This window comes from Cannabis sativa, chromosome 7, assembly GCF_029168945.1.
Source record: "Cannabis sativa cultivar Pink pepper isolate KNU-18-1 chromosome 7, ASM2916894v1, whole genome shotgun sequence".
Classification (NCBI taxonomy): domain Eukaryota; kingdom Viridiplantae; phylum Streptophyta; class Magnoliopsida; order Rosales; family Cannabaceae; genus Cannabis; species Cannabis sativa.
This window is the reverse complement of record NC_083607.1, coordinates 5,038,855-5,097,079: the sequence shown is the minus strand read 5'-3', so window position 1 is coordinate 5,097,079 and position 58,225 is coordinate 5,038,855. Positions and strand designations below refer to the sequence as shown.

General features: G+C 36.0%; 1 protein-coding gene across 1 annotated transcript; it reads right to left on the bottom strand.

Moving 5' to 3' along the window:
- Positions 1–28,818: 28,818 nt before the first annotated feature.
- LOC115696266 (stemmadenine O-acetyltransferase) lies at positions 28,819–45,820 on the bottom strand. The gene is made up of 4 exons (XM_030623176.2): positions 44,545–45,820; positions 31,103–31,389; positions 29,002–29,157; positions 28,819–28,950 (listed from the first exon to the last, which is right to left on the bottom strand). Exons 1-4 carry the CDS (start codon positions 45,818–45,820, stop codon positions 28,819–28,821), a joined length of 1,851 nt encoding a protein of 616 aa, XP_030479036.2.
- Between the last annotated feature and the right edge of the window lie 12,405 nt (positions 45,821–58,225).

The window sequence follows — 58,225 nt, the reverse complement described above, 5'->3', positions numbered from 1 at the left end:
ACTTTAACTATCTCATTCTGATTAAACTTTTGCCTTAGGTGACAAAGTTTACGCCAATACAAGCTCGAGTCAGGCTTTAGATTATAAGACCAAAAGCTATTAGATTTCAAGTAGATATTATCAACCCACATAACCCATATCAGGTCTTTTTTAGTAGTGATAGCCCAGACATATTTGGCAAGGATAACTTGGTTCCACTTGATACCATCTTTGTGTTGGGTTTTATGCCCTAAATAAAACTCTTTGCAATCTGATTAGTTATCAATATAAGAAATTTGAAGTGATTGATGTTTGCATGAATTTTACATGCTAATGGTTTAATATGTTTAATATGTTTATTACATTCATACACACAAAATCAGTTAAATCCAGATCATATGTTTATTCATAATTACAGTATCGTCAACACAGTGGAATGTGATTGTGATCATATGAATCAAAAGTTTTGGTCCCTGTTTCATCAGTGTTATTGGATTTACACTAATGTGATAATCAGCGATGATGTGTACTTACACTTGGAGTAAGTGTTATGTTCTTTCCAGGACATTAGTAAAGTATACTAGTTTCGAATGTATGGAGTATACATTGGACTGGACCGATATTGCAACTAAGTTAAGATATTACAAACTTACCGTTATACACATCTTTCCAAGTCAATATCAGTAGTTGATCTTAAGATTAAAAGAATCTAAATCCTGATATGCTTAGGCTCAACTCAGGAGTGCTATTCATGTTCTTAGATTTATTAGTTAAGCCTACTTTCGGGTCAGGGTGATACGTATATTTTGGGAACATGATAGTATGATTGAGTGGGAGTGCTGAACATAAATATGGAATCTATAGCTTCTACTGGTGTATAGAAGTCAAGTGATGATTCCCTTCGAGCTTAGCAAATAGAAGTAAATGGATGAGCTCTTGTTTAACTGACTAATTATTAGATCACTAAACACCATTTACAGGTAGCTAAGTGTTTTAAGGGGCAAAATACATTGAGGGGTGAGAACGGTAAAGAAATCCCATCTCGATGTGAATCATCTATATAGAGGATCTTTAAATCACAATAAGATTATAACAATGGTTAAATGAGATAGTATATTGGTATCGTGAAACATACAATATGCTCTATATAAGTCTGAGAGTGCAATTCTAAGTTCTAAGAGTGGATTCAACGAAGAATTAATAAGTAGGAATTTACTTGGTAAATTTGGTTCACTTATTGGAAGCTCAGCATATAGATCCATGGTCCCCATTCTAGTTGAGAACATTCTGCTTGTAAGACTCATTAATTGATTCGTGATTGATCAATTATAATTCTAAAGTTAGACTATGTCTAATTTTATGAATTTTCACTAAGCAGGGGTGAAATTGTAAAGAAAAGAGATTCTAGGTTTATTTATTTATTAATGGACTTTATATATCTAATTAATAATTAAATTAAATGACAATATTATTTAATAATCTATTTTAGTTATTAAATAATTAGTTTTGGCATTTAAAAGGTTAGAATTGGAAAATTGGTATTTTTGAGAAAATAGAGATAAAATTTGATAAAATTGCAAAATTAAGTGAGGCCCATTACAACACCTAGGCCGGCCACTTAATGTTGATTTTTCAAATTAATATTTTCATTATTTTAATGCCAAATAATTCTAAACCTAGACCTAGTAGTTGCCTATAAATAGAAAGTGATGGCTCAGTCAAATCACAAGTTTTCAACAAGCCTTTCTGACAGAAATTTCTCTCTTCAGAAAAACTGAGCCTTCCCCACTTTCTATCCTTGGCCGAAATACCTCTCTCTCTTTTCCCTTCATCTTTTTCGTGACCCTAGTGAAAGAGTAAGTGCCCACACACAGCAAGCAGTAACTCAATCATAGATTGGAAGACTGTGAAGGATCAAACTTGAAGAAGAAGGACATTCGGGCTCAGATCTTGATTATACTCTGCTACAGAAAGGATTCAAGGGTTAGAGATCTGAGTGGAAGGAGACATTAATTCCGCTGCATCAATGTAAGGTTTTCTTAACTTTATACGTGTTTAATTTATCGTTTTAGAAAGTTCATATTTAGGATGTTAATAAACATACTTGTGAGTAGATCTAAGATCCTGGTAAAATAATTTCCAACACTTTGAACCCAAGACCCCCACAAGCCTTCGGGAGGCAGACTTTATCCCAGGAAGCAAAGTGGATCTTGCTCCTGTTGCCATTTAAGCCATAGAGAAAACCTCTACACAGTTTTTCAACCTCCTTGGTGATACAATGAGGAAGAACAAAATTACTCTTCCAATAATTTCGAAGCCAAAGTAACACAGAATGAATCAGTTGAGCTTTTCCTACAAACGACAGATGTCTACTCGACCAAGTGTGGAGTCTTTGTTTTATGTTTTTGATTATAATCCCAGTCCTCTGCTTTCCATTTTGTTGGCCTAAGAGGAACACCCAAGTACTTTAGGGAAAAAGTGCCTTCAACGATAGTTGTAAATCTCTAAGAATAATTTGGATATCACCATTATTCATGCCTCCAAAGTAGACTTGAGATTTTTTTGCGGTAATGTGCAAGTCAGACACCTTACTACACTCATCAAGCACCTGTTTAAGAACCAGAATAGAGGGAGTTGAACCCTTACTAAACAGAATCAAGTCATCAGCAAAACACATGTTTATAATTTTTCAGCCCCTTACACATAGGATGAAACTTGTAGGATGAGTTAGTAGCAGCCATTTGAAGACTTCTCGTAAGATACTCCATTATGAGAACAAATAGTAAAGGAGAGATTGGGTCCCCTTGCCTTAACCCTTTCTCTCCTTTAAATTTGCCTTGAACTTGACCATTCATAATAATGGAATAAGATGTAGCTCTCAAACACATCATAACCCATTGTATGAATTTCTGAGGGAAATTAAAGGTAGCCAGCAAGTCCTCCAAGAATTCTCAATTGACAGTATCATAAGCCTTGCTTATGTATATTGTTATACCCAAAATTTAACTGCCACCTCAATGAAGGACATGTGTCAGGAGGAAGGGAATGTGAATCAATGTGATTGCTTTTATGGAATAACTCATTAATTACATAAGAGTCAGAGTATATTTGTAACGCGTTGACTGTGAGGTCTTAGGCGAGGAATCAATGTACAAGCTGGCACTTAGTATATTAGCGAGAAACCATATATCGCTAAATGTGAATAGTGAGGTACCAGAGAAAGCGATACATATCAACTGTGAAAGTCCTTAGCATGCAATGAGCAAACTAAGTGTAAAAGTCAGATCGGCTCAAAAAACAAGTAAGCGAGCTGACCATCTCGCTACGGGAAGACTTCTTATAGCTTTATTCAGCTAACGGGAGCGAGACTTACAACCCTGGCGAGTCAGAAGAATTCTTTATAAATAACTGCGATCGACACAAGATATACATCGTCGACCTCAGAAGGGAGAACGACCCCAGCTCGCTATTGGGATCATTATAACCAAGTTTCTGTCGAGACATCTCCAGATACAACAATTAAAGACGTATTTAATACACGATAGTTTTGACCCAGTAAAAGCGGGAAAATCACAACTATATGATTTTTAAATCATAAATTGCATTTACACTATGTGATATGTAATCAAATCCCACGATTTTAGGGATGATTTTTGTAAACATATTTCAGTCAACTTTGTAATTCATTGTGTTGGAAATATTTTACCATGATCTAGATTTACTACCAAATATGTTTCATTAACATCCTAATATGAATTCTAAAAAATGAAATAAACACATATAAAGTTTACTAAACCTTACATTGGGTGCAGCGAAATATAATGAGTCCTTCCGTTCAGATATCTAGCCATTGATTCCTTTCTGTAGCAAAGCATAATCAAGATCTGAACCTGGATCTTTTTCTCTCCTTCCTTTGATGCTCATTCTCCTTCTTGTTGTTTGAATTCTCCTACAGTCTTACACACTATGATTGAGATACCACTTGATGTGTGTGGGCACTACTCTATCACTCAAGAGAATTTTGAAATTTTAAAAGAGGAAAAGAGAGAGAGAGAGGGTGGCGCATAGCTTTTTCTGAAAGAAACAATATGCAAAGTCATAATTTCCTGAAGCCAACACTTTTTATTTATAGAATGCCAATTAGGTTTAGGTTAGAATTGTGTGACATTAAAATAATAAAATAAATAAATAAATGGTAAAAGCTTTGCATAGTGGCCAGCCATATAAGAAAATTGGGCCTCACTTTGCAATTTTCCCATTTTCTCAAAAATGCCAATTTTCCAATTTAACCAATTAAATGCCAATTCTAATTATTTAATAACTTAAAAAATAATTATTAAATAATATTTTCATTTAATATATTTATTAATTTAGACATACAAAGTCTCTTAATTAATAAATAAACCTAGAATCTCTTTTCTTTACAATTTCGCCCTTGCTTAGTGAAAATTCATAAAGTAGACATAGTCTAACTTTAGAATTATAATTGATTAATTAAAATCAATTAACTGAGTCTTACAAGCAGTATGGTCTCAACTAGTATGGGGACCATGGGCCTATATAACCGAGCTTACAATAAGTCGAACTGAATTTACCAAGTAAATTCCCTAACTTATTAATTCCTTATTGAATCCACACTTAGAACTTAGAATGACACTCTCAGTCATATAGAACGCTCTATATGTTCCACGATATAGATACGTCATTAGTTATCCATTGTTATAATCCTAATTTGATCAATGACCCTCTAATAGATGATCTACATTGAATAGGCACTAAATTACCGTTACACCTTCAATGTATTTTATCCTTAAAACACTTAGCTCCGTATAAATGATATTTTAGCGAAGTGAAATGAGATCTCCACCATTTATCTCTTTTTAGCCAAGCTCGAAGGATATCATCGTTTCACTTCTAAATTCCTATAGAAGTTATAGACTCCATATTTATGTTAGCGCTCCCACTCAATTATACTATCATGTTCCCAAAATGTACGTATCACCCTGACCCAAAAGTAGGCTTGACTAACAAATCAAAGAACATGTATAATACTCTTGAGATCGAACCTAATCATATTAGGATTAAGATCATTTGATCTAGGATCAACGGGTGAAATTGAATTGAATACATATTACGGTAAATTTTTAATATATCTAATCAAAGTTCAATATCGGTCCCTTCCGATGTATACTCCATACATCCGATACTGGTAAACTTTGCCAATGCCCTGGAAAGGACATAACACTTATCCAAGGTGTAAGAATACCTATCGCTGATTATCATGTCAGTCTAAATCCAGTGAACTGACAAATCAAGGAATAAACTTTCGAACATATAATTAAGATTATATTCAACTGTGTTGACAACACTATAATCATTAACAAATACATATGTTCTGGACTTAAATAAAATTCGTACATTATATATAATCATGAAATAAATCATGTGAACCATGCAACATAAAATGTTATTTCTGATCTTTATTAATAAGTAAATCTGATTATATGAAATGGGTTTTATTTAGGGCACAAAACCCAACAAACTCCCACTTGCACTAATATAAAACAAAATGTGCATTTCAAATAATCTCAACACCTTGATATACAAATCAAGTGTAGTAGTAGCAAACTGCTCGTATTAGGATCTAACAGGTTGAATTAAACACAACCTCTTCTCCACCATTACTCTTCCTTAATCACAAAATCCTTGATATTGTGAAATTCCTCTCTATATGTCTACTCGCTTGGGATACTGGATTCTATACTTTTGGCAACTACTTTTTGGTTAATCAGGGAATAACACTAGTAGTTAAGACAAGTTGGAACGGTGCCACAAATGTATAGAACTTTCCTTAGACTGAATAAGTACCTTTCCTGCAACTTTAACATTCAGTCTCTCTCTGGTAGACCAAGAGACTTCAGATAGGTTTTTACACTTCTCCAAAATCACTACTCCACCCCCAGAGTAATCACCATCTTTTTCAGTAGTCTTTCTAGCACAAAGGCAAGTCTCAAAATCTGATGTGGTGTAGTCTAAGAGTTTTATACACACCCTTATCGACTAACATATAGTTCCTCTTCTTAATCTTTAGACTTACTTGATTGTCTTCTAATGTTCCTCTTCTGGATGAATCTGATACCTACTCATTACTCCCACTCAACAGCAGGTGTCTGGTCTAAGGCATACTAAAGCATATCTGAGACCTCTGACTGTTGATTTAAGAAATTCTTTCATGGCTTTACCTTTTCTGGAATAGTTGAGACTTTTCCTTAGATAAATAAAATATATGTCTAGAAGTCGAGAAGCTTCTATAGATTGCCATTAGAAAGAAAATGCTTCAGCATCTTACTAAAGTAAGTTGCTTGCATTAGAGTAAGTAATTACCAGGTATACCACAAGCCATAGGTTTAGATAAACTCAAACCTATAATACTAGGAACAAGAAGTTTTGTTAAGTCCATTGAATAGACTTATTAACAAAAATTTCCTTTTATGTCCTTGTAGTAGAAAACTTTAGGTTACTCCATGTGAATGGATCAAACCATAGTTCTCTTGGCTTTTCTTCTTAGTTTCTTATCTTGACAATCCATTACTTGTTTAAACTCACAATGGATTTTAATCACTAGTGTCTTCCAAGTCATAAGAAGGTGAGTTCCTAGAAACCCTCACACTACGACAAGGTACCGTGAATTGTGTCTAAGAAAACTAAATGGTATTGACCTCTTCGGTTGTGTCAAGACAACAGAGGCAGTGGGATCATCATATGTCAAATAAGATGATAGAACACTTTTGGAATCAAGGAAAAATTATCTCCTTTATTTGCTACTTTATTTTCAGACTTAGTTATTTTCTTAGAAAATTAGTGTTTGTTTAAACAAACACTTTCTCACCTATTGACTATAAGATGTTCCACCCCTAATCACTTAGAATAGCTAACAAACATGCAAACCAAGGTTAACAGTTCTAGCTTATCTTAAGATTTTGATTAGGTCGTCCATGAATCTAGTAATGATTTACATTAAGTATACAACCATTGCATCATTCTGAAATTGTATTACCACAGAAGGATTTAGGTAACGACTAGTAACTAATCATCAATATGCAAATCGAATTTCTAGGGAGGTAAGTTTGGATATAATTCAAAATCAATTTAATGATCTTTGAACTGCATATCTACTAACTATTGCTCCGCCCCTATCAGTTCGCAAGATCTTTAACCTCTTACCTTAATCGTTTTCACCATTGCTAGAAATTCATGAAATTTTTCAAACATTTCAAATTTCTTTTGCATAAGGTAAAATCTAGAGTGATCGTTTTAAGAGTACAACGAAAAACTCATATCCACCCCTGAATGTACATCCATATGCGAATGAGATGGACTTACTTTCAGTGGATATAGGCATATTAACTCTTTGCAGAGAATGATCTTGTCAAAACCACTATGAACAAGATACAAATGCCATAGATTTAAAAACTGTGATTGTAGTCTTTTGATGACTTAGGTTTAGTTACATCAAAGAGTTCTTAGAATAGTGCAAGTGGATTCTGGTCACAGAATACTAAACCCATATTCCATACTAACATACAGTTTGAATCCATTGATAGAAAATGGTTATTAAACACTTGTGAAAGTGTAACTGTATAATGGGTAATTCTTTCTTGGACCACCACTACTAATCTAACTATAAGTCTGATTTGCCCATACAAGTAGGAAATTTTAAGATTGAGGATTTATATCATTTTGGGATAGAATTTCGGGAATATAATCATATGCGTCATTTAATTTCTTAAGAGAAAATATAGAATGACATGACATGATTTATAGACCATTCATCCAATGATATGTTATTGAGCTAATTCGAAATGAATAAGCTAAGAGGAATTAGGATAATTTCGTTTTAAATAAGAATCCAACGATGCTCCGATTAGCGAGAGTCAAAGTAATCTTATTTATACAATCTTCTTGTTTCATATTGTAAATACTAGTCTAAGGTGTCATCAATTGATGAACAGCTAGATGTTGCATTTACAATATTTATCATTCGAGATCTAACACTATTATGTAAGTCCAATGGTGAAAATCCATTAGGGATTTATCTCATTAGAATAACAAACCAAGTTAGACCAACAATGAACATTCGAAATTAAACTACAATTTAATAACAGAAAATAACATGGTTCAATATAAATTCATACACGATTCAGAAATTATTAATCACATAGCAAGTAGGAATGACAAGTGAAAATACTAAAACATACAATCCTAAATAATTTCCAAGGTCTTCAACAAACTGATATCAGTGTCCCGTTTAGGGGAGAGTCAGTGATACCATCCATTGAATAGAGCTGTCAGCTCATCTAAAATGATAAGAATTCTAGCAACCTTTTATTCGATCAAGATTGGAATCCAGCGTTGTCCTGTTTAGGCGAGAGTCAAGGCTATTCTATCTTATGAGCTTCCACCATTGTTTCATACTCTTGTAAGTCTTATACAGTCGCCACCATTAGGGTGATCAATACTATATAAAATACTTACAAGAATACTTATCTTTCGAGATTAAACGATGCTAACTTGCTAATGAACGTTCCTCCATTAGGGAGGATTACTCACTAAAATAATAGCTATGTAAAACCAACAATGGAGATCGAATATCCTAATAATTAAGCTCATTATTTAAAGTGTATTTTATTCTAATATTTATTTTAATCAATTTATTTTAAATATATATTTATTTAATTAAAATTTCCAATTTATAATGAAAAATTCTAAATATAAATTTTAATTTAATATTTATAAATTATACTTAGATGGATATGAAAATAACATGAATTATTTCCATCTTAGTAATAATTTTCAATAAATATTTAGAAAAATATTCAATTTAAGTTGTTTCAAAATTAATTTACAACTCAAATTTAATTTTCTATAAATATATATTGCATTTCAAAAAATTGAAGTATATAAGAATACAATTTTCGAAATTTCTTTTTAAAATAAAATAAAATAAATTCTGGAAAAAATTATTCTAATTTTATGTTGGCCCAAAATTAATTTACATCAAAAAAATAAAATTTTCCTATTTAATTAAATATTAAAGAAAAATTTCAAATATTTAAGTATCATGATTAAGAATCAACTTAAAATATTAATTTTCTATTTAATTAAATATCATTAGAAAAATACTTCAAGAAAAAACAGATAATAACTATCTAGACTTTCATTAACTAATTAATTCTTTCTCTAATTATAATATATTTTCGTTCATTTATTTTAATTAATCATTAAATGAAAAAATCATTGATTTAAGTTTGTCCAAAATAAATAATTTTCAACTTTAATCTATTTTTCAAATAAAATTCGAAATTTCTGCATCAAAGTGATGCAATTTTGAAATTGTGGAAAAAAGATTAATAAAATAAAATAAATATATTTTGAAAATTATTCAAATTTAAGTTATTCTGAAATAAGATTCCAAACTTAAAATAATTTTCAATCTTTAATTAAATAACATGAAATTAACAATATTTAAGTATCATGATGAAAATCAACTTGGATATTAAAATTTTCAATTTAATTAAATGTATTAAATTCAAGAAATAAATAATTAAGTATAGAGGAAACTTAATTATTAATTCTAGTTTAATAATAGGAAAAATATACTTAACTTAGATTGTACCAAAATTAATTATTAAACAATTAATTTCACAATCTATGATATTTTCCAAATTAATATTAGAAAATAATTAGTACTAGAAATAACTATCTAGAATATATCATTAACTAAGTGTTTTTCTAAAATTAACTTTAAAAAATTAAATGCAAAATAAATTTCATATATTTTAAAAGTTAATTATGTTGCTAATTCAATTTTAGTTAGGTTAGACTAATATAATTAACCTAATACAATTATTTAAATAAGACAAATGGGCATTCACAATTGGGGCAGTTCATGTGAGAGAGGGCTGGGTTCAGTACGTCGTACCCACTGCTATTAGCCCCCTAACTCTCACACAAGGCCCAAAAGAGAGGAATTTAACCTTTAAATAAATAATTGTTATTCATTGAATTAGCTCAAATCTAATTGGGCCTAAATAAAAATACTTATGTCAAATTTTATTTTAGCAACCTAGTCCATTTACTTAGTAAAACTTAAATGGACTTCCTATATGCATCTAAGCCCAATAACAAACATATAGGGTCACACAGGTCAAACGATTTGGATGGACCCTATCGTGTTACTAGGTTTACACAGATGAAAGAAGTACAAAATTTACCTGTTACAAATTATTTATAAGATCTATTGACAATTGGACTATGATTAAAATCAGATCATTGGATCTGTCAACAAGTTAATCATAGCAATTTAGATCAAATAAATAATAGGTTTGTTAAATTTTTTTTTAATAAACAATATAAAATTAAACAAACATTGTCCATGTAACAGATGTGAAGCAATATATTAATATAATTAAATTATTATTCTTAACTAACCAACTAAATTTTAAAAAATTTAGGGTTCTTAAAACAAACCTTAAAAATCTCAAAATTTAGAAATCAAAAAGAAAACCCAATTTAAAATATCTAGGTTTATTTGAATCAAATTAAATTAAATATCAAATAAGATCAATGATTTGAAAGAAAGAATCTTCAATATCACTTTCAAATCTTATAATTTAATAAAATAAACCAATTTTAAAATAGATTTGGTTAGATAATTATTATTTTAGGAATAAAATAATAAATAAATAATAATTACCATAATTATATGTCAAAATATCTTAAATTAAGCAATATTCAAATTTCTACAAAATATCTAAGTTATTTAAATTTTCAAGATATGATTTATAAATTTCCAATAAGGAAAAAAATGATATATATAGAAGAATATCATTTTTAAACTTATAATTTTTAAATAATTAAATATTTAACAAAATAACAAACTTTGAATTTAAAAATATTATGGTAAGTGTATCTATAAAAATATCTATCTTAATTTCAAATTTATTAATTATTTAATTTGTCATATAAGATAATTTTAATATAATATTTTAAATAAAAAGACAAAGTTATCTTTTAATTTAAAATATGTTAAATATCAAAATATCTAATCTTATAATTAAATAATATATAAATATTAAAGAAGTTAACACATTTTTTAAATTTTACCATAATTGGTGTTGCTCCAAAATTCGCCCAAAATACGTGGACCAGTCAAGAGGGGACACGTGGATCAGATAACTTGGAAAGATTTGCTAAGTCTTTTTATGCCACCAGGAAGCGCTATTAGCATGGGTCCCGGAGGAGACACCCGGAGTACAAGTTACTCCTGGAAGCTAGTATAGCGTGAAGGCCCTCCGGGATGTGTCAGGTCTCTCCCGAGAAATCAAGTCGCATTTAATGCTGCATGGGAGGAAGCGTGTTGGGACTGTAACACGCAATAAAGTCTGACGGCACAACCCCCCGAACACGGCGCTACAAGTAATGATCATTTAAGTCTAGCGACGGCTACTCTGCGAAGAGTCACGTCAATCATAAGACAAAAAGGACATTCTCCATAAAAACCCTACAGCACCTAGGGATTTGACCATGCATCACCCATGGTATATTCATCGGAAATGCCCAACTTTATGGATACTTACAGACACATGTGTAAGAACAATTCTAGGGATTACCCCACCAAAACACTATAAATACCCCCTCAAAGCTCATTTAATGGGGTCGGAGAATCTTGGTTGCAAAAGAGCAAGAAGAGAAAAAACTCACCAAGAACATTCTCTGTATTTAAGAGAAGAACATTCTCTCAAGTGTAGAATCTGTATTAAATACATCCATTAATAGCAGTGGCTCGTGGACTAAGGCTCATTAACGCCCCAACCACGTAAAAAGTCTTCATCTCACTTTCTTACAGCTCATTATTATAATTATATTTTAATAGTTGCCGAAAACCTCGGTCAACATTTTGGTGCTTTCATTGAGAGCTGAGGAAAGCTGCTTCACAACAAGCATTTAACTTCACGATAATGGTGGAGACAAGAGCTACACGTCATCCTCGCCCTCTAGAAGACGCTCAAGATCCCAATGAGGAAGATGTAGCCTCAAGGGCAGCAGAGGAGTCCGAGGAAGAAGAAGAAGGAATAATTCCCGATGAAAACCACGAGGAACACCTCGACGAGTATGCTTATGATGATGGAAGCTACCAAGAGCTGGTGCTCCTCAGACAAAAAGCTATCGATCATGAAGCTGAGATCGAAGCTCAGAAAGTGCAAAATCAAAAAATGCATGAAGTGATGCTAGCCATGCAGAAAGCCATGGAGGCAGCTGGTATTCACGTGCATCCCAAGGCGATGGCCGCTGGACTCGACGGGGAGCCAGCGACGTCTTCGCCTAATTCCCAGCAGCAAAGGCCTAGGGAACCTAGCCCTATAAGGCACCCTGCTGAGGAAAACCAAACAAAAAACCCTACTTCTGCCCCTGGTCGAAAGAAAAAGGCGCAGGATCCGCGAAAGGTCCGCTCGGATTTCCCTAAAGGGAAAGGTCCGCAGAGGGGCAAGCCCCAAAGAGGGAGTCTTGGCCCTCAGGATCGAGGGGACCGGAAAAGAGTTTCCGTGCACCAGGAACCAGGGGGTAGAGGAAGAGGAGGACAGAGATGTCCACCCATTGATCTGAGAAATCAAATCAATGGGAATCAAGGTGACCTCCGGGATCACCTTGACCAAAAAAGATACAGACCCGTAGTCTCCTCGGGTACTGTAAACGAAGGGATTATGGCAGAGCTTGCCATACTTCGAAAAGATATTGCCCGAGTCTCCCGGAGGCAGAAGGGAGATGACTCCGACTCGGACAGTGAGGATCGGGAGCCTTGTGCCAAACATATCCTGGAGGCGGAGCTCCCTAAAAACTTCAAGATGCCCGAGATGGCGGCATATACTGGGAACTCCGACCCCAGTGATCACTTGTCACGATTCAACCGAGTCATGACAGTCATGCGGGTCAGCAATGACGCCAAATGCTTATGCTTCCCTCTCACTCTGAGCGGATCGGCAGAGGAATGGTTCAAGAAATTGGAACCAGGATCGGTGGGATGTTGGAACAAACTCCAAACCAACTTCCGGAGACAATTTGTCGCCGCCAGGAAGGTCAACTTGGAGGTTAGTGCCTTGACCAACATCAAGCAACTACCCACCGAGACCTTGAAGAATTACATCAAGAGGTTCCGAGAGGAAGCCTCGAAGACCAAGAAGGTCGACGACGGACAACAGCTTGCGCTTCTCCAAGCAGGAATCCGCACTGGGACTCCCTTCTGGAACGAATTACAGCAAGAAGGCGCTGCTAGCCTTCAGGACTCCAGAAGCGAGTCCAAAAATATATTAACCTCGAAGAAGCCCGGATCGTGGCTTACGGAGGCTATTATCCCACGGGATAGCGGGATACATGCCGGGAGTATCGCCCTCGGGTGCTTGTCCCGACCGCGACCCCTCCGATAAGTGGCATACGGTTCTGCTACTCCGGATACTGACCGAGGCCAAGCTTTGCCCCCGGCATCGTCCCATTACGGCAACCCGGCCGGGGTGAATGGACGGACTCCTTCACAGCCGCCCCGACCGCTAGCTTGATGTGCCCTACCCGTGGGTCGAGAAGCAAAAGGTCTTCCAAGGGCAGCACCCGAACGGAGAGAAGCGCCAAAAGAAGGGGTACACACCCCAATACACCCAAGTACACGAGCTCACAGACTCTCAGGAACGTGTATAGTTTGCCACAAGGCAGAATACGCACTACGGGAGACCCCGGCCATTGTACAGAGACGGGCCCCGAGAGATCCGAGTAAAAGGTGCGAGTACCACAACGACATTGGCCACAAGACCAATGAGTGTAAAAATCTCAAAGATGAGATTGAGAATCTGATCCGTTTGGGCCACCTCTATGAGTGGATCAAAAATAGGTTGCCCCACCTTAACCCGGGGCAGGTGGCAGGGGGTATGCCTTCGGGAACACCAGGGGGTACAGCAGGAGTATTGCCTCCAGCTGCTCCCGCAGGTGACACCCAGCATATACCCGGACTACCGCCCCGGCCTAATGGACGGGTAGCCATGATCTCCGGAGGTCCCCATATCGGAGGAAACACTCGAAAGGAGCGAAAGAGATATGCCGAGGCCGCAAGACACAGTGAGGTGTGGGAGGTCACTCAACTCCCAGATCAAAGGCCTCGGCTAATGGACCAACCCATAACGTTCACGGAAGAAGACGCCAAGACGGTGCGTTTTCCTCATCACGACCCGCTGGTCATAGAGACCCCCATCGCAAATAAAGTGGTGGCTAGGGTCCTGATTGACAATGGAAGTTCCGTGAACTTGCTCTTCAAAGAAGCCTTCACTGCGATAGGGTTGACCGACCGGGACCTCTCTCCTAGTGGATCGCAGCTCACAGGGTTTAACGGGACAACGCTAATCCCGATGGGAAAAGTCAGGCTCCCAGTTACCCTGTGCCCGGATACCCCCCAAAGCACATTCAAGTATTGCACCTTCGTGGTGGTAGACTGTCCAACAGCCTACAACGCAATCTTAGGACGACCGGCCCTTGTCGACTTTGGTGCAATAACTTCAATCCGACACCTATGCCTAAAATTCCCTACCCAGGAAGCCGGAGTCGGAACGGTGAGGGGAAATCAAGGAGAGGCCAGGCAATGTTACAATGTTGCCACCCACTTGCCAGTACTCATGGTCCGGGGGCCCCCTGAGATAGAGAAGGCTGAAGAAGACGAGCTGGATCCTCGCATAGGATCCGAAAGGGTCGTGGAACCAATGGAGGACGTCGAAGAAATACCAGTGTGTGACGACGACTCCACCAAAGTACTCCGGATAGGGAGAAGCCTAGATCCGGAGGAAAAAGATAAAATAATAAAAACACTGAAGGGCGCCATCGACATTTTTGCATGGCGCCAAGAAGACATGACCGGCATCAGCCCTCATGTCATCACCCATGTACTCAATGTCAACCCGGACATGCCCCTTGTAAAACAAAAGAGACGCCCGCTCGACTCGGTGAAAGCCGAGGCCCTAGAGAAAGAGGTGGATAAACTTTTGTCCAATAGCATGATCCGCGACGTATACTATCCGGAATGGCTGGCCAATCCGGTCCTGGTGCCCAAGCCAAACGGGACTTGGCGGGTTTGTATAGATTTCACAGATCTAAACAAAGCCTGCCCAAAGGACTGCTTTCCGCTGCCCAGGATCGACCAGATGGTGGACGCCACGTCCGGATTTAAGCTGCTGTCTTTCATGGATGCCTATGCTGGGTACAACCAAATAAAAATGCATACGGCAGACCAGGAGTGCACTAGCTTCAGGACCGATAAGGGGGTATACTGTTACCTAGTCATGCCTTTCGGAATGAAAAACGCCGGAGAAACCTATCAAAGAATGGTTAACCGGATGTTTAAAAGCCTCCTGGGACGAAACATGGAAGTATATGTAGACGACATGCTCGTCAAATCCAAAGCATGCAACAGCCATGCAAGCGACTTAGAGGAATGTTTCGAAGTCGTCCGGAGATACGGCATGAAACTCAATCCGAAAAAATGCACCTTCGGGGTCAAGTCGGGAAAATTCCTGGGCTTCATAGTCAGCCAAAGGGGGATCGAGGCGAACCCGGAGAAAATCCAAGCTCTCCTGGACATGCCATCCCCCAAGAAACATAAGGACGTGCAAAGTTTGACCGGAAAGGTAGCCGCACTAAGCCGCTTTATCTCACGGTCCACGGACAAGTGCATACCCTTCTTCAACATACTGAAGAAATGCCAAAAGTTCGAATGGACAGATGAATGCGAGGAGGCATTCAAAAGGTTAAAAGACCACATGGCCAAACCTCCTATCCTATCAAAACCCGTCCTTGGAGAAGACTTGTTCCTTTACTTGGCCATCTCCGAGCATGCGGTCGATCTTGCACCGGTCGGGAGGAAGAAAAAATTCAGCACCCCGTGTACTATGTCAGTAAACGCATGGTAGGGGCCGAGACAAGGTACCCGGTTATTGAAAAATTAGTATTCTGCCTCCTGATGGCATCAAGGAAGTTGAGACCATACTTCCAAGCCCATCCGATCAGAATCTTGACCAATCACCCACTCCGACAAGTTCTCCAAAAGCCTGAAGCATCCGGAAGACTCCTCAAGTGGGCGATGGAGCTGAGTCAGTTCGACTTACATTACGTGCCCCGGATTTCCATAAAAGGCCAAGCCTTGGCGGACTTCATCACCGAATGTAATGAAGCCGAGGCGACAGCTAATACACCGGAGCCACCCATCCCCACTTGGAGAGTATTTGTGGATGGAGCTTCTAATGAGAATGGTTCAGGAGCCGGAGTGGCTATGATATCACCTACTGGGTTGCGGCTCCAGGCAGCACTCCGATTCAACTTCACAGCTTCGAATAATGAAGCCGAATATGAGGCCCTGATAGTAGGGCTAAAATTGGCTAAAGCTGTAGGAGCCAAGAGGGTGGAAGTCTACAGCGATTCTCAGCTGGTCGTAAACCAAGTTTCCGGAGAATACCAAACTCGCGGCGAAAGGATGGCCGCGTACGTAACAATAGTCCGAGAACTGCTCCACGAGTTCACGGACTATAAAATAGAAAGAATCCCCCGAGAAAAGAACGCTCACGCGGACTGTCTGGCTAAGTTAGCCTCGGACAGCGAAATCGAAGAGCTGGGGGTAGTACCAGTGGAACGCTTGGCAGAGCCAAGCATCAAAATAAAAGAGACCACACAAACGGTTGGGCAAGAACCCAGCTGGATGGTCCCCATCATAAAATACATAACCACAGGTGAGTTGCCCCAAGAGAGGGCACTGTCTCGAAAGATTCAGTATCAGGCTCATCGTTATGTAATGATGGATCAAATTCTCTACGGAGAGGACTCGGCATGCCTTATTTAAGGTGTGTATCGGACCACGAAGCTAGACAAATCATGCTGGAGGTCCATGAAGGGTTCTGTGGAGATCATACGGGAGGACCTAGCCTCTCAAAGAAAATATTGAGGCAGGGATACTTCTGGCCAACAATGAAAAAAGATTGTATAGACTATGTCCAAAAGTGTGACTCGTGCCAAAGGTACGCGAACATACCGAGAGCTCCTCCAAATGAGATCACGTTGATGACCAGCCCCTGGCCCTTCGCGGTCTGGGGCATAGATCTCATCGGGTCTCTACCTACGGGAAAAGGAGGGGTAAAGTATGCAATAGTAGCAGTGGACTACTTCACCAAGTGGACAGAGGCTGAGCCTATGAAGACAATAACTGCTAAGAAGGTGTTGGACTTTGTTATTAAAAACATAGTGTGTCGATACGGCTTGCCTCACAAAATAGTCTCAGACAATGGAAAGCAATTTGATTGCGAGGAATTTACTGACTTTTGCAACCAACACGGAGTGGTAAAAAGCTTCTCCGCGGTAGCCCGGCCTCAGACAAACGGCCAGGCGGAAGCGATCAATAAAATCCTAAAGGTCACCTTGAAAAAGAAGGCCGGGCTCCGTAAAAATAACTGGCCTGAAGAATTGCCAAGGGTATTGTGGGCCTACCGGACGACCCCCAGAACCACAACCGGTCACTCGCCGTTCTCAATGGCATACGGTTGTGAAGCAATGGTCCCGGTGGAAACGTTATTCCCATCCCACAGGAGGACGACTTATGATCCGGCCACCAATCAGGCCCTGCTCCAAGAAGCTCTGGATCAAGTCGAAGAACTCCGGGATGAGTCCCAAATACGGATGGCCGCTTATCAAAAGAAGGTGACCAAGTATTTTAACTCCAAGGTTAAAAACAGAAAATTCGCTATTGGGGATATGGTCCTAAGAAGGGTTTTCCCAGCCACCCAAGAACCCGGAGTGGGGGTACTTGGACCAAATTGGGAAGGACCATATGAAATCGAGGACGAAATCGGTTCTGGCACTTACAAACTGAAAAGAATGGACGGAACTACTGTCCCAAGAGCCTGGAATGCCGATCACCTCAGAAAATATTACCAGTAGCGAATTAAACTTAGATTTTGTTCAAAGGGTTTGTACCGTCCAAATGTATGCCTCCTCTATATTAAATAAAACTGAGTGCCTTAAAAACAAAGTTTCTATGCCACTCAGGGGGGTACTAGGGTATACCGCACGGACAAACAAAAACAATCTAAGTAAAATATCCTGACCCAAAGGGCGGGTCAATCTAAGTAAAATATCACCGACCCAAAGGGCGGGTCAATCTAAGTAAAATATCCCGACCCAAAGGGCGAGGTCAATCTAAGTAAAATATCCTGACCCAAAGGGCAGGTCAAAAAATATACGCAAAAATAAAGAGCGTAAGTATAAAAACCATGAGCCAAAGGACAGGTTGAAATATATAAGTGTGAAAAAAAAAGAAGATCGCATATATATATAAATAAAAAAAAAATATCCTAGCCCGAAGGGTAGGTCATACACATGTAAATGGCCGGGGACAGCCTTAAATTGTCTCCCCTTCAAATAAAAGGCTGCCGGTATGTAAATTGTTCTAAGGCGGCGGCAAGTATGTACAAACAAAAAAGAAAAAAAAGTTATAAGAAGAACGGGTAAAATCTGGGTCAATAATATGGCGGCTCGGTCGGCCGCGGTGGAAGACGAGGTCCAATCCATGCCTCAAGCTCAGCATCAAGCCTCTTCTTCTTTTCCCGAAATTTGGCAATCATGTCCTCGGGTTTGGGATAAAAAGTAAGCTTGATACTCTGATCATTGGTGGCCCAAGCCATGTAGACACCATCATCAAAGCGCTTCGGGCACCGGGCGCAGGAGACAGGAGAAAGGAGCTCGGCCCTCTTGGCCTTCCTGGTAGACTGATCTTTGTAGTCCCGAAGCTCCTTCAACTCCGCAGCTAGAGCGGCCTTGGATTCGATATCCGACTGGTGAGTCTCCTCTAGAGATCTCACCTTGGCGGCCATTTCATCCAAAGCCTCCCTGGCCTCCCGAAGATCTCGCCTGGCCTTCTCGGCAGCCTCGGTTTGAGCCCTTAGTTCCTCCTGATGATGGGCCTCCATCCTGCCTCTCCGCTGGGCCTCGGCCTGGATCATGGCCTCCGCCTGAGCCTCCCTCCGGGTGGCCTCCTCTTCCTTGGCCTTGGCCTTCTCTTCCTTGGCCTTGGCCGCTTCTGGCGCTCGGCGGCCTCTGCGGTAGATCTGCCTCTCCGCTGTGAGGTCTTGGAGGACCTTCCTGACGTCGTTCATGTCCCCAAAGTCGGACAGAGCGAAGCCATGGTTTATGATGTTCCTGGAGAGGCGACCAGCCTCAGCAGCTAGCTGAACCATAACGGGGTATAAGGAAAAATTTCTCAAAGGAAGAAAACAAAATACAAACAACAAAAAGGAAACGCAAAAAAAAAATTGCAAAGTACTTACTACTGTGAGGGAATGGCTGAGGTCCTGGACCTGGAAGATGGAGTTCAGGGAAGCGCAAGTGGCAAACCGCTTGGGCGCACAGCGTGTAAGCTGAGAAGCGAACTCACCGGTCATTTCCGCGGCAAAGGGAGCCAAAGTGGGCCCTAGGAGGGGACGGAACCAGTCCGTTAAAGGGTCCAGGTTGAGGTTCCACGGATCATGATAGTCCGGATGGTTGATGCTCGCCTCAACCTCAGCTCGCAGAATCCTCCTAAGGGCCTCCACCTCGGCATACCCCCGGGAGTACTCGTCCATAGCGTAGTTGTGTTTGGCTATGCGAAGCTCCTGCCTCACCTCATCCCCCGGAATCGGGGTAAGATCAATGTGAGGAGGAGCAGGATTTTCCTCCATCGGGGAAACCCCGCCATCTAGGCCATGAGCAGGAGTGTCGGCCCTCCGAGGCCTCTTCGGCTCGTCCTGGGCAATCATCTTGCCCTTACGCTTGCGAATCAGAGCCACTTCAGGCTCCTCCTCGTCCTCCTCTGCTACCACTGGAAGGGCTTGAGGCTCTCCAGTACCCTCGGCGGCTTCCTCCGAGAAGTCCCACCCTTTCCCTTGGCCTTCTCCCGGAAGCACCTCCTCGTCATCCACTAAGTCAATGGTTTCGGGAGGAGCGCCGGAAGGAACCTTCAAGGAAGGAGCCGGGGGAGAGGGGGTGAAAGCCGGAGGAGCCACGGGAGTATGAACCCCGGCAAGCTGTTCCAGGATGGCATCCATGGAGGTACCTGTTCCAATAAAATAAGCAAGTGTTAGAAGTTCGTGAGAAACTGCTTATAAAAGGCGCAGCAAATAAACTACTCCTACCCGAACTTCCTAATTCGGCCCTAGCAAAGTCCCGAACTTTAATGCTGGCAGCGTCATCTCCAAGATAACTGTCCGAAGGCCGAAACCAGCTGGACGCTATGTAAGCCGACGGACCTAAGGGAATAGGTTCCGGAGGGCCGGAGCCCATCCGGGACCGACCTAGGTAATCTCCTAAGTTCGTAAAATAAAATTCCTTCAAATGATCCCCCCACCGGGTCGACGACATCTTAAACCTACGGAGACGCTCGTCAAACCCTAGGGGCCTATGACTGGTATATTCATCAACGGAAGGAACATAGCGAATTATCAAGGGAGACTTACCACCGGCACCGGAAGTGCTAGCACCGGGAGCACCCGAGTTTGGTTCGGGGGCTGAAGGCTGAGGCCGGGAAGTCTGGTTCTCAGAAGAACCTTCAAGACGAAGGGGCCTCCCGGCGGAAGGACCCCCAATCTCTTCTTGAAGAATCTTGTCAAAAAATTTTGCCTCGGACTTCCCGCCAATGGCTTGGCTCCTTCGCACCACCGGGCTCCCCACGCGAAGCCCTCTCCCAGAGGCAGCCTAGGCCTTAGAGTACGCCTTCTCCTGGGCCTTCCGGTAGAGATAATCTTGGTACTTCTTCTCTGCCGTGGCAATGAGCTCATCCCGGAAGGCCTTCTCCGCAACCGGCGCCCTCACATTAGGGCAGATGACCTTGGAGAGGTTGGAGTCATCCACGGATTGATGAGAAAGGATAAGTTTAGCCTTTCTACAATTCTCCGTGGTGACCAGGCCCCCGACATCAAGATCGGCATGGTCGTAGGAGGCGAAGGCTTGGGCCCTTCGAAGGAAAGCCTGAGTGGGGAGCGTCCGCTGGTAAGGTGGGATCCGCACCCACTCCGTGAGAAGCTCCGGGTGGTCCACGGCTCTGAACCCGGACGAGAAGAAAAAGCGGTGGCGGTACTCCTTAACATGAGTCTGCCTATTATAGGGAACCATCCCCTCGTTAGCAGGGTGGATCCGGAACCCATAAAAACCATCCTTAAGTTTGTCCCCTTTCTTGGGGACGGATACAAGTTCATAAAAATATAAAATTTCCGCCGGGCTGGGAGACCCCCAGTCGCGGGCGGTGTAAAAAATAAATAAGCCTGAGAGCAGGCGGTAAGCTTGAGGAATAAGTTGGTATGGCGCAAGGCCGACAAATACAAGAAAATTCACAAAGTAATCTTGGAGCGGGAGCATGGCACCGGCCATCAAATGAGTCTGACTCCAAGCCCCGAAGCCGTCATAGTTGTGATTAGGCGTCTCCGAGTCACGAGGAGGCCGGTGGAAGGTCCCTGAGGTAGAGGGTTTGATCCCAGCCACATTAATGATGTTCTCCAGCTGGTGAGGGCAAGTCAGGGTCGATCGAAGCTCGGCCGCTTCCCAACCAGTGGCGCGGGACTTGTACCCTTCCTGGGCAACGGGTCCCAGAGAAACCTCCTCCAGGGTGGCTATGTTTTTCCCTTTCTTCTTCGAAGATTTCGAGCCGAAACGGACATTTTATGTTACCGAGAAAAACAAAAAGAAAAAACCCAGCAGTTAGGCCCCATACCAAACCCTAAATCAGGAAAAAGGGAGTGGGGGTCCCCTAACCGCTGGAAAGAGGCCCCCTCCGGACACGTGTCACCTGGGAAACTCAGGAGAGAATCCCTGAACAAGTGTCGGGTGTAGTAAAATCGCAGAAAAGTGGTTTTGCAAAAAGAAAAGAGAAAAGCCTTCCTATGCCCTAAGAAATTGCTAAACGAAGAGCACATGGCCTTCTTCAAACAAAGCTGTATGCCTACAACAGAGGCATGACAATGGCGACTCTACAACTAACACAGTAAACATAAAGCAGAACTCGGAGAACTTAAACACTCACACACCCAGAAGCCTCTAAGTGCGGACCCAGAAAACAAACGAAGTAAATGTAAGCATGTTATTATCTAAAGATGCAAGAAACTTACAGTTGATTGTTGAACTGGGGGTACTGAGTGTGGTTGAGTGAGAGTTGAGAAGCGCTGGCAAAATCGAACACTGGAAAATTAAAAGAAGTGTTTAAGTGTTAAAGCAGTTTGTGCTACTTTGAGGAATTTTCTCTCTGAGAAATTCGAGCAGAAATGGCAAGGAATGGAAAGTAACCGAAATGAAGGAAAGGTGGTGGCTTTTATAGGCAAAAGTGCATGAGGAACAGGCGTCTTCACCTACCAATCGCACGGTGGGGGAAACGCACGATTCGAATTCCCAAAAGATCAACGGACCAGATCAATCTACCATTAAGGCGGTGGAAACGTTTGAGTATCCGTCTGACACCATTAATGCGCCGCATCAATCATGGGGCGTGAAACGAATCGACCTCTGCAAAAGTGAATCGCCGCATTTAATGCCATTATTAGACACACCTCCACGCGCCCCCAAGTCGTATCAGAAGACCGAGGAGGCGGCTGGAAACATTCCTGCAAACAAGCATATTGCTGCATTAAATGACATCATTTAATGTGCCCCCACGCGCTCGAGGCTCGAGATAGGGGAACGAGGGGTCAACCGGAGACACTTGAACAAGCCTTGGTTTATTTTTACTAAGTAAACAAGGATTGGGGGGTAAATGTTGCTCCAAAATTCGCCCAAAATACGTGGACCAGTCAAGAGGGGACACGTGGATCAGATAACTTGGAAAGATTTGCTAAGTCTTTTTATGCCACCAGGAAGCGCTATTAGCATGGGTCCCAGAGGAGACACCCGGAGTACAAGTTACTCCTGGAAGCTAGTATAGCATGAAGGCCCTCCGGGATGTGTCAGGTCTCTCCCGAGAAATCAAGTCGCATTTAATGCTGCATGGGAGGAAGCGTGTTGGGACTGTAACACGCAATAAAGTCTGACGGCACAACCCCCGAACAACAGCGCTACAGTAATGATCATTTAAGTCTAGCGACGGCTACTCTGCAAAGAGTCACCTCAATCATAAGACAAAAAGGACATTCTCCATAAAAACCCTACAGCACCTAGGGATTTGACCATGCATCACCCATGGTATATTCATCGGAAATGCCCAACTTTATGGATACTTACAGACACATGTGTAAGAACAATTCTAGGGATTACCCCACCAAAACACTATAAATACCCCCTCAAAGCTCATTTAATGGGGTCGGAGAATCTTGGTTGCAAAAGAGCAAGAAGAGAAAAAACTCACCAAGAACATTCTCTGTATTTAAGAGAAGAACATTCTCTCAAGTGTAGAATCTGTATTAAATACATCCATTAATAGCAGTGGCTCGTGGACTAAGGCTCATTAACGCCCCAACCACGTAAAAAGTCTTCATCTCACTTTCTTACAGCTCATTATTATAATTATATTTTAATAGTTGCCGAAAACCTCGGTCAACAATTGGAAATATTTCAAATTAGAAATATTTAAAATTGGAAATATTTCAAATTGGAAATATTTAAAATTGAAAATATTTCAAATTGGAAATATTTAAAATTGGAAAAAATTAAAATTGGAAAAATTGAATTTTGGGAAACAATCCCATAGAAAATCGGATTTTTGGGGAAAAAAAACAAAAATCGCAAATTGGTCCTGGCTGCCCAGGAGGCTGCAAAAGAGCCCAGGACGCGCGCGGATAGAGGCACCCAGCCGAGGTACCTCGGCGTCAGCAGGGTGCATGAGCGGCAAACCCGGTGCTTGCAGGATTTTCGTGGGCGAGGGACACGCGCGCGCACAGCTTTGTTGTCCGAAGCCTGATGCGTGCGATTGAGCACCCATGGACACTCGAAATCTGATTTTTCCAAAAATCCTAACTTTCTCAATTTTTATCGGAATCGAGTTCCGTAAAAAAACAAAATTGCTTAATTTTTCACAAGGAATCCAAATAAAATATTTTCAAAAATAGAAAAAATATTTTTCATGGAAAAATTTCGTACAACACATACATTCATCACATAAGCACATAAACCAACATGAAACGATTCAAATCAACACAAAACATCGTTTTAATTCATATTTCATGAAAGTAAATCATTACCATGGCTCTGGTGCCAGTTTTTGGAAATATTTTACCAGGATCTAGATTTACTACCAAGTATGTTTCATTAACATCCTAATATGAATTCTAAAACAATGAAATAAACACATATAAAGTTTAGTAAACCTTACATTGGGTGCAGCGGAATATAATGACTCATTCCGTTCAGATCTCTAGCCCTTGATTCCTTTCTGTAGCAGAGCATAATCAAGATCTGAACCTGGATCTTTTTCTCTCCTTCCTTTAATGCTGATTCTCCTTCTTGTTGTTAGGATTCTCCTACAGTCTTACACACATGATTGAGATACCACTTGATGTGTGTCGGTACTACTCTATCACTCAAGAGAATTTCGAAATTTGAAAAGAGGAAAAGAGAGAGAGAGAGGGTGGCGCATAGCTTTTTCTGAAAGGGACAATATGCAAAGTCATAATTTCCTAAAGCCAACACTTTCTATTTATAGAATGCCTATTAGGTTTAGGTTAGAATTGTGTGGCATTAAAATAATAAAAAAAATAAATAAATGGTAAAAGCTTTGCATAGTGGCCGGCCATATAAGGAAATGGGGCCTCACTTTGCAACTTTCCCATTTTGTTATTTTTCAATCCCATTTTCTCAAAAATGCCAATTTTCTAATTTAACCATTTAATGCCAATTCTAATTATTTAATAACTTAAAAAATAATTATTAAATAATATTGTCATTTAATATATTTATTAATTTAGACATATAAAGTCTCTTAATTAATAAATAAACCTAGAATCTCTTTTCTTCATAATTTTGCCCTTGCTTAGTGAAAGTTCATAAAGTAGACATAGTCTAACTTTAGAATTATAAGTGATTAATTAAAATCAATTAACTGAGTCTTACAAGCAGTATGGTCTCAACTAGTATGGGGACCATGGGCCTATATAATCGAGCTTCCAATAAGTTGAACTAAATTTACCAAGTAAATTCCCTAACTTATTAATTCCTTATTGAATCCACACTTAGAACTTGGAATTGCACTCTCAGTCATATAGAACGCTCTATATGTTCCACGATATAGATACGTCATTAGTTATCCATTATTATAATCCTAATTTGATCAATGACCCTCTAATAGATGATCTACATTGAATAGGTACTAAATTACCGTTACACCTTCAATGTATTTTATCCTTAAAACACTTAGCTCCGTATAAATGATATTTCAGCGAAGTGAAATGAGATCTCCACCATTTATTTCTGTTTAGCCAAGCTCGAAGGAGATCATCGTTTCACTTCTAAATTCCTATAGAAGTTATAGACTCCATATTTATGTTAGCGCTCCCACTCAATTATACTATCATGTTCCAAAATGTACGTATCACCCTGACCCAAAAGTAGGCTTGACTAACAAATCAAAGAACATGTATAGTACTCTTGAGATCGAACCTAATCATATCAGGATTAAGATCATTTGATCTAGGATCAACGGGTGATATTGAATTGGATAGATATTACGGTAAATTTTAATATATCTAATCAAAGTTCAATATCAGTCCCTTCCGATGTATACTCCATACATCCGATACTGGTAAACTTTGCCAATGCCCTAGAAAGGACATAACACTTATCCAAGGTGTAAGAATACCTATCGCTGATTATCATGTCAGTCTAAATCCAATGAACTGACAAATCAGGGAATAAACTTTCGAACATATAATTAAGATTATATTCCACTGTGCTGACAACACTATAATCATTAACAATTACATATGTTCTGGACTTAAATAGAATTCATACATTATATATAATCATGAAATAAATCATGTGAACCATGCAACATAAAATGTTATTTCTGATCTTTATTAAGTAAATTTGATTATATGAAATGGGTTTTATTTAGGGTATAAAACCCAACACATTGTCCACTATGTAATTATAAATAGTGACAAAGAAGATCAAAAAAGGGTCTAAAAAACTCATATGAAAGAAGCCCTGAAAAATACTCAGAAATCTGAATAAGATTGACTCGTGGACTATGCAGAATTTTTACTGCAAAATCACGTAAAAAACCCTGTATTCATATTATTTCGATAGCTTTTATTTTTTCTGTGTGAGATCAATATTCTAAGGCTCTATCTTAGTTAACAAAAATCTGTGTTAACATCTATCTTTAAAGTGCACCTCAGGGACACTAATTTTCTCTTGTAATTTTTCATGAGGTCTTGAAGAATCATCACATTGTGAGCTATAGACCTACCTTTGATGAATGCCCCTTGGTTTTGATCAATCAAGCTAGGAAGCGCCACAGCTAGTCTCAAGCATAACAATTTAAATATGCATTTATAGATTGTAGAGCAACAAGTATTATGTCTAAAATCTATAGCTCTTATAGGATTCTCAATCTTAGGAATTAGAGAAATTAGAGTCGAGTGAAACTCAATCGGGATTTTACCTGTATTAAAAAAGTCGTTGATAGCTGCACAAAGATCTGCTCCAACTTTAGGCCAAAGCTTCTTGAAAAAACCAGCACCATACCTATCTGCACCTGGAGATTTCACATCTGGTATGCTGAAAAAATAGCTCTGATTTCCTTGTTAGAGAACGACTTGAGAAGGCAAAGTTGCTGGTTCAAGTCACGTCTAGAACCTTGGATGATACAATCAGCATTCATTTTATTATAGATCAGATTTCTACTCCCCATGATACCCCAAAAATGAGACACAAAATGATCAACCACTTCTGCAAAATTATTCACAACTCACCATGATCATTGATGAAAGAAGTGATACTGTTTTCAAGCTTTCTTTTTTTTTTTTCTTTTTTTCAGGAAAGCATGAAAAAAAGAAGTGTTTTCATCTCCTTTATGATGCCAAGTGACCTTGCTTCTTTGCCTTAAAAAGTAGTGATGTATTTTTTCCTGACATATGGAGTAAGCAACAACTTCTTTTTCCCTATCAAGAAAAGTGTGATCCAAAGGGTGAGCTTGAGATTGTAATCTAGCTTCAATATATTTGGACTTTGTATCCTGAAAAGACCTGCCAATATCACCAATAGAATCAAGGTTAAATTTTCTTAGGAAATGTTTTAGTTTCAATAGCTTAAGATAAATTGTCTTTAGCCCCTTAGCAGCAATCGACTTCTCCCAGTTTTCCATCACAGTAGCTTTAAACTCTGGGTGTTCACTCCAGACATTAAAGTACTTAAATAGTTTGTAACCCATCATGATAGTAGTTGTATTAGAAATAGAACAAGAGCAATGATCAAATATTGTTTCCCACCGAAACAAAGCTTTGGCATGAGGAAAAGTATCAAACCAGTCTTCATTAGCAAAGACATGATCAATTTTAGAAAATATTCTACTGTCCCCTTCTTGATTATTAGTCTAGGTGTAGGTATAACCAGACCTTGGCAAAGCTTCCACATGGGCTGAGGCTAACCACAAAGAAGAATCTTGAATGTCATTGAGAGAAATGGGATTACCTCTAGCTCTATCATCCACATTAAACACTGCGTTAAAATCACCTAAGATCAACCAAGGTTTCACTCGCACTTGGTTTTAGCAAGTTTCTCCCATAAGTTCTTTCTTTCATCTATAGTGTTGTGACCATAGACAAAAGTGACACAAAAAGCTTTATCACAACTTGTCATCTTGACAAAACAGTGAGTATGTTGAGAAGATTCAGCAATGATAATAGCTCTAGCAAAGCTTTTCCTCCAAACAATTAATAAGCAACCTTCTATAGTTGAACTCGTGTAATGATCCCACTTAGCTAGTTTAATATCAAACATCTCTTTTATTTTATTCCCCTTAAGTTTTGTTTCCAACAAAGCACCAACTCCCACCTTATTTTTTTTTTTTTGACAAAATTCAGCAACAACATCTTGCTTATCTTTATTATTAATACCCCTAACATTCCAACATATTATATTACATCTATCCATGAGATAAAGGTAAAGATTGGTTACCCTCAATTTCATGAACATGGTTCTAAACCAAATTGCCATCATGAACCAAACTACCCTCATGGTCCTGCAGAGCATTAAACGAGTTATCACCTGCTTTGCTTTCAATGTTCGTGTTTCGAGCTTGATGCACCTTCCCTTGACTAGTTTTCTTTGGAATTCGCAAACCTTTATCATTCTTGGTTTCATAACTATTGAGACCTTTTTCTGGTTTTTCCTCATTAGCCTTTTCTTCATTAATAGTGCCTAGTTTTACAGAGTTGCCCTGAACCTGTGCTGGTTTTTCTTTTGCTGAACCAACATTCTTCTTCTTTAATTCATCCCTTCGACAATCAACAACAGTGTGGCCAAAACCAGAGCATTTTGAACACTTGACTAGGAGCCATTCGTACTCAATTCTTTGCTCCATTAACTGACCATACTCATTAATGTATTGCAGAGTTCTCAGGGGGTCCTTCGTGATATCCATTTCAACCAAGATTTAAGCAAATTGAACCTTAGTTCTATCCTTAGTATGTTGGTCTGCCATTGGTTTCCCAATAGTACTAACAATAGCACTTCGACTCTTACTACCCCAATATTGCAGCCCTAAATCAAAAAGACAAATCCATAGAGGCACAAACCTTACCAATTTGATCGAGTTCAAGTCTGTTGTCCAAGGTCGAACAATAACTGGTTTCTATCGAACTGAATGACTCCTGCCTCCAAAATCTCATTCTGAGTAGCCTCATCATTGAATTTAACCATGACCAATCCCCTTGAAAATCTTGCTATCTACACAATACCAAGGTGCCCCCACATTCTCTTGATGAACCTTTCAAAGACTGTCATATGAGGATTAGCTCCAAGAATCATACAAATTATGGCAGTGTTCCAGCTCTCAGATTGTTCCTTGTCTTCCTCAATATCAATTTGGACAATCTTTTGGCCATTTTTTAGTAATGGCTCTGTATAGATCAGTTTAGCATCACTCGACTTGTTCTTCTCTTTAGCAAACAAATTCCATAAGTTCCTGGCAGAATCATGTGTTGGAATATATTTTACCAGGACCTAGATTTACTAACAAGTATGTTTTTAACATCCTAAACATGAACTTCTTAAACGATATAAAATAAACACATAAAAGGTATGAGAAACCTTACATTGGTTGTAGCAGAATTAATTGACTCCTTTCGCTCAGATCTCTAACCCTTGTATCCTTTCTGTAGCAGAGTATCACCAAGATCTGAGCCCGAAACTCCTTCTTGTTGTTTGGATTCTTCACAGTCTTACACACTATGATTGAGGACTTACTTGATATGTGTGGGCATGCACTCAATCACTAAGGCTTGAAATTGTTTGTGAAGAGAGGCTATGGTATTTCAAAAAATATGAGAAGAAGAAGAAGGAAGAGGTCTCATGAACCTAGAGAGAAAACTAGGTTTTTAGCTTAAGAGGCATTAGTTGGATAATGAGACCATAGCCTTCCTTTTATACTAATTTCTACTAGGGTTAGGGTTGAATTATTTGGAATAAAAAATTGATAAAATTAGAGTAAAATTGGCACCTAGTGGCTGGCCACATAATGGGCCCTACACTAGTTTGGTTTTTGCTATTTTTCTCAACTATTTTATCTATTTTTCACAAATACCACTTTTTGCACTTTCAACCCTATAAATGCCAAAACTATTTATTTAATAATTAAAATAATTATTAAATAAAATTGTCATTTATAATATTTATTAGTTAGACTCCATAAAGTCTTTTAATTAATAAATTAACCCTAAAATACTATTTCTTCACAATCAAGCCATATCTTAGTAAAAAATTCATAAACTAGACATAGTATAATTTTAGAATTATAATTGATTAACTAAAATCAATTAACTGAGTCTTACAAGCAGTTTGTCTCAACTAGTATGGGGACCATGAGCCTATATAACTGAGCTTCTAATAAGCAGATCTAGAATTTACCAAGTATATCCACTAATTTATTAATTACTCGTTGAACCACTATAGAACTTGGAATTGCACTCTCAGTTACATAGAACGCTCTATATGTTCCACGATATAGATACGCTATTAATTATCCATTGTTATAATCCTAATAATCAATGGTCCTCTATAGATGATTTACATTGCATAGAGACAAAATGACCGTTACACTCTTTCAATGTATTTTATCCTTAAAATACTTAGCCACCTATAAATAATATTTCAGTGAACTAATATAATCACTAAAATGAGCGATCTATCATTTATTTCTATTTAGCCAAGCTCGAAGGAAATCATCGTTTCACTTCTATGTCCGAATAGAAGCCATAGATTTTGTATCTATGATTAGCGCTCCCACTCAATTGTACTATCATGTTCCCAAATTGTACGTATCACCCGGACCAAAAGGTAGGCTTAACTAACAAATCAAAGAACACAAATAACACTCTTGAGATCGAACCTAACCATCTCAGGATTGAGATCATTTGATCTAGGATCAACTAGGTGATATTGATTGAATAGATATTACGGTAAATTTATCATATCTAGTTCAAGTTCAATATCGGTCCCTTCCGATGCATACTCCATACATCCAACCCAAGCTTACTTTAACCAATGCCCTGGAAAAGACATAACACTTATCCAAGGTGTAAGTAAACTACGTTGTAGATTATCATATCAGTTGAATCCTGTGTACTATAAATCTAGGAATACATTTAATTACACAATCTTGATTACTTTTCACTGAATTGACAACACAATAAACAAGAATATCAGTGTGATAAGAATTTGGATGAATTTATTAATCAAATAAGTAAATAAATGATCACATAAACTAAATAACACATTAAACAAGTAATGAAATTAAATCTGTTTCTTTATTGATAATTGAATAGAAAAGATTACATTAAAATAGAGTTTTAATTAGGGCACAAAGCCAAACATCATGAACCATAGATTGATCTTGTTCCTCTTCTTGTTCTAATTCAACTTCTCTATCCCAGCTTGAACTAACAGGCAGAGAAAGAAATTCCAAGAATATAGGAGAATGTCGAACACTACTCTGCCTTACATCTCCTACAACAAGAGTTTCTTTTTCCTCAACAAGAACCTGGAACGAATCAACAATCTTCTCTATTCGGTCATCCTGCAGTATATCATCCTTCGTATCAAGAACAGGGAGACGAGATCCAGGTTTTCGCACAGTTCGTTCTTCTTCGCCATGGAAGAGAGAGAGAACTGTGACTCGCACCAAAATTGAAAAACTATTTTTTGTTCTCACTTTTGAAAACACGATTCTAAAAACTAAAAATTAAAAATGCAACCAAATAGCCTCTATGCTTTCCTAACTCATCCAATAAACTCATATTCCCTACTTGTTCCAACATCTCAGATCAAGCCTCCTCACCACCTTTCTTCACTTGGCATAGAAAATAGACCTCAAATCCTTCCATGGCTTCCTTTAGTTATCTCACCAAATCGCTCAACTTCAAGTCAAAACTATTCTTAACATTTTGATGGTCATTAAATAAAACTCCATTTCAATGTCATCGATTTTATTTAACATCAATAAAGAAACAGAAGTATTTTTCATTCATTTGTGTATGTTTTGGTTCACTTTATCAATTGCTTGTCTATTTTATTTATAAATTCATTTTAAACCCTTTTCACATACTTGATCCTGTTTATTGTGTTGTCATCACTTTGGAAAGTAAACATGACTATGTGAATAAAGTTTCCTAGATTTATCAGACACAGGGTTTTACTGATATGATAATCTACAACAAGAGTTTACTTGCATTTGGAGAAATGCTATGTTCTTTCCAGAACATTGGTTAAAGTAAAGCTCAGGTTGGATGCATGGATTATGCATCGGAAGGGACCGATATTGAACTTTGACTTAGATTTATTAAACTTACCGTAAAATCTATTCAAGTCAATATCGCCAAATTGATCCAAGATCAAATGTTCTTAATCCTGTTATGATTAGGCTCAATCTTGAAAGACTATTCGTGTTCTTTGATTTGTTAGTTAAGCCTACTTTTAGGTCAGGGTGATACGTACATTTTGGGAACACGGTAGTGCAATTGAGTGGGAGCGCTAACATAAACATGGAATCTATAGCTTCTATCTGGCGAATAGTAAGCAAAGGATGATCTCCTTCGAGCTTGACCAAACGAACATAAATGGTGGAGTACTCATTTCACATAAGCTGAAATATCATTTATACGGGGTCAAGTGTTTTAAGGATAAAATACATAGTAGGGTGTTACGTTAATCTAATCCCTTTACAGTGTAGATCATTCATATAGAGGATCATTGATCACATTAGGATTATAACAATGGATAACTAATGATGCGTCTATATGGTGGAACATATAGAGCATTCTATATACTGAGAGTGCAATTCTAAGTTCTATGCGTGGATTCAACGAAGAATTAATAAGTTAGTGAATTTTAGTACTAAATTCTTGATCTACTTATTGGAAGCTCAGTTATATAGACCCATGGTCCCCGCACTAGTTGAGATAATATTGTTTGTAAGACTCATGTAATTGGTTTTGATTAATCAATTATAATTCTCAAATTAGACTATGTTTATTTGTGAAATTTTCACTAAGTAAGGGCGAAATTGTAAAGAAAGAGTTGTTAGGGGCATATTTGTTAATTATGATACTTTGTATGCTTCAATTAATAAATATGATAAATGACAATAGTATTTAATAATTATTTATAATTATTAAATAGTTATAATTGGCATTTAAATGGTTGAATTAGAAAATTGGCGTTTTTGAGAAAATCAGATACAAAAGTGTTAAAACTGCAAAATTGCAAAAAGCAAGGCCCAAACCCAATAAGCCATGGCCGACCACTTTTTTAGGCAATTTAAACTGATATTTTCATTATTTTAATGCCAAATAATTCAAACCTAACCCTAGTGGAATGCTATAAATAGGTAGTGAAGGCTTCAGGAAAATTACACTTCTGATTCAGAAAACCTGAGCTTCTCTCTCTACCTTGGCCGCCACCCTCTCTCTCTCTTCTTCCTTCATATTTCGAAACCCCTTAGTGATTAGAGTAGTGCCCACACACAGCAAGCAATACCTCAATCATAGTGAGGAAGATCGTGAAGAAAGATCATCAGCAAAGGAGTTTCAGCATCAAAGATTCAAAGAAAGAGATCCAGTTTAGATCTTGATAATACTCTGCTACAGAAAGGATACAAGGGTTAGAGATCTGAACGGAAGGATTCAATTAATTCCGCTGCACCCAATGTAAGGTTTCCTAAACTTTATACGTGTTTATTTCATCGTTTTAGAAAGTTCATATTTAGGGTGTTAATCAACATACTTGTGAGTAGATCTAAGATCCTGGTAAAATAATTTCCCACAACTGGCCTCAGAGCCATGGTAATTGATTTGCTTGCAAGAAATTTGGACTTTAAAACGATTGTTTGATGTTTTTGGATGGTATCATGTTGTATTGAGTGTTCTTTGATGATTGATTAATTTTTGTGAATTTTCGTGAAAAATAATTGAATATCTGTTTCTGAAATTATTTTTATTTGATATTATGGAAAAAATTAAGCAAGTTACTTTTTTACAGAACTCAATTTCGATTTAATTTGAATTAGTTATGATTTTTTGAAGTTTCGAAAAAATCGGGGTTGAGCTGACACCCACTTGCGTGCGCGGAAATCATGCGTGACACACATTCCGCCGAGCAAACTCGGCCCAGCACCCAGCACACGCGCGCGGACGGGTATGCACTGCATCCCGTCCGTACAGCTTGCAATTTTTTCGTTTTTCTTCGTTTTTTCATGCTTTTTCATGGAATTAACTTCCGATTTTTTGTGTAGTTCTGTATTTATACTATTACTATTCCTAATTCAACTCTAATTATCATAATAAATTAATTTAATATTTTTTAAATTTAATTCATGATATTAGTGTAATTTGAATTTGAAATAGTCAATATCTATCTTTTTTGCTTAATTATCTATCTTATTTTTAAATTTGATTATATCTTATCTTATTTTTAAATTTAAGGTCAAATTTTAAATTTTTAAATTAATTTTTTTTTAAAATAATTTGACCTTATTTAAATTTAAAATAAGATAACTATAATCATGTAATTTTAAATAGATGTAAGATATTTTTGCTAACTTTTAAATTTTGTTATTTTATTTATTTAAATTACATTTAAAATCTGAAAAAGATATTCATTTATCTTTTTTTAATTTTTTATTTATAAAATAACATTTAATTTTTAAAAGTAGTTAGCAAATTTTGAAATGATATTTAAGTTGGTTGAAACCTAATTTTTCAAAATTGTAGGTTTAATTTTAAATTTAAATTTTTTTAATTTCGAATTTTTCAATTTTTTTTTTTAAATTTTTGATTTTTTTTTTATTTAATTAATTATTTTTTCGAAATTATTTAATTTAAAATTAAATAAATCATACATCCAACTATCCAGCTAACCTTGTTGCAGAAGTATATGTTTTAGCTTGTGTGTAAGTTTTTAAAACCTATTATTGCTTGATTGCAAATAGCCATTGTTAACTTGTTGACATATCCAATGATCTGATTTTAACTCATGGCTCCCTTGGTCAAGTAAATAATTTGTAACAGGTATATTTACAATCTTCTTTCATCTGTGTATGACCTAGCAACATGATAGGACCCATCCAAAGTGTGCCTGTGTGAGCCTATGTGTTTAATTTCATTATAGATGCATATAAGTTGCTGTTGCTAAATAAAATATCATAGTTCTTGATAGATTTTATTTAGGCCCATTTAGTTTTTGGGCCTATTCATTTAATAACAGTTGTTCATTTTAAGGTTAAATTCCTCTCTTTTGGGCCTTGTGTGAGAGTTGGGAGCCATAGTAGTGGGTACGACATACTGAACCCAGCACCCCCTCACATGAACTACCCCAATTGTGAAGGCCCATTTGCCTGATTTGAATAACTGTACTAGGTTAATTACATTAGTTTAACCTAATAAAATTGATTAGCAACATAATTAATTTCATTTATTTTGAAATTAATTTAAGAAAAATATACTTTAAAGAATTTTATATTCTAAGCTAAACTATATGTATTTTCTTGTATTTAATTAAATATAGAATTATAACCATCTAGATTCTTTCTGAAGCTTAATTTAAATTTTTCATTAAATATTCCTAGTTAAGTTGATATTTAGTTATCTACAACTAACCAACTTAAATCTGAATATCTTTTGGATTTAAAATTTCAAAATTAAGTTGAGGAATTTTAGGCATTGGTTATTAAGATTCTTTAGATATTTTTTAAGTTAATATCTTTTCGAATATTAACTTAAAATTGAATATTTTAGATATTTTTTAGGTTAATATCTTTTCGAATATTAACTTAAAATGAAATATCTTCAAATTAAGTGGTTACAACTTAATTTTAATTTAATTAAATCTGATTTGAAAGATATTTAAGTTGATTTTTTAGATTATTCTAAAACAACTTAGACAAGATATTTTCGAATTTGTTCCATTTATTATTCGAATTTATTTTTTCGAATTTAAATAATAATTGAAATTTAATTAAAGTTGATTTTTTATTTAAACCAACTTTGATTTGTAATTTTTTCATTATTATAATATGGAACCTATTCGATATTTATTTGAATTTATTTTTCAAATTAAATAATAATTGAAAATTAATTGAAGTTGATTTTTTTTATTTAAACCAACTTTAGTTTGTAATTTTTCATTATTATAATATCGAATAAAATGATTGTACAAAATACATATATTATTTTTAAATAATGAGCTTTTAATTAAGAGACATTCGATCTCCATTGTTGGTTTTACATCGCGTTTGTTTTAGTGAGTAATCCTCCTTAATGGAGGAACGTTCATTAGCAATTTCGCACCGTTTAATCTCGAAAGATAAGTAGTTTGTAAGTGTTTTGTATGGTATAGATCACCCTAATGGTGGCGACCATACTTGACTTGCAAATTATGAAACAATGGTGGAAGCTCATAAGATAGAATTGCCTTGACTCTCGCCTAAACGGGACAACGTTGAATTCCAATCTTGATCGAATAAAAGGTTGCTAGAATGGCTATCATTTTAGATGAGCTGACAACTCTATTCAATGGATGATGCTTTGACTCTCGCCTAAACGGGACACTGTATCAGTTTGTTGAAAGACCTTGGAAAATAAACTATGTTAGATTTAGTATTTCTATAACATATGTGATCACTTGTTATTTTCTGAACTGTGTATGAATTTATGAGCCAAAACCTTACTTCTGTTTTATTGATGTGTTGTAGTGTCATTATTAATAACCCTCACCCCGATCCTCTCCTAGTTAATATCTTAGCAAAAGAACTCTATAGTGTGAAAATGCATCCTGGTAGTTGCATAAACTCGTACCTGTTGATGATGAATCTGAAGTTCCAAAAGGCAAATCTACTAGGAATTGATTTATCAAGAGAACAATGGGTCTAACTCATTCTTAATAGTCTTCCTTCGGAGTATAATGAATTTGTTATCTCTTACATGATCAACAATTCCAACTCCTCCGACATGGACAAGCTCGAAGCAGAATTACGAGCCCATGAACGGAATCTGATTGCAATAGGTCCCCCTGGGTTTGCAATTCATAATCAGAGGAAAAGGACTAGGTATGAAGGATCTAGCAAAGCTGCTTCTTCAAGTACAATTATCAGACATAATCTTCTATGTTCGAATTGTAATGAAAAGGGACATCAAGAAGAACGACGTCCCAGGCTTCTAAACAATTCAAACGAAGGTAATGCTTTTGTCTTTGAATCATGTGTTTTAGAGAACGACAAATCCGTCTGGATTGTTGATTTTGGGTCTACTAACTATGTATGTTCTTCACTGCAGTTGCTTGAAACTTGGGAAAATCTGCTTCCAGGAGAGTTAAAGCTTAAAGTTGGCAATGGCGAATTATTATCGGTCAAAGCTAGAGGAAAAGCCCGCATCAAGTTTTAACAAAGATTTTTAATTTTAGAAAATGTTTTATTTATTCCAAACTTTAGTAGAAACTTGATTACTGTCTCATGTTTGCAAACACAATCTTATATATTGAATTTTTCGAGTACAAATTGTTCAATTTCTCGTAATGGATTTCAAATATGTGTTGCTACAATGGAACAAGGGCTTTATGTTTTAAGACCGAATACTCAAATCTCACTAGGTAGTGAACTTTTCAATGTAGCTAGACCTAGAAACCTCAAAAGAAAAGAGATTGATAATGATGATCAAACTTATCTATGGCATTTACGTTTAGGTCATATAGGCTTTGATAGACTCAATAGGCTAACCAAAGGCGGTCCATTGAAAAATGTCGTCTTAGGTGAACTGCCAGTATGCGAGTCCTGCCTAGAAGGAAAAATGACTAAACGTTCTTTCTCTAAAAAGGGAGAGCGTGCAAAAATCCCTCTAGGGTTAGTGCATTCCAATGTCTGCGGACCTTTGAATGTCAAAGCCCGAGGTGGTTATGAGTATTTTGTCACTTTCATTGACGATTTCTCTAGATACAGTTTTCTTTACCTAATGCAAAAGAAATCTGAAACGTTTGAAAAGTTTCAGGAGTTTCATGCTTTGGCCCAAAATCAATTAGGTAAATCATTAAAGATCTTGCGAATTGATAGGGGTGGAGAATATATGGATATGCAGTTCAAAGATCATTTAATTGAACTTGGAATTGAATCCCAATACACTGCCCCAAGCACTCCACAATAAAATGGAGTTGCAGAAAGAAGAAATCGCACTCTTTTGGAAATGGTTAGGTCTATGCTGAGTTATTCAACTATGTCTACGTCCTTCTGGGGATATGTTATTCAGATGGCAAATGACATTTTAAATGTTGTTCCATCTAAAGCAGTCCCTAAGACACCCGTCGAACTTTGGAATGGTCGTACACCTAGTTTACGCCACTACAGAATTTGGGGGTGCCCTGCTCATGTCTTAAGAAAGAAAGAAGGCAAACTTTAATCATGTATCGAAGTATGCATGTTTGTCGGAAATTCTAAAGAGACTAGGGGTGGACTATTTTATAGTCACAAGGATAACAAAGTGTTTGTTTCTACAAATGCTACTTTCCTTGAAGAGAACTATATTAAAGACTACAAACCGAAAAGTAAAGTTGTTCTAGAGGAATTGCTATCAAATATAAGTCCTTCCAATGTTCCGTCATCTTCCACTCGTGAAGAAGACAATCCCACTCCCTCAGTTGAACAAACTGAGAAATCTACTACTAAAGTTTATGTTCAGAAGATCACCGCACCTCGTTGTAGTGGGAGGGTTTCAACAAAACCAGCTCGTTATGGCTTGGATGGTGAAATCAATATGGTCGTAGGTGACGGTATTGATGACGATCCATTAACCTATAAACAGGCAATGGCTAGTCTGCAACGGAAACGATGGTCGGCCGACATGGATTCAGAAATGGATTCCATGAAAAAGAACAAAGTCTGGGAATATGTAGACGCACCTGACGACTATCATCCGATAGGATGCAAGTGGGTTTACAAGAAGAAAAGAGGAGCTGGAGGCGAAGTCGAAACTTTCAAAGCTAGACTTGTAGCCAAGGGTTATACCCAAAGAGAAGGCGTGGACTATGAGGAAACTTTTAGTCCTGTTGCCATGCTCAAATCCATCCGAATTCTTCTCTCCATAGCTGCTGCTTTCGATTATGAAATCTGGCAAATGGATGTCAAGACTGCCTTCCTTAATGGGGTACTTGAAGAAACCATCTATATGGAGCAACCAGAAGGTTATGTTCTTCCTGGGCAGGAAAAGAAAGTTTGCAAATTAAATAGGTCTATCTATGGACTTAAGCAAGCTTCTCGCTCATGGAACAAAAGGTTTGATGAAATCATCAAGACCTACGGCTTTCTTCAGAATGAAGATGAACCTTGTGTTTACCAACTCAAGGAAGACCAAATAGTAGTATTTCTGGTCCTTTATGTTGATGACATTTTGATCATTGGAAACAATGTCAAGAAAATGACTCACATCAAGGAATGGCTTAACACTCAATTCGATATGAAAGATTTGGTTGAAGCAGCCTATGTTCTTGGTATTCAGATTATCAGAAACCAGAAGAACAAATCTCTTGCTCTCTCTCAAACAACCTACATAGACAAAGTCTTACAGAGATTCTCCATGAATAACACCAATGGGGGGAAACATGCCTTCTAGATATGGTATTTGTCTATCTAAGGAACAGTCTTCGACTGATCCTCAAGAGATAGAGGACATGGCAAAAATTCCCTATGCCTCTGCAGTTGGAAGTCTAATGTATGCAATGCTATGTACTAGACCTGACATCTGCTATGCAGTGGGAATCGTGAGCAGGTATCAGTCTAATCCAGGACATGAACATTGGAATGCAGTTAAGTATATTCTGAAATACTTAAAGAGTACAAGGAATCTTGTGTTAGTCTACAAGGGTGGTGCTTTAAATCCTATAGGCTACACTGATTCAGATTTCCAGGCAAGTCTTGAAGACAGGAAATCTACATCTGGGATGGTGTTTACTCTTGGGGGTGGAGCAGTGGTTTGGAGAAATGCTAAACGAATCGCGATATCGGACTCAACTATGGAAGCTGAATACATAGCAGCAGCCGAAGCTGCTAAAGAACTTGTTTGGCTAAGAAAGTTCTTCACCAGTATAGGTGTTGTTCCTGGAATGGAAAAGCCTCTGGTCTTACTTTGTGATAACAATGGAGCAATAGCAAACAGTAAGGAACCTCGTAGCCATAAGAGAATACGTGGCAAGAGGGGATGTACTAGTTGAGAAAGTTGACACAAAGGACAACCTAGCTGATCCATTTACCAAAGTCTTGGCCGTGACAGCATTTGAAAAGCACCGTCAGAATTTAGAATTAATTGATATGTACTAATTAGTTTTATATTAGTGCAAGTGGGAGTTTGTTGGGTTTTATGCTCTAAATAAAACTCCATTCCAATGTAATCGATTTTATTTAACATCAATAAAGAAACAGAAGTATTTTTCATTCATTTGTGTATGTTTTGGTTCACTTTATCAATTGCTTGTCTATTTGATTTATAAATTCATTTTAAACCCTTTTCACATACTTGATCCTGTTTATTGTGTTGTCATCACTTTGGAAAGTAAACATGACTATGTGAATAAAGTTTCCTAGATTTATCAGACACAAGGTTTTACTAATATGATAATCTACAACAAGAGTTTACTTGCATTTGGAGAAATGCTATGTTTTTTTCCAGAACATTGGTTAAAGTAAAGCTCAGGTTGGATGCATGGAGTATGCATCGGAAGGGACCGATATTGAACTTTGACTTAGATTTATTAAACTTACCGTAAAATCTATTCAAGTCAATATCGCCAAATTGATCCAAGATCAAATGTTCTTAATCATGTTATGATTAGGCTCAATCTTGAAAGGCTATTCGTGTTCTTTGATTTGTTAGTTAAGCCTACTTTTAGGTCAGGGTGATACGTACATTTTGGGAACACGGTAGTGCAATTGAGTGGGAGCGCTAACATAAACATGGAATTTATAGTTTCTATCTGGCGAATAGTAAGCAAAGGATGATCTCCTTCGAGCTTGACCAAACGAACATAAATGGTGGAGTACTCATTTCACATAAGCTGAAATATAATTTATACGGGGTCAAGTGTTTTAAGGATAAAATACATAGTAGGGTGTTACGGTAATCTAATCCCTTTCCAGTGTAGATCATTCATATAGAGGATCATTGATCACATTAGGATTATAACAATGGATAACTAATGATGCGTCTATATGGTGGAACATATAGAGCATTCTATATACTGAGAGTGCAATTCTAAGTTCTATGCGTGGATTCAACGAAGAATTAATAAGTTAGTGAATTTTAGTGCTAAATTCTTGATCTACTTATTGGAAGCTCGGTTATATAAACCCATGTTCCCCGCACTAGTTGAGATAATATTGTTTGTAAGACTCATGTAATTGGTTTTGATTAATCAATTATAATTCTCAAATTAGACTATGTTTATTTGTGAAATTTTCACTAAGTAAGGGCGAAATTGTAAAGAAATAGTTGTTAGGGGCATATTTGTTAATTCTGATACTTTGTATGGTTCAATTAATAAATATGATAAATGACAATATTATTTAATAATTATTTATAATTATTAAATAGTTAGAATTGGTATTTAAATGGTTGAATTAGAAAATTGGCGTTTTTGAGAAAATTAGATACAAAAGTGTTAAAACTGTAAAATTGCAAAAGGTAAGGCCCAAACCCAATAAGCCATGGCCGACCACTTTTGTAGGCAATTTCAACTGATATTTTCATTATTTTAATGCCAAATAATTCAAACCTAACCCTAGTGGAATGCTATAAATAGGTAGTGAAGGCTTCAGGAAAATTACACTTCTGATTCAGAAAGCCTGAGCTTCTCTCTCTACCTTGGCCGCCACCCTCTCTCTCTCTCTCTTCTTCCTTCATATTTCGAAACCCCTTAGTGATTAGAGTAGTGCCCACACACAGCAAGCAATACCTCAATCATAGTGAGGAAGATCGTGAAGAAAGATCATCAGCAAAGGAGTTTCAGCATCAAAGATTCAGAGAAAGAGATCCAGGTTCAGATCTTGATAATACTCTGCTACAGAAAGGATACAAGGGTTAGAGATCTGAACGGAAGGAGTCATTTAATTCCGCTGCACCCAATGTAAGGTTTCCTAAACTTTATACGTGTTTATTTCATCGTTTTAGAAAGTTCATATTTAGGGTGTTAATCAACATACTTGTGAGTAGATCTAAGATCCTGGTAAAATAATTTCCAACAATTATTAGGATCAAAAACTTAGCCTACATGCCCAAATAAGTTTCACATGACACTATCTAATGAATCACCATTATGGCGAGACTTCATTTGAGAACAAATGTTCATCACTTGGCAAGCTGTAATAATATCATTGGGCTTGAAATCAACCCAGTCTGCCATAATATGTTTCCATATGAAACAAGTGACAGCCAAGTTACAAGTAGGGTTTGGTACATGTTAGCTTTTTTCCATCTCTATTAGGGTTTGTATAGATTTAATGGCAAAAACAAATCTCTTGGCTGTATACTCCCTCATTGAAAAAGAAGTGTAACACCATGATTTTTCAAGACGTCAAACTCGCTAGTCTGTTTAAAATTATTTATAATAAATACAATAAACTAATTTATTGAATAACCAAAGCATGAGATCTCATTATTTTAAAACAAAAATACTTGATTCATTCATAAACTTTTAGACATTAACTCTTACAAAAGTAATCGAGTCATAATCTTTAACGAAATATTTTTAAATCAAAACATCGTGACAATCCCCTAACATGTAATCCACGCCTCGAGCTCGCCATTCTCATTGTTTAGTTTTGTCTTTACCCTGCACACAGAGTACCCGTGAGCTAACACCCAATAAAAAGAGCTATGTAGGACATAACCCCCCAACTAGATAATATAACCATAAATATAATAATTTCACAATATCGAATCATCCATACTGTGCTTACATACATATATCAACATATAACGTCACACATTATTCTCACATATGATATAACATCATATCACATTATATACTGAATGTATGCTATACTCACACACATAACACACAGTATCTTATCGCACATTTTCCTCACATACGATAATCTACTCCCACTCATGTTGATCAGACATGAAGAGTAACCTGCCCTGCCTTGTGTTGTTCTCACACTCGGCATCCAATAGGGTAATCTTTTATAACAAGTTGTACTCACCCACGATCGGATAACCTGCAAGTAAACCCATACAAGCAGCCAAACAATATATATCCTAAAAATGATGATGATGATGATGATGATAATAATAATAATAATAATAATTTAATAATAACATAAAAATAATAACTCTTATGTGTACGTTTTTGGCTTTTTAAAAAAAAAAAAAAATTAAGATATAATAATAATAATAATAATAACAATAAAAGAATCAGTTGTACGTGATACTTGAAAAAATATTTCAATTACTTTTTACCACGTTTAAAATTTTTATTAAAAAAAAATTAATTAATTTTTAACAAAAGTATACTTTACGTCTTTTTTTTTAAAATGATAACTTTAATGACAAGTATCACATAATTATAACTAAAGAGCATTGTTATTGGACACCAGTGGTGCCCAACACCTTTCACAGGTTGCACATTACGATTGGTTAGCGATATTCCCTAAATCTTATTTTTTTCAAGTTATATAAGAATTGCTACTTAGTTACACCAATAGTGGTATGATACTAAGGAGAGTTGCCTTTTAGTATTCTCATAACTAAAATATTACATTTTTTTTCTTTTTTCTTACTTAAGATATTTTAAAAAATAACAATCACTTTTTTAAAACATATTAATTAATAATAACAGAACAAACTAATAAAAATTAAGATTAAGATATAAATTCGAAAAATACAATAGTGACGACTACAAGTGAACTACGATAATGACAAGGGATGAGATACAGTGATGACAACAGGTGAGATATACGGTAGTGATGAAAATAAGTGAGATACAAAACAAGTGAGAGACAATATAATAACAATAGTTTTGAATGATCGAGATATGAAAATAATGCATTATGGGAAACACCGCAAATTTTTTCTACACCATACTATTATTTATTTTCATAAAAATAATTTCGTTTAACAAAGCAATTTGAAATACTACATATAATAAATTTTAAACTTCTTAATAAATAATTTTAAATAATAATAATAAAATTATGCATTTTGTTTTTAATAAATAAAATTAATAATATGAAATAAGATAATATATTTATAATTTTACTATATATTAGAATTATATTTTTAAGTAACTATTTATTATAATACTAAAAATGTTTAAATTAGCCGCTCGAAAAACAACTATATTTACTGTTTTATATAGAATAGACATGAAAAAAGATTACAACTTTATTTGACTTTATACTAACTCCCTTTTAAGGATTACGCTTTAATACTTCAATTAAATAAACCCTTAAATAAAAGTAATAAAAAGGAGTTAAAGGGAAGACTAGAATTTAATGACAAATCCAAAAACAATTCAGTAGAAGATACTAATTCATATTAATTTGTAGTACAATAACTCACACACAACCTTTTATTAATATAGATATCTATGTATATATTTATGTATAGGAAAACGCTAATTAATTATAAGTACTGAGTACATATTATTTAGATATAGATATATAGATAACTTTTATTATAATAACACATATCAATTAAGAGTTCTTAGAAGTAAACGCTAAAAAGTTGTGATCACTTTCTAACAATGTCATATATTTGTCTTCTAATGCAATAAAGGCTTCTATAGATCCTTTACCCCATCGATCAGCATCAACCAGCACCACATAATTTGAACATGGGTGATTGAGTTTTCCTAAGCTTGGCCCTACGATAAATGGCTTCCCAAAACCAAAATCAACCTCATTAAAAATCCCTTTCCAATTGGTAAATGTAATCGAGTGATTAGTCTTTTCTAACTTATCCAAAAGACTTATGTGCTCTACTCTTTTCAAAATCTCAAATGAAGCCACTTCCCCACCTTTCTTAACTTGACATAGAAAATGATCCTCAAATCCTTGCATGGCTTCCTTCAATTGTCTCACCAAATCGCTCAGCTTTATGTCATAACCATTATTCTTAACATTATTTTGAAAATTATTAGGATCGAAAAATGTTGCAACTTCCCCAACTAAGTTTCCCACAACACCATCTAATGATTCGCCATTGTGATGAGGAGACTTCATTCTAGGACGAATATTAACCGCTTGTCTAGCTGTAACAATATCATGGGGTGACTTTGCCCAAAAAGTTGCCATGATATGTTTTAATATAAAACAAGTGATTGCAGTGTTACGAGTAGGTTTTGGCATGCATTCACTTTTGACCATCTCTATTAGTGTTTGTATAGTTTCATTGGTGAAAACAAATTTCTTGCTAGTATAATACCCATCTTTAATAAACCATCGATCCATTATTAATGAGTACTTGTTGATAAAATCAGTTTCTTTTGGAGGAAAGAGAATAGTACTTGCATCAAAGAGATTAGGGTTTATTACCTTATGAGTTGAACCCGTAGAAAAAGCAGCCCAAGATTTGAGAAAATTACTTAATGTTGCGCCATCCATAATCTTATGGTTGAGAGAAATTCCTAGAGCAATTCCACCACAAGGGAATATGTTCAATTGGAAGGCAATGGGAGGAACATCATTATTCAATGTTTTTGCATATGGTTGAATCGGGACTAATTTATTATGCAACTCAGTTTCGTTTTGGATGAACTGAGACATCTCGCATTTGACTTTAGTTTCAAAGAAAGGAACACCCTTATGAAAATCATCTACGTATAGATTATTTTTTGTTCTTCCAGAGAAAGGATAATACAAGTTGAGTGTTTCTGACAAGGATGTTTTCATTCTAGTTAGGGTTTTTGAGAGGTCAAAGAGTTTGGGTTCACTAATGGGGTAAAATATATTGACTGGATAATAAACTTTAGGCACAAGTTGATCAATAAGGCAAAGGTTGTAAGGCTTAAGATGGTGAGTTTGGGAAGATGGTTTGATTAGTTCTCTTGAGACAATGCTGATGAGTTTCATGTTGAATGTTTTTGCTTTGTTTCTTTACTTTGTTCTCAACTTTGTCTATCCTTTAAATAATTTGAAGAAGTTTATTTATAATTTTAAATTTACATAATTCTTATAATAATAATAATAATAATGACTAATTATTTTCATGCACATGTTTAGGTGTTAATAGGTAGGTATTTGTTATACAAGGTATTTAATTAACATTTGCATAATTTGTTAGTGTACATTAAATTTAGGTCATTAAAAATATAAATATATCTATATGTATATAGTGATTGATTTAGTGTTTATGGTGGAAAGTACACTACAATAGTAAAGGCACATTTGCCAGCGGAAATTTTTGCTGATAAAAATACATTGAATGTGCAATTACTTCCAGCAAAAGCTGTCTACATTGTTTAGTCGGCAAAGACTTTTTGTTTACGCTTTTTCAATCTCCCCGGCATTAGCGACCTACACCCGCAACTTATAGTGCTGGGAATAATTAAGTCGCCAATGTGAAGTCGTCACATTTGGCTCATTTTTAAACTTTTTTTGACACTAACAAAAGTGCTCTCGCCAAAAATAGTAATTTGCCAAAAACTTCTCACCTTGTTTATAAAGCACCGATGTAATTAAACCCGCCAAAACAATAGCACCTTTTGGCGATTTACCAACCAAGTTTTACAGGCGACATTCACGAACGAGCCAATAAAGCAAACTTTTACTAGCTAAAATTTGTGCTAACAAATGGATGACCTAAATTTTTGTAATACCCCATGTCGATGCTTTTGCTGGCGATTTTGGAGAATTACGCCTGGAAAAGTTTTTTTTTTTTTTTTGTAGTGATATAAAAGAATATAAAATTTGACATTTATTCAACATTTTTTTTATTTTATGTCTCTTATTGGCTCGATTTGTGACACAAGTATAAAACTTCAAGCTTCACTTTTTTTGTGAAAGAACCTTTTTTCCTTTTTGTGGAAGAACTCATACATCTCACATTTGACTTTAGCTACAAAGAAAGATATACACCATTATAAGTACAAATCATTTACGTATAAATTATTTTTTGATATAACATAGTTGAGTGTCTTTGACAAAAAGTCTTTTTATTTTCGATAAGTTTAAGAAGTCAAAGTATTTGGGATCACTAGTGGTGTAGAAGAGTTTAACTTATAGTAAGCTTTCAGGAACAAGTGAATCAATAAGGCAAAGGTTGAAAGGTCTAATTAAGATGATGAATTTCGAAAGATTATTAGATTATTAATAATGTTGATGAGTTTCATGTTGAAATCCTTTTTTTTTTCTTAGTTCTTTAGTTATTTACCCCTCAATCAACTCATAAAATAGAATAAGAAAAGAGAGATTGACGATGAAATAGAGAACACATACATATTTTTATATATATGAGTTAATCAATATTATCCTCTCATAGCTAGAGAGATTACACTACTAAAACTAGCTTATCACCTTAACTAAGAGCTCAATGGGCGGGACTGTACATAACGCGTAACCTATCTATGGGCTAGTCTTGTTGTTCATGATGTGCTAGGCGTCGATTACTTTGTATTTAAGTATCTGGGGGTGGATGCATGAATCCTCAATTGTATCTTACTTTATGAAAATTTATTTTTCTGGATGTACGAAGGGAAGGGGAAAATATACAGTGTATGCCACCCTCTATGTATCCCTTGTTAGATAAATTAACAATTAACCCAAGATCTATTTGTATATAACATAGAACACAATAGTAGTATATGATAATTGAGTATGTGTACCTAATTGATCCATAGCAATTATCTCAGTTTGATCCACAGCAGTTGTAAAGCCCGCTTAGTTAATTTGGAAATTAGCAGTTGTTTATGTTTAATTATGAAATTATTTATAGCTATTTAAATAATTTATTACTGTTATTTATGGAATTCAGAAATGCATGATTATGTTATCAGTAGTTTTTCATATTTTGCATTTCCGGTGCCCGGTATTTTGGAACTCGGCGTTTGGCTCAGTAGAAATCACAACTTAGTATGTTAGCAGTTTGGGGACGGGTTTTGGACATTGGGAATGTCGGGAATGGCCGGGAATTTAGAATTTCCCAAAAATACCCCTTTAGTATGATTTTTGTGGTTTTATGGTGGAGGGGCAAAATGGTCTTTTTGCCCCATTAGTGTTTTGTCCTATGTGAGTTATTAATTGAAATTAATGTTTATTTTAATTGTTTATCTTGGCTGAAATAAATGGTTTAAGTGGCTTTATTCAATTACTCTTCTTATTTTCCACACTTAGCATATTTTAGAAAACTTTGAAAAAGGAAAAGAACTCTCCATTCTCTCTCTATTTTCGGCTGGGTATTGGGGATTCAAAGGTTGGGTTTTTCAAGCTTGATTCATCACATTTTAGAAACTCTTGATTGTGGTATGTATCTCTTACTTGTTCTTCTTGGTCTTCTTGGAAGTTTTGATAAAAAAAATGAGTTAATGCATGTTAATTTGAATGTTGTTGCTGCTGAGTTTGATTGTTGATTTCTGAGGTTAAATCTTGATTTTTAGATGTTAATTAAGCTACTTGTGGTGTATGATTCCTAGGTTGAGCATGCTAGAATTTTCTTATGCAAAAGTTTGATTTTCAAAGAGTATTGATTGAATCTGTTGCTGGGTTATTGTTGAGGTTTTTGTTTGATTTCAGAAGCTATTTCAAGCTTATTTGAGTAGAATTAACTAGGTTTGAATGCATGTTAGTGGATTTAACCAAGTTTGAGTTTTGGAACTCAAAGCTTGGTCTTTAATGGTGAATTTTGTCTCTGTGAGTTCTGGGTGAATTTGTTGCCTTTAAATGGTTATTTGGGGCATATAGAACAGGTCTGGAAGGTTTGGATTGATTTGGGTTAGAATTGATCAAGTTAGGAATTTTTGAAAAATTCCTGCGAGGAGCAAAATTCGGTTGTGCAACGGAATTCGGATGGGTGTCCGATAATTCCCGAGGAATTCCGGTTGGGCAACCGGTCTACCGGTTGGGGAATTTTTCCGAACCCTAGTTTTCCTCGTTTTTATGTTTTTAGGGGTATTGCCATGCTTTTTATCGATAGGGAAACTTTTAGTTCCTAGTTTTAGTCCCCGGGAAGTGATTTAGCGTGTCACTTATAGCGTTGTGATTTTTATGGTTTAGGAGCCGATGTCCGTAGCTCGGCTTCGATTCCGGTCGGGTTGAAGCACACTGAAATCGGAATCCGAGTAAGATTAGTATAACGGTATGCATATGTAGATTACATGTTTAGCGTGCATGTAGGAAGCCTGCTAGATTACATTAGTTATGTATATAGGCGTCGAACCATCCAACCCTGTCACGTCGGTACGAGTGGAGTATGACCGGCGGCGGAGTATGACCGGTTCGACCGATCAGGCTGACATTTGGTTGGTGGTTCAGTGCTATTGACCTATCCCGTCGGTACAGGCTGGAGTATGACCAGCAGCCGGAGTATGACCGGTTCGACCGATCAGGCTGACATTTGGTTGGTGGTTCAGTGCTATTGACCTATCCCGTCGGTACAGGCTGGAGTATGACCAACAGCCGGAGTATGACCGGTTCGACCGATCAGGAGGATACTTGTCAATAGTACCGTCCCTGTGAACGTTCAAAACTCAGTACCATGTTGGACATGGCAGTAGTGGCTCAGTACCATGTTGGACATGGCAGTAGCGGGACTCAGTATCGTGTTGGACACGGCAGTTAGTTTTATGTATGATATTATTATGCTTTTCTTACTGAGTCTGTCGACTCACAGTTTATGTTCATGTGTAGGTAAAGGCAAGGCTATAGCTGATGGACCGTGAGCGAGCTTATGAGATTGTACATGTCGGGGCGGTTAGGCCTGGAGCGTACGATCCTCGGGACAGCAAGGCTGAGTTTTTTTGTAACTGGTCGTTAGACGACTTTATTTTGATGTAACAGTTAAACAGTTAAACTTTTTGTAAATATTTTTTGTAATATCCCGAAAAATATATTGATATTTTAATCGGACATATTTTATTAAATATGTGATTATGGGTTATTAGAGTAGGATTATAATCCTACTTAAGCTAATCATGATTTGATTAGGGAAATATGAATTAATGAGTAATAAAGCGTAATTTATTAATTACGGAGATTGTATTGGAATATGTGGGTATCGTAGACACAATAATTCAAATAAAATATTTTCGGGTTTGGAAATGTGGATCATGGCGGGGAGGTCGTAAATGTCACGATAATAAGTTATGGAACTGAATGGAAATTGTATCGAACTAGTTTAGAATATTAAATTATTGATTTGACGGGATTGGCTAAGATTACCAAACTACCCCTAGGTGTGCTTAAGGTATAAGGTTATTTAATGGGGATAAAATGGTCTTTTGGGAAAATAATTTATTTTGTCTTAAGGTTTATTGGCTGAAATTGTTTATTTATTTATTAGTTAGAATAATTTACTTAGGGTATTATTTAATGATATAGGGTAAGTAAGTTTAAATAAAAGGAAAACAAAAGGAACAAAAAAATTAGAATGAGAAATCATTCTTTTTCTCTCTCTTTCCTCTCGGCTGAAAGAAACCAACAGAACCCTAGGGAGATTTCTACTCTTTTCAAGCAAATCTTGCAAGGATTCCATAGCACTAGGTGCTGGCTAGTTTGAGGTAAGTTCTTCACTTCTATTCTGGAATTTTGGTAAGGTTTAAGTTGAGTTTTTGGTTAGGGTTTGTGTGATTTCGGGGCTGAAGTGTAAATTGAGTTTAGAATGTGTTATTAGGCTTGAATTAAGAGTTTGTTTAAGCTTGAATTGGTTAGAAATAATGGTTGGTTGATTTGAATTTATTTAAGTGAAAATTATTGAGTTTGATTTCACTTGGGAATACAATTTTGAGTAAATGGATGAGTTGTGGTGTTTTGATGCATTGGTTATGTTGTGTTTATGATATTATATTGATCTGGAGCAGTTGGACAGGTTTGATGAAGATTTGGTTCGAGTTTGGGGGAAAGGAACCCTAGATTCCTGGTCTGCCAGAACCGGTCGACCGGTTGGTTCTGGTGTACCAGAACCGGTCGACCGGTTGCTAGCAGGGGAAATTTTTGGGTTTTTTCCTTCAGGATTTGGTTTTGGCTCGGGGTTGTATCCGGTATCTATTGTAGGTTAATTATGTGTAGTATGACATGTTATGGAGTGTTGGAGATCAAGTGTTGTCGGGATTTAAGAATTTGGTTTTTCTTAGAGATTTTTATTAAGTATTTATCGAGAGTTGTTATCGTGACATAGGACCCGGGATTGCCAAGCTTTGATTCCATTTAGAAGGGATGCACACTAAACTTCTAGACTGAGGTAAGAAAAGTATTAAATACTATATATGGTTAATGTTATGATTATTACAGTTTCGACTAAGATCGAAATCTTGTTATACGTTGTTGGGACTTAATCCTAATCAAGGTTAATGATATGTAATGGGTGTGACTCGATTATGATCGAGGGAAATAATAGGGAACGATTATTATCGTTTGACTCGATTATGATCGAGGGAAAATAATAGGGAACGATTATTATCGTTTGACTCGATTATGATCGAGGGAAAATAATAGGAAACGATTATTATCGTTTGACTCGATTATGATCGAGGAAGTATAATGAAACGATTATTATCGTTTGGCTCGATTATGATCGAGTAAAAGAAACGGTTATTACCGTTATGAGTAATTACTCCTGAAACCGCGGATAGGTTTCTTACTTATCGTTTGTTGTATCGGACAACGATAGTGACATATACAGCTCGTGGTTAACGAGTGGTAGGGGTACTTTATGAAGTACCTAAATTATGTGGTTATGAAGTTGTGGAACGATCAAGCGTGTTATTATGTGATGAGTTGTAACTAAATTATTGTGTTATGGTATGATTGAATGAACGTTATATTATTTATGAAATTAGTCTCTGTAACTGTCGGGGGTAAAAATACATGATGTAGGGATGTAAGAATTGAGTGCTTTACGAAGCAATAAGATTATGTGTTTGAGTGCTTTATTAAGCACTGAGATTATGTGGTTACTGTAATATATGAATTAGAGTGATTTATGAGGTACTGAAAGTGAGTGTTTATAATGTTGTGTGATTAAGGTACTTAATAAACCACTGAGATGGTTGATTATGAATAGCTATAAATATTCTTTATTATGTATTAAATTTGCTTACATAAGCATTATGTTATTTTTTTTGTATATGTAGATTGACATATGTAAGACCTACCGGTATGTATATTATATTATTATGAAATCTGCCTGCACTTTCCATAAAGTCTAATTAGTAGCTTTTCTTGCTGAGTCATTGTGACTCACGGGTGCTTCGTGGTGCAGGTATGGAAGTTGGAAGCTGTGTTCGGCCATGAGTCAGAGGTCTCCAGCAATGTACATATCAGCCTGGGGTCTTGGCTTCTGGAAAGCAGGATCGAAATTCCTTTCTATGTTTGGAAATGTAATTTATTGTAAAAGAATATTTTTATTTTATAAACAGGGGATCCCTATATTACGACATTATTTAAAATAAAAGTCTTTATGTTGAATTTAATTAAAGATTTAAATTAAACCACACTTTTCTAAAAATTATAGATTAATAATAATAAGTTTATAAAAGCACACACGTGGCGTTCCTGAGGGTCAGGGCGTTACATTTTTATAATCGGGATCCCGAGTCTTTTGTAATATGGTTTTATAAGTTTAATTAAAAAGAAAAATTTTAATTAATCACGTTTTTCCATAAACCTCGTTGATTAGCAACGAGCTGCACAGTACGTTTAAAATCACGTAATACGCCTAAGATAGTTAGGGTGTTACAGCAGTTACTCCAATTTGATAGTGCAATACTATCAACTAAGTCTTCCTCCCTAGATCTCTAAATCAGAAGCAGTTTATTTTATCTGATTATCAAAAGTTATTGTGATGAGACAATATGTATTTATAGAGTTAGGGAGGGGACTTAGCTACAAAACCCTAGTTGGGTTGGGCTGCTCATCAAAGGCTTCAGTCAACTAGAAAAGCCCACACTTCTGCTTCACCTAGACTTTACTCACAGATGCTAAGCCCATTAACAATTGATCACCAACAACATGGGCTAACACAGCAAAGAACTATCCAATCAACCCAAGTTTTAATAAAACCAATAAAATTTAATGTAAGCCCAAATAAAAGTCTAACATCCCTCTCAAGTATATATTCTGACATTCGGGATTCTTGTGATACGTGAGGGAAATACCAGATAAGATGTGCAATTTCACATTGTTTATTAGGAAAAGTCAAATAGAATTTTGGGTACTACTTATATCAACAATGTGTATCTTATTTTTTTGGTAGTCCATCACATAAAATCTCGAAAATTAAGTATGTTTGACCTGAACTAATCTTAAGATAAGTGACTGTTTGTATGGTCAATCATCTTGAAAGGAATTAAAGTGACATACCCGTATATCCAAAATTGTTTGGAAGTGCTTTTCTCTAGGAGTGGAATTATAGAGCTCTCATGAGAGTGTTAGAGATAATAATTGTTGGTGAAAAGCCTCTTCTTTGGGTAGAGAAGGAACTATCTTAGATCCAAAGAAATTGTCATTAATAGTACATGGATGACTTACTTCTTCTAGAATAGATCCACATCCTCGAGAAGAGGACCACATGTAGAATGCCACTTTGTCTTGAGAGCCACTCCCTCAAAAGGTGATATCGCTAAAATCACTAATATCAAACATTAACTTATACATTTATAGTCTCAAATTTGCATAACTTTGCAGACTAGTATGTTTATAGACAACCTATTTTCTCTTGAATAACTTTTAGTGATAGATTATTAGGCATGCCTAATTCTACATAACTTAAACAATGTTAATAGGTAGCCATCTTCTTTAAGATTACAACATCTATATAAATTATGACTTAGAATATGTTTTAAAAAAAATACATATGCACATAGTATATAGTATTGATCTATTAAGTAGATATGCTCTTAGGGTTATGAAAATTACAAATTATAAAATGTCTTAGTCGACTATCAATATTGGATTATACAGGTTATTACTTTTGCATATACATGTAAAAGTGTATATATTTACATTTTACGAATTAAATTGAATCGAGTATTTTAATCGAATTAAATTAATTTTTTCCTTTTGCTAAAATTCAAATTTATTTTCCATAATACTAATTATTAAGATGTACCCTTCTAAAATTCTTTTCCATAATAATATTTATCAGTAGGCAGAGTAAGTCTGCCAAATTATAATTAGCATTCAATTTCCATAAAACTTCTTACAGTCTGATGCACTCATGAGGAGGGGGGCCATGCCCTATGAACAATTTGAAACTCAATTCATACATATATAAATGCATGGTAAAATATATTGTTTATATCATATGTGGCCCCCTCTTTTAATAATAATAATAATAATATCAAATAAGTATAATTGGAAAGTAAGTCTCTTTCAAAATAATAATAATATCAACAATCAATATATACAATTTTTATAGAGAGAATGTTGTCATGAGTTATTTACGCAATTAATTAATATTCAAGAGTTGAAATTATGGAAGGATGGAATTCAATATTTATTTTAATTATATATGTGTGATTTATTTTAAAGTTTTAGTTAATTATTTTTTATTTATGTTTGTAATTAGTAAAAACTAAAAATATGTATCACAAATAAAGAGAAAACTCAAGTATATCTCGTTCTTAAATATATAGCTATTGAATGTTGTCTTTTTCCTCTAGTCATGCCTACTGGTCTTCCTTGGATTTAGGTGTGGCTTAGTTAGGATTGCGTTATTCTATTGCAATTTAATTTTTGCTACCGCGATTAGTGTTGTCTTTATGATATGGTTTTGAGTATTTTAGTCTTATCTCTGTGATATAGTTTTGAGTGTTTTAGTCTTATTTGTGTAACATGATTTTGTTTGCTTTGTTTTGTAGTTGGTTCTTCTTTGTTTTTCGATGATTCGCCATCAAACTATTGTTACTGATTGGTAATAACGAGTTCTCTGCGACTGAAGGGATTGTTAGTAGTGCAGTTACATACCTTACACAATAGCTGAATGCTCAAGCTACGATGTTGAATGAACCTACAACAACAGTTTCTATTGTTGTATCATCTGAACGGTGAATGAAACAGAATATAGGTACTCTTAAGGTAATTTGTGATGCTGTAATCTTTTTAATCTGATTTTATTTTATTTTTTTGTCAAAAAATTTACGAATTAGGCAGCTAATTATTTGGCTCATTTCTCTAATTCTAATAGTGGTTGTATCTTCAACGAGAAGATGTCCCAATTAAATTACAGATTAATATTTTAGTTGAGTTCCATTAATAAAATTCCATGATTTATTAAAAAAAATTAAAAACATAAAAAAAAATGTAATATAATGATATTTTTAGTCTCACACACTTTCAATTTTTATAATTATTTAGCAATATATAGTGATTTTTGAAATTAATTAATTGTTATATGAAAAACTAAGTTGTTAAAAACTTAGTATAAATTTATAATTTTTGTAACATACCATAAATATATTCGCTCATCATTCTAATAGATACTTATTTTCTAGTAGTTGCCCCCAGAGGACTAGTTGAGCTGGCTTTGTCCCTTGGTGTAATTTAATTTTAGATCTTGTTGATCGAGACTTTTGATAATTACTTAATCTTGCTAAGTTATATTATAAAGAAAAACATGTTTTTACATGGTTGGAATGTTAATTAGCCTTAGTATACAAGTTAATTGTATTAATGCTTGTAATGTTGTTCTTACAATAGAATTTTTAAAGAGTTTTTCTGTTGGGGATCTCTTCTTCTCCCCAATTGTTGCTCTACTTATAGGTGAAAATGGAAAAATATCCAATGATTTCACTACATCTTTTTTTACTAGCTAGGGTCTATTGTGGCCATCCCCTATGCTTAGGAAATGATTTTTGGTAATGGATATCGAGTAGAGTCTGAAGTAGGAGTTTGATGAGACAAGACTAGATGTGTTTGCGGCTGATGGGATAGTGCAAGAGTAAGCCGCCAATAGGTGCATATGGGGAGATGTAAAATCCCAAAGACATCTCCTTTATAAGGACAGACCCATTTGCCGTGTGTATGAAAAGAGTCATCAACTATACCTTGCCTTTGTAATATGGCGAAGAGAGGGAATGAATTGCACACTCTCGAGGCTCTGAGAGGTTCACACCCATCTAGAGGCTCAAGTCATAATTAACCTTTGGGAACCCCCTGAAGACTATCCTTTGTTCCCGAAAGATGATACACTATGCGAAAGCCTACCCGACTCAGGTTTTAATATCAACTCCTAATCTCCCTCCAATGGGGTCTGCCGGTGTTAGTTTTGTGGTACTAAATTAGGTGCATAACAGAGTAATAGTTTTTGATTATCATCGTACCACATCCTCAAGATCACCTTATGTATATACATTAAATTTGAAATAAATAGATGAAAAGAAAATTTACTTTTTCAAACCTATCAGGGCATCCCTATTTCTTTTCGTGAGTTGTATCCTCGAAAAGAACTCATATCATAGTCTTCTAAATCTTCCACCACACAGACAAGAAATAATTTGAGTTATCAGGATAAAGTGTATCTTGTATTCTTGTTTATTCTCAATACATAAGAAATAACTCTTAGAAGTGATGATGGAAAAAGGTTTTAATCAGATTAATCTTTTTAAGGCTTCCTAAAAAATAATGTATATATTTTTAGGTTTATACAATATATTTAAATAAATAATTTAATTCAAAATAATAAGTTAAATCATATTTAATTATTTGAATAAATATTTATAACAGGATCTGCTATAGATATTTTTTTGAATTAGATATTTAAGTTTGAAGTAAATATTTAATAACCAATTAAGGAAATCTCTTAACCACTTGAAAGAATCTTTCAACCACTTTGAAAGAATATCTCAACCACCATAAATATTCGTAACTATTTTTCAAATTTAAATAAATATTTATCTTTTCAATTAATTAATTAACCTAAAAATAAATTCACCCGCCATATTTTATAGGCACCTATCACTCTGTAATAATACAGTGAATATGACGCCACCAATACCTTAAGAAGACAGGGACGATGTCTTTGTTCAGACAACACTTTATCTTTTCCCTAATTTATTTAATTAATAAATTTTAAAATAAATTATTAGTCGGCCAAAATCAAAATCAATCTCGTTAAAAATCCCTTTCTAATTGGTAAATGTAACCGAGTGATTAGGCTTTTCTAACTTATCCATAAGACTTATATTCTCTACTCTTTTCAAAATCTCAAATGAAGCCTCTTCCCCACCTTTCATAACTTGACATAGAAAATGATTCTCAAATCCTTGCATGGCTTCCTTCAATTGTCTTGCCAAATCGCTCAGCTTTATGTCATAACCATTATTCTTAACATTATTTTGAAGATTAGGATCAAAAAATGTAGTTACCACAACACCATATAATGTTTCACCATTGTGAGGTGACTTCATTTGAGGACGAATATTAAAAGCTTATCTAGTTGTAATTGTATCATATGGTCTAGAATTTGCCCAAAAATCTTCCATTGTATGTTTTAATATAAAACAAGTGAAGTCCATGTTACGAGTAAGTTTTAACACGCATTCACGTTTCACCATCTCTATGAGTGTTTGTATAGCTTCACTATTGAAAATAGATTTCTTGCTAGTATAATCTCCATCTTTAGCAAACCATCAATCCATTGCTGATGAGTACTCGTTGATAAAATCAGTTTCTTTTGGAGGAAAGAGAATAGTACTTGCATCAAAAAGATTAGGGTTTATTACCTTATGAGTTGAACCCGTAAAAAAAACAGCCCAAATTTTACTAATCCCCAAATTTTATTAACAATAAAATTACCAGATTTTCAATAATTCAACAAAGGTGCATCTGATACTACTTGTTAGGATTTATAAAATACTCAAAAAATATACATTATTACACATCTAAATATATTCTTAAAAATACTTTAATATAAAAAAAAAAATCCTAAATCATAGAATATTTACTAAAGTAGAAAAAGAAGAATATGAATACAGATAAGCACAAACACTAACTTGAAGTCATTGTTAGAGATTGTACAGAAAGTTATGATCTTCCAAGAATACATTCTCTAAAGTATTTTCTCTGATGGGATAGGAGAGAATACAGTAACCGTTTCTTGGGTTTCTTAGAGACCACTACCTATTTATAGACTCATCATAAAATGAGTTTTAAGTACTTATAATTCGCCTCTCAATAAATTATAAATTAACTTATGGTATCTACACATTATTTCCATGATAATTTAATATCTTTTTTTATGCCCACAACATAATTAGTCACTTAAATTTATATCACATTTTATAATAGCATATATATTATACATATATACCCACAATAGGATTTTAA

What these genes read in the sequence shown, in the direction of transcription:
- LOC115696266 (XM_030623176.2), bottom strand. Translation starts at nt 45,820, where the DNA reads ATGAAACTCATCAGCATTGTCTCAAGAGAACTAATCAAACCATCTTCC. An exon ending in AGGAACAAGATCAATCTATG is followed by an intron (nt 29,158 to 31,102) that starts GTTCATGATGTT and finishes GCTAAAGAGAAG; the next exon opens with AACAAGTCGAGTGATGCTAA. An exon ending in GAGCTAATCCTCATATGACA is followed by an intron (nt 28,951 to 29,001) that starts GTCTTTGAAAGG and finishes GGTATTGTGTAG; the next exon opens with ATAGCAAGATTTTCAAGGGG.